At 43.7% G+C, this 72,089-nt stretch overlaps 2 protein-coding genes across 2 annotated transcripts in view; both read right to left on the reverse strand.

The window, feature by feature from the left end:
• Positions 1 to 814: 814 nt before the first annotated feature.
• SLC23A2 (solute carrier family 23 member 2) lies at positions 815 to 28,944 on the reverse strand. The gene is made up of 15 exons (XM_074164209.1): positions 28,813 to 28,944; positions 28,099 to 28,197; positions 22,523 to 22,639; positions 21,138 to 21,295; positions 16,568 to 16,656; positions 15,051 to 15,121; positions 13,699 to 13,880; positions 9,906 to 10,026; positions 9,038 to 9,194; positions 7,338 to 7,485; positions 6,659 to 6,764; positions 3,537 to 3,666; positions 3,256 to 3,393; positions 1,732 to 1,827; positions 815 to 1,177 (listed from the first exon to the last, which is right to left on the reverse strand). Exons 1-15 carry the CDS (start codon positions 28,942 to 28,944, stop codon positions 945 to 947), a joined length of 1,977 nt encoding a protein of 658 aa, XP_074020310.1. The 3' UTR covers positions 815 to 944.
• A 40,167-nt stretch (positions 28,945 to 69,111) lies between these two features.
• TMEM230 (transmembrane protein 230) overlaps positions 69,112 to 72,089 on the reverse strand; it is an 8,986-nt gene continuing 6,008 nt past the window's right edge. The window contains exon 5 of the mRNA XM_074164238.1: positions 69,112 to 70,404. Within this exon, the coding sequence (XP_074020339.1) occupies positions 70,264 to 70,404 (141 nt within the window). The 3' untranslated portion in view covers positions 69,112 to 70,263. The remainder of the gene's footprint in view (positions 70,405 to 72,089) is intronic.

The following is a 72,089-nucleotide window of genomic DNA, read 5'->3' on the forward strand; positions in this document are numbered from 1 at the left end:
TACCTTAATTGCTTTGAACTGTTCAACAAATTAGCGTTTTTGTTCAGGATAGAGGCATTGCACTGTAAAACCTGTTATCGGGTCCCGTCTGGAAGTGAAAAGTTTCCCCATCTCTGTAAAACTCAAGCTACACGTGTCCCTTGAAAGAAAACCTGCCCCTGGACACTCTGAGTTAGGTGGTTAAACGCCAGGCAGCAAAAACAAACGTTTACAAACGTGAACTGACATGGAATGAGCGGTTCCTTCTACAGCACTCAGCTATCAGAAGTCGGTCATAATTTTCGTCGGCAAAGTTATCGCAGAAACTTTCCGTCTTAACACTGGACGTCTGACCGACCTATCGGGAATTCAAAAAAATACTCTCATGATTTGCCAGTATCAACCGTGTCTGGTTTCCAGGGGGCTGAAAAAAGGAATGTGCAAATCAGTGAGTAGGAAACGATATATATGGGGTTTGACATGACTCGGAGTAATTTCCGCCCCCCCACCCCCCTCATCCTTCTTACAGGATTCAAATTTTCTGGCGTAACTAACATTGCCAGCAATGAATGCGCCAAAAATGCCAGCATCCACGACTTAAATAAAATCACCCTAAAAAGTAACATTTTTTTCAATAGCACCTACACACTTCCGGAACCTAAGCCCCATTTAAAATAACCAGACTTAGGTGCGCAGGCATCTATAGCTTTTGAAAAATCCAACAGAGGAGGACTTGCAAGTTTGACCCAGAGACACTAGATCTGCTGACCACCACCCACAACAGGAAAGCTTTTTTTTTTTTTTGTTGTGGTTTTTTTTTTTTTTTTTTTTTTTTAAATTCGTCTCAGCTCTGGTTCCAGAATTTAAATGCAGATATACAAAACATATATTTTAATGCTTCTTAATCAGCAAGAAACTGCAAATACATCTCTTACTACAACTAGATAATATAATTTCAACTAAGGCTATACTGTAGCTTCTGAGTCTTCATCTGAACTCCTGCAGTTACTGCTTTTCCTGAAGCCTTTCCACGTGTAGCCCATGAAGGTAGGGCTGATGGGCAGGAAGCTGAAACATCTGTATTTTTTAATAAAGTTCATGCCAAAAGGCAAATCGTATGTTTCCATGCCATCCAGTGATTTGCTTCCTTTACCAACCCCTTTCTTCCATTTCCGTATTCCCCTTTCTTCAGGGCTGCCTGGAAGTCAAAATAAAAGGAAAAGGAAAAAAAAAAATACATAAGTGAATATCTTTATGTGAACACACACATTTATAGTAGAGGTGAACAGAAGAAAGAAAACCCCAAGTCTCAGACGGCAAAGCGCTGGAAAGATCTTCCAGACCCCTCAAAGAGGCAGGAAGAGGGGAAAAAAAATGTTTATTGGAAATGGCTATTATCGGTTTTATTTTATAACTGGAAGTCAAGGCAAATTTTTGCTCTCAAATGGAAAACCTGGAAGCAGGTTTGGATCTTAAACTATTTTCTGTTTTCTGAAAAAGACTATTCTGGTTTGATTTTTGTCAGCTATTTTGTGTATTTAACAGGATGGGGACCTTAACCTGGAAAAGATTCAACGCTTTCTCAAGGAAAGGGAGGCACGCGGTATTAAGGAGCCTGCTGTAGGTGCTAAAGAAGTCAACAACAAAAGCAGGACTCTCCTCCTCGTCCCCTGCCTCCAGGAAATGTTGTGCTGCCTTCATTCAGAATGGCAAGTCATTATTTCAGATAAAATGACAAGTTCACGTGCTGACCTGGAATGGTATTATCCAAAATAAATGCAACGCAGCCACCGACAAACATGGCTGTAGTGAGAAGAACGTTTAATACTTGATCAATGCCCGCTATTCCTACAAGAGAAGGAAAACCAAATGTTTAGAATTTGAATTTTTATCATACGTATTCACATCCTACTGATTTACACCCAGGTCAACTGGGAAAACTTTCTACTCAGTTCACTGAGGAATTTGCTCAAAAAGGACTCGTAAAATCACATGGGAATAGACACAGAAGAACTTTCAACTGATGTGGTTCACTGTGGGGACCCCTTCTCTCCCAAAATGTAACTCCATGAACTTTCAGCTGCTTATAAAAATGTCATGAAACGCCATTTTAGTTTCTACTGCAGACACAACTGCTTAATTTCAACTAAGTAGAAAACCACAAAAAGGAAGAGGAAAAACATTCATGATGTAGAATCATGTGGACCAAAATGATTCCTTTCATAAACACTTACTTTTAAAAAGGGCAAGACTTCAGAGCACCAATTCAGGGAAGAACATTGTATTAATATATCACCACCTAACTCTGCTTGAATCATCTTCCTTTGATGACGTTAGCTGGCATGACCACTACTGAGAAGGTATTATTAAAACAGAAAACCTTCTCCATGAATTCACCCAAACTATAATTTGGCAAACAGTCTGAAAATGAGTTCATTAAAATTCATAGAATTGTCTGGGTTGGAAGGAACCTTTAAGATCATCTAGCCCAACCATCAACCGAACTCTGATAAAAGCCATCACTAAACCATGTCTCTAAGCACTATGTCAACCCGGATTTTAAATACCTCCAGGGATGGTGCCTCAACCACTGCCCCAGGCAGCCCATTCCAATGCGCAGTAACCCTTTCAACCCTTTCAGTGCAAAAATTTTTCCTAATATCCAATCTGAACCTCCCCTGGCGCAACCTGAGGCCGTTTCCTCTTGGCCTGTTCCTTGGGAGAAGAGACCGACCCCCCCTGGCTACACCCTCCTTTCAGGGAGTTGGAGAGAGCAAGAAGGTCTCCCCTCAGCCTCCTTTTCTCCAGGCTGAACACCCCCAGCTCCCTCAGCCGCTCCTCACAAGACTTATTCAGATTCAGAACACATCTGCAGTGACAAAAACATCTCAAAAACCCAAACAAATTCCTAGTTTCCATGCTCTTGATATACCTTCCTATTTCCCCTTGTTCTTTTAACATCATTTACTACTCAGATTCACCCCTTTTAGTCTTCTTTCCAGTCCAACTGGCAAGCACCTGCTTCCATCGCTCTACCATCGTACCCAGAGGAAGCACAACTTCACATGTATCCCACTGAAACATGCCATCCAGGTCTCAACATCTCAATTAATTCTCCTCTGAACACACCTGCTTTCTTATCTGTAGCTTTTGTCTCTGTAATATTGTCTCTGTTTATTCTCTTATTTAACCTTTACATCACTTTGTACTTGGATGTACTTTGCCTATGAGAACAAGTTAAAAGTAGGCTTCGTGCAAACGAGCAGAAGCACATACCTGTGACCAGTGGATTTTGTTTGAGATAGCTTGGAAGGACAAGTCCAAAGAAAATGGAAAATCCAAGTACAAACAGGTTCCGAGAAGAATTTAAATCTATGAACTGGAGGTTAGACAGACCCACGGCTGTAATCATCCCTAAATAAAAATAAAACAAGTCTCAGCTTTTATATAGTCTTTTTCTTTAAAAAAGAAGACAGCACCACACATATAAACACAGCACTGGAGTAAAAAGATATAACCACACGGTACACAAAGAAGAACAAAAGCCCATCCGTTACCAAAGAGGGTGCAGAAGAGGGCCCCGAGCACGGGGTCAGGCAGGGAGGCAAAGAGCGCACTGAACTTGCCAACCATCCCAAGCAGGAGCATGAAGGCGGCGCCGTACTGAATAACCCTGCGGCTTCCCACCTGCGGAGCAAAAGGAAAGGACACACTTAATCCAACTTCACACCTTGCACTTTATTTTATTGTTCTCTTTTGCATTTAAAACTTCTTTTCAGGCTTCCATTCAGGTTTTTTTTGGTGTCAAAACACAGGCTGTGGAGCCTTTACCAACGTCTTGGAGGGCTCAGCCATAGCATGGCTGCACTCCAATTTTAACATAACCTCATCTGATTTTGTTTTTGTTAACACAAAGTCATCTTTAAAACCATCTGTAACTGCTACAGCCACAAAAACCGTGAAATGCAGCGCAGTCCCATCTACAATAAAGAAAACAAACAGACCAGATCTTGGAGAGATGGCAAATGGATCAATTGTAATGCAAATGGAAAAAAAAATAATAATTAAAATCCATGTGTTGCTGCCCTTTTACACAAGAATACGTGTATTAGTTACCCACCACGCAGCTCACTCGAAGGAGGTGATAATCTCTGTCTAGAACACCTGCAAGTGGTTCTGTAACATCCCTCTGAGCTCAGAACTGAATTCACTCCATAAGCAAATCCCAGCTGTGCTAACGCTGGGAACCCAAGTGCCTGCACTTCCCTCCCTTTCTTATTTTAAACATCCCAACTTGGGGCTGTCATCTCCCTGGCACTACGTTGTAGTGGCAGTTGATAAACCCGAATGGTCGATATTTCAATCACGTTATACTTGCATAAGAGGTGCACCAGGGACACAACCCAACCCTGTTACGCTGCCACAGTGATTTTTAGCAAAGCCCTGCGCAGGTCTCTCATTACAGAGTACTAAGCTTCAAAGCGAAATAGATATTAATTTGTTAATCACGTGTGACTGAACTAAATGAGTGGCATGAGAAAATGATACTGTAGGCACGTCCAGGGTCAAAGTACTTCTTTCCCTCATAGTCTTCACTGCTTAGCTGTTAGGTGAGAGGTGCTCCCCTAAAGCAGCAGCTAGACCTAGGAAATTGGAGGGTTCACTGGAACAACAACAGAAGTCAGCTTGCACCTTTCTCTATTTTTTTATAAAGATATTCATTTCCTAGGACCATCAATATCTTGCTCAAAAATTATCTTCCTGCACAAAATAGGAAGATTCTTTAAAAAAATCTGGACAATAGCGACATTTATTTACACAAATGCTCAATCACTTCAAGGCAAACCAATTAAGCTCCTTTTGAAAGCTACTGAAAGCATCCTGGGCAGCAATTAGCTCAAAATACACATTTATTCCCAGACACTCGTATACCCACTTTTTGTGATTGTTTTGGAGTGTGCGATGTGGTACCCAGTACCTTACTGGAGTATGCATTTCATCATCATGGCCTAAGCTGCCTGTACTTTTGCCCTAACTAATCAGATTTAATTGATTCTCCTCTCAACAAATACAACTCGCTCTCAGACTTTGCAGTATTTACATCCTGTTGAAGCCTCAAACTGAAATTTTAAGAGTAAACATAAACTGATTTCAAGGGAGGGAAATGCCTTTTCAAATGCTGCACTGGTATAACAGCATCACCAGGACTACGTGGTCCTTACTTGGGAGCACTAAGGATTCCCTCTCCCAAATCAACAGGCAAAAATCTATTTTGATATAATTTGAAGTTGAAAAACTATTAGGTTTTTAGGAATGAGTATGCAGACAGGGAAACAAGAGAAAGCCCTGGAGCGCAGCCATCCAGCTGTGCCACTCCGGGTAAGGCACATTCATTCTCCCGTCCGCGCTCTGAACGGACCGAACTGTAGTTAATTCTGTTACAGCTGCCAGTTTAACATTCATTTTTCACTGTTCCAAAGCAAAACGTACACTCATTTCTGTGGACTGTTAATAAAAAAAAAAGTGCTGTTAATTCATATCAACTCCTACAAAGTAACAACAGAAACAAAGAGCAGAATAAACCTTTCTTTAAGGATTTTTCTAACCAACATTTCTTCTAGGAAATTTCCATCCGCAACTGAATGGAAGACTTACACAGACAGCAGATGGTGCTATTAGTATTTCTATTCCACCCTAAAGCCAAACAGAATCATCCTTTGTGCAGAAAAAAAAAAAATGGCTGAAGATAAATTCATCATCTACATTGGATGAAGTCAGAGGGATGAGTTATTGTAAGTGGAGAGCAAACATTTTCTACCTTGTACCCATGAAGCAGATTTATAGCTTCCAAGGCAACAAGATGTACGTATTTACAACATAAATTACTCTTTACCAATTTTGTTGATATTTCTTAACAAGGTTAAATTAACAACATCAAGCAAATCTATCTGCAGCCCAAGGTCTCCCAGTTGAGTGAGGCATTCAAGCACGCATCCAGTTCCGCATGGGAATAAAGGAATTCCCAAGTGTTTATTTGTTTTGTTGAGTAACACCCCAAAAAAATACGTCAACCCCTAAGTGTGCTCAGTGCTTTAAAAACCTACCATGAGGGAAACAACTATTTAAGGTACATTTAACTTTGAAGTTACCTTGACTGCGGCTCCCGTTCTAGCTGTGTCAGCATAACGTCCCTGTAGAGACGTAGATAAAACCCAAGGACCTCAAGTTGCATTTCATTGTGTGTTCAAGCGAGACATTAAAAACAGTCAGGTCTTTAGTAATGCTTTCCGAGCCAAGACATCCAAGGGTATCAACTTCTATGTAGTTTACAGCTTTTATGCCTCATCTCAAAACACCCTAGAGTCCTGGAACACCTCCTTGGTTTTCAAAGGGATAGCTTATTTAGCATCACCCGCTTCAAGCAGGTTTTCTAACTGCCCTTCCAAATAAAACTAGGATTTTTGAGATCTTATCTAGAATGCATCTCCATTAGACGACGGCTGGCACGGACAAGTTGTGTAAATTCAGAATGCTGGGTAAAGTTTGTCAGCACAAAGTAGTACTAAGTAGAATGGCTTCTTGGAAGAGGATCGTGCTGTGAAACATGAAAATGGGACAAGCCATCCCCCAGCAGAGACAAAACACCCCGGTCATGGAGGAGTCAAGGTAAAGCACGTACCTTCGTAATGCCCAAGACACCAATGTTAGGGCTGGAAGAAGTGGATCCATTCCCTGTCCCGAATACTCCATCCAGAACACAGGAGAGACCCTCGATAAAAATCCCTCTGTAAATCACAAACAGAAAAAGAGTCAAACTCCTATTAGTGTAGACTCGCTTCAGGCGAGGCTTTAAGACCACATCTCAAACTAGTGCCTCTTAAGGCATCTGTCCCACATGAATTGTTATAATTCACATTTCAAGCTCCAACACACCTGAAAACCAACTTGAGTTCTGTTTTCTATGTCTCACATACCTACATCCTTAAACTGAGGAACTGATAAAAAATTCAAGTCAAACTTAAGAGTTCTTCCTTATTGTTAAAATTTCATTTCAGGTGAATTTGAAAAGCTACCCCAATTCCAGAACCGATTTAGAGTTCTGTCCCTACTGGAACTGCACTATTAACTTCTACAGGCAGGAACAGGACTAGGTTTCCAATGCTACATTTGCAACAAAATAATTCAATGTGACAGTTGCATCTTATATTTCAGATCCTTGGCCCTTGTGTTTGACCAAATCGTAACATTTAATCTCAGAACACATTCCTGTCTTATCCCAAGGAAAAAAAAAATGCTAAAAAAACACAGTAGCTTAAAACACTGGAAAATATATTAATTCTATTTTTTTTTTGACATACCTGTTTATTGCATGAATAGGTGGAGGAGGAGCGCAGGACAACCTGGCGCAGGCGTAGTAATCTCCTATTGATTCAATAATGCTTGCGACAACAGCGCTGAGCATTCCTATCACTCCAGCGGCTGAAATTGTTGGCAGTCCCCACTGAACTGTGAAGAAAAGAAAACTGAAATCTCTCGTGCCACAGAAAACAATTCAGATATCAAAACATACAGCAATTTATTCATCTTTAATGGAATCAACAAACTCCCTTCACAGTAACACAGTCTGGCAAGTTCAAGTAGATGAAAGGAGCAAAGGGAAAACCGTCCAACCAACTGCTTTGATCATGCTTGGAAAAAACCCAAAAAACCCTAAGCCCCACCAAAACAATTCCTCCCGTTCAGAAGGAAGGGATTTGAACTACTGCTTGTGAAAAAACAATTCTGATCAGTGAGGCGAATGCCACTTAATTATTATTGTGCTGAAAACTCAGTCTTAGGTTACGAGTTTAGTCTACCGAAGAGAATGGCCAACAACCAGCCACGATCACTGCACAAACACCTCCCAACTCCAAATTTTTGTAGAAGAGAAAATAAGATTAATTTAAGCCTATAGAAAAGCTTGGCAGGTTTTCCACAGCAATTGCCTCGAAGCTTTTATCTCTTTGAAATAGATGAGCCTCTCGCAACAAAAGGAACTTGAAGTCACACAAACGCGGATAACAAGGCTTCACAGATGAGAAAGGTCTAATCAGGGTGGAAAAGTTTTCCTCCTCTTCTTTCCCAAAAGCTTCTATTTTACATCTTGCAAGTCCTGCTTTAGAAGTGGTTTGTTTTTTTTTTTTTTTAAGAACTAATCAGAACCAAAGCAGATGGAAAACCACAACGGAGCTGCCTCATTACAATGCTATTCCTAACGATTTTTATTATTTTATTCCAGCAGAATATTATTCTATTATTACCCCATTAATTTCTGAGCAGCACAAGGGTGAACCAGTTGTGCCACTATCTCATGACTTTAGAAACAGCCTTCAACAGCTTTAACCTTACAGGTGTTCAGCAACAGAATATAAACACCCAAGGTGTCGTGTAAAGTGTTTTGTGTTCTCTTGTAAATACTTTTTTGTCCTTTGATAAGCGTGGACTGGCATCCTCTGACTTGCCCATCGGCCCGATTCCAAAGCCGCGTCTGCAAGTCAGGACATTTTCCTGTAGTTGGTAACAGTTATGCGAATTCAAGAATGTGTGTGTTTTGAGGCAGGGAAGAGCATGAAGCTGGAAAAAACTCTGCATGCTGCTGATCCTTTGGAAAACGAGAATCAATGACTTCAGAAGCTCTACAGGAGTTGTAATAACCCATCCTTAGTATTTTATAACATTAACAGCACCTGACTACAGTATCGACACTGTTAGAGATACAGTCATGCCATGACTCTTATTAGAAGTCAAGAGGTACCTAGATAAACCCTACAAGTTCCCTCTACAAATTCAAGTTTCAGAGACTTGGTCTTTCTTGGGCGAAACCTTAAGGTATCAAATTAAAGAGAAAAACAAGAAAAAAAACCCCATCATCCCTATCTATGATGTCTTTAGGTCAGTGCATGTAAGTGTATTAGAATATAGTACTGAGAGAAAAAACAGCAACACTTCTGAAAACAACAGAAATGATACTCACAGGCATGTTATGATAAACCCAGCCCTTAAAAGCAGACATACTTACAAGGATAGGGAACCTTGAACCACGGAGCTACCAAGAGCACTCCTCGTCGGGCGTCTGTGCGAGCATAGAAGCCGTACTTCGAACTGTCAGGGGGAAAGACGTCTGTCACAGTGAAGATGAAGCAAAGCAACCATGACACCAAAATAGCTAAAATAATCTGTGAAGGAGGAGAAAAAGAGTTGTTTAAAATAAACTATCAGTAGCAATATTCATCAAGAGCAAACAGCTCCTGCACAGAATATCTATTACACACGTATCTGACTGTGATCTTCAGTGATATTTTAAGTCTGAACAAGCAGTAAAACCTGTAACAGATCAGTGAGGTGTTTCCCACCCCCCCCGGCCCCTAACGAAGATGCTGTTACAAAAGCTCTGGAATTAGAACAAGCCTCTTCTCTCCCCTAACAAACGGGAAAGACTCCAAATGGGCACTTAAACAAACTAGTGAATTAGTCTCAACTTCATCAGAGAAATAAAGGGAAGTCTTTCACATGGGGAATGGAATATTGCTTTCACGGAACTAGAAGATAACGATCTCTCCATCCCTTTTTGGAAGGCTCAGTTTAGGCTTTCACTGCATGCATAAACATCCCTTCTACCCCCTTCCCTCCCTTCCATGATCTTCATCACCCCAACAACTCCTCATCGGAGAGGGATATCAGAATGGGGTCTGGCAAGACTATAATATGAGACTATTTCCTCTGGCAGATGAGACAGTTAAGTTTCCCATAAGCCCATTTAAGCTTTTATCTCACCTTTGTGATCTGTTGTATTATTAACAAAAATCAAAACCAAGAAAAAAAAAAAACAACCCAAAACACGAATTAGGGTGTTTCTTGCCAACTGAAAAACAAGTTCAGGTACTCACAGGGAACATCTTGAAAAGCTGCAGCCTGTATGCTGTCCATCCTTTCTTAGATTTGTAAATGGGTAAGGGAAATTTGACATTTCTGGCATATTGAGAAAACAACAACACTAGGAAAATAGTCCTGCGGAAAAAAGGATGAGAAGGGAGGGACAAGAGAGACATGTCATTAGCACAAGGATATGAAAAATCCTTCCCAGCACAAACCTGTCCAGGCTCTTCAGACACAAAATATAAATGTACGTTTCACATTTAGCACAAGACAAGGCATCCTAAGGGAATATATTTTAAATAAGTTATTATTCCACAAAAGGCAAAACAACATTATTTGTATTCTGAAGTGCTGCGAAAATAGCCAGCAGCAAACAGGTAAAGGAAACCAGGAAAATGACTGGGACTAAAGAAAGCTCTTTGGAGCTAAGCAGCCATGAGCGAGAGCTATGCTGCGCTGTTTGCTTCTGTTCCACTTCAACTCAACTGTGTTGGGTCACACCAACCCCGTGCAGCGCTACAGGCTTGGGGCAGAGTGGCTGGAGCTGCCCGGCAGAAAAGGACCTGGGGGTGTTGGTCGACTATTGGCTGAACATGAGCCAGCAGTGTGCCCAGGTGGCCAAGAAGGCCACCAGCATCCTGGCTTGTATCAGGAACAGCATGGTGAGTAGGACTCAGGAGGTGACCGTCCCCCTGTACTGGGCACTGGTGAGGCCCCACCTCGAGGGCTGTGTCCGGTTTTGGGCCCCTTCCCACAAAAAAGACGCTGAGGAGCTGGAGCGTGTCCAGAGAAGGGCACCGGAGCTGGTGAGGGGTCTGGAGCACAAGTCTTGTGAGGAGCGGCTGAGGGAGCTGGGGGTGTTCAGTCTGGAGAAAAGGAGGCTGAGGGGAGACCTTCTCGCTCTCTCCAACTCCCTGAAAGGAGGGTGTAGCCAGGGGGGGTCGGTCTCTTCTCCCAAGGAACAGGCCAAGAGGAAATGACCTCAAGTTGCGCCAGAGGAGGTTCAGATTGGATATTAGGAAGAATTTTTACACTGAAAGTGTTATTAAGCCTTGGAACGGGCTGCCCAGGGCAGTGGTTGAGGCACCATCCCTGGGGGCATTTAAAAGACGGGTTGACATAGAGCTTAGAGACATGGGTTAGTGATGGTTTTTATCACATGGTTGATGGTTGGACTCGATGACCTTAAAGGTCCCTTCCAACTGAGACAATTCTATGATTCTACGGCAACTCCATGTGTCCAGCTTTGTGCTGTGTATGAAGCACAAAGGCTGCTGCTGGTAAATCCCAAGAGACAGGAAAACTGAAGGCCAGCACATAATAATTTTTACATTTCAAAATTTGCATCAAACTCAGAATTTCTATTGACAGAAATTTTCCAAGTGCTTCGTTCTTCAATCCTTAAGTATCCCAATTTTTTTGTGTATATGCATCTTTCACTAAACAGCTGTAAATCAAGCAGAATAGAGCCCAAAAAACCAAGATTCCATTCAACTGCAGTTCACCAGTAACCCAGTTTATTAGTTTTCAGATGCCTCAAGTATTATGCATTCTCCTCCCTCGTCAGAACTGCTAAGCTCCCCCATACAGTAAAAATTAATTCAGCTCTACAGTTAAAATAAGTATCCACTTGCAGTGAAAAATAAAAAGCCAGGGCAGGTTGCTCAATTCTGAAATAGCCCAAACCAGTTTTGTTATAAAAAGGCTACACAAAGAGCCAAGCTGTCTGAAGAAGGAAAGCTTTTCTGAAATTTGAGATTATGTTTTTATCAGCTGACTTAAAAAAAAAAAAAAAGGCAGATTTTAAGCTTCCCTCCCTTTTCTGTCCAAGATCAGTTTCAGCCTGTAAGAAACAAAACAGAGCTTTATTCTCCCTCAGCCTCCAGAACAAAGAGCTCCGCACAAGAAGGGTGTCATTTATAGCCTTTACCCTCCGCTGAGTCGCATGATAAAGGCACCTTTTCCTTGCCTTCAGGAAACATTCTGGCATCTCTCCTGAAGTCCATTACAGCAAGATGGGCCCCACCAGCAGCCACCCTGTCCCGTCAGCCCCAAGGACAGGTGGCCTTGTATTTTGATTTATTTAGCACAGAGTTGTAAATAATGTCATAATATTATATTATTGTAAATAATATTATACTGGCTACACGGCAGGGGGGCTTGTTGCCATTCTGTAAGATATTACCAAATCCTTAAACGCCCGAAGGAACAGTTTTGCTCACCAGATATATAGGTAAAGACCGAGTAATTTCCCTTTTTACAGATCACAACGAGATGTGTTTTATGGATCAAATTCTTTCAGCCCAGCACCCACAGAACAAGCGAGGTCAGAGAAGTGTTTGGGCAAGTGACAATCTTGTCAAACAGCATCTGGAGCTACCAGAGGGTAACAGCTCTTACAGGGGAATTATTCTGCCAGGTTGGATAGCAATACGGTATTTTCATCTCATCACAACAGTCAAGACAATTTCAAGTGCCACATCTTGTAGAGATCAAGTCATTTTTGAGTGGCTCTAGATGGCTACAGAGTTATTTTCAACAATCTAGTGCACATTTTTGCATGGCAGAAGCCAGAAATACTTATTGACTGGGTAATATTTAAATCCTCTTCCTAAATAGATTTTTTTTTTTTTTCCATCTGCAAAATGTCAACTTTAATTACATGTTTCCATGTCCAATTCACCAAAGGTCTGCTTGATTGATTTAACATTAGTCCCAACTTGCACAGAATTTGTTTTAAAGGAAAAGAAAATGTTCCTTTGGGTCAGATGTTTAACATAATAAACTTACAAAAATATTCATGATGCTAACATCCAAGATAAAAGAGAACTAAGCAGCCCTTTTAATCAAAAGCTGCACTTACAGAATACTTTACACGTTCAAAGTACTGTGCAAACAGATTAGTCAGATCAGAATCTGATCTCATCAAATCATTCCTTCCGCTTCCAGAGCCAGCACAAAGCTGGTCGCTATACGTTGAATATAGCAACAGCTTCAGCCAACTTCATTCTCCCTAAAACACGGTTTCCATCCATATTTGGCTGGTCATCCATAGCATTTCACAACAGGAAGCTTTTGTCTTCTCTTCATCTCATTTTTCTCAGTTACTCCCTTTCACACCACTAACCTCAATTCTTCAGTTTCCCTGGCATCTACACCTACAGAAGCACACACACTGTGCCCTGAAATTCACTCTAAAAGCCTTTTTATCTACTCAACAGAGATCTGTCTTCTTATGCCTCATGGACTGATGGCATTCGGGGAAATACACCTCCTCTCTGTTGTCATACAAACTTCTCTTGGCTATAGGGAAGCAAACCAGTAATAATGACAAACAGACCACTACTACCAACAATATTTGCAATATTGTTCTGCAATATGCTCTTGCAGAATAAGAACCATACACAAAAGCATGATAAAAACAGAAATACAAATTGTTCACTAATCTCTCTGGTGTTTTGCTATATCGTCTTTTCTATAGCACTGAATTAGATGTAGCCAATGGCTCCCAGACCAATTATTGTTTTATAAAACTCCCTGTTCTCCACACCTCGCTTTCAGCTCTTGTCCTTTCCTTCCTCCTCTTCTTCGAGTTGCTGCTGTCCTTAGTCTCACATTCCCAGCTGTCCCTATCCCGACCCACTCCCATTCCCGCGCACGGTATCTCTCCCTGCTGGGAGCACTGCAACGCTGCCCTTTGGCGGCCGAGCAGATTGGCTTTTCCCTGGCATTCCGGAATTCCTGAGTGATGACTTAACCAACTGGGGCCCCCGGCCCAAGCCAAGAACACCCAGGGGTACTTACAACATAGCGATACCCCAGTGTTTCCCTGCTCTTTCTCCAGCAGCTTGGAAACCGGAGAGGCCGATGAGAGCAACAGTTGGCGTGATGGTCAGAGGTCCGATGTATCGCAGCAGAGCGCCGGGGAGGCCGAGCAAACCGATCACCACTTCGATCAAGGAGGACATGATAATAGCACCTTGGATCTGAACAGACAAGAATGGCAAAGAGAACGGTTCAGTCAGATCTTACAAGCAAACCCAAAAGATTTCTTTTTCTGCTCTGGATTACAAACTGCAGTTAAAAGAATTCAGTGACACAGAAGAACTCAGCAAATTTTTTGTCATAAAACAGCTCATTATGTTTAAGTGACTTATTGCTTAAGCATAACACTTATGGTTTTCTCCACAAAACTATTACACAACAGACCAGTGGGCCAGTCTGGTAGTTGTGTGGATAGCACATCACACTGTCAGACAGGAGACCTGGGTTCCAGGCTAACCTTTAAGCTCTCAGATCGAACCGGCAAGGGTTGGTGGCGCCACGGAGGTGATGCTCCTAGCTCCTAGGGGCAGAGTGTGTGCTGCATTGTTCACAAGTGCTCCTTAGAAGCTGGTATAGAGCAGCGTTGTGGTCTCAGGAGACTGTCAGCCCTCTTGGCTGCAGGGCTCTTGGCAGGATGTAGCTATGGTTTGAACATGGGGAAGAGAGAGGGGTTGTTTTTAATTAAGAAAAAGTTTGCAGCCCAAAGCAACGGGATGGGAGATAAATTCCATGACACACGCTTTAATTTGGACTACGCTATCTACCACTCTGGTGTGATGCCTGGGCACAACCCTCATCCTGGGCGCTGCAGAGCATGAGGAAGTTCAGACTGCAGTGCTGCGTGTGGAGAAGGAGTTGCATCTATTTCAGCAAGTCTCTTGGGAGAATCAACGTCTCATCAGAATAGTCTCCAACTTAAGACGCCTGGGGATGACCCAGATTTGCTAACTGCGCATTACCTTCCAGGGGGCAGCCTACTGAACAGAGGGACAGCAGGCAAGTGGTCTGGGAGCAGCTGAACTGCTGCCGGGGAGTACAAATGGCAACGTGTCACAAGAAGAGGATTCCTCTCGCTTGTGCGTTTTACTGCGCGGCTTTTGGAATGTGGCAACTAACTCCTTGCATTTGCTGTCCAGCAATGAACAAGCTGAAAGGATGAAGACTTCCATGAAATGAGGAAAGGGATATATTCAAATGAAAAAAAAAAAAAAAAAAAAAAATCGCAGTGGAAGAAGGAATTGCCAACTTAAAGACAAGAACACACAGATGGTCAGACGAGAAACTTAACTGGAATCGGACAGATCAACAGCTAAAGGCTACTCCTACATTACCTCTCGTATTCTGGGATACCAGATGTGCTCGGTGTGAAGCAGTTCTGTTGTTCCGTTTGTAACTGTTATATCTTACAAAAAGAAGAAAAGAAAACACACATATATTTATTTCTCTTCCACTTTCCCATCACGTAATACACAATAAATCTCTTCTTAAGCTGTGTCTGACAAATGGCCCTTGATTTACACAGAATAAAAGTTCTGCAGTGCTACAAATCAAGTAATAACACGCTCACATTCCCCAAGAGCTAACCACTAATTTTATGCACTGTACCAAAGTGGAAAAAAATCATAACTTTCAGAAAGAAAGGTCACATAGGGATTCTTTTCCCGCTCCAATAAACGGATGAATGGAGAATTACTCAACTGCACACTAGGAATCAAGTACCCCAGCGTTTGTTGTCACCAATTTAGGTCACTCACTGAACGATGAACTGACCCATGGTAACAACCCCCCCCGACACCTTTTGAAGGTTAAAAGGTTCAAGAGCAAGATGCAGCAAAAGCTCTTTTTGAAAAGCTGAAGCAGCAGAAAAAATTGCTTGGTCACCAATGGGTATCAGACAGTGTTTTCGTTCACCAAGGTGTGTATTAGATACCGGCACATTTTGGCACACGGAAATATCCAACACAGCTGGGGCTACGCAATCACACTGGAGTTTGCCTTTTCCTCTTGGGCACTGAAACCCATGTGCTATTTCCCAGGAGCTACATCTGACTCCCTCAGTGAGAAAATGTGAATGCTCAAAGCTAAGTTTTCTACAGACAAAAACATCAGGAAAAATAAGTAGATGGTCGCAAGCGTATAAACATATAAATAACAAATATAAGTTATTAGAGAATCAAAAGGACCCCTTATTCAGGCAGGAAGGACAGCCTTATTTATTGCTGAATAACCACACCCCACTCAAAAGCAAACTGCCAGAGCTGTTTCCACTCCAGTTTTTCTAACCTAAGTTAAAGCAGAAGCCCCTGCCCAACCAGCTTTACCGCACATTTTCACTCTGAGTAAATTCAAAACCTTTCAGGATGATGACGTTGGCAAAGAAAAAGCTGAAACGAAGATTCAAATATTGTCAAAGCTTGCTGTCAGGTAGGAGTTAAACAGGTAAAAATACTGGTCCTGAGGTGATGCTGAACATTGCTCAAACTTCCTACTATTCAGCTTAAAATGATTCGATCGGACTCACTAGTTCCAAACACTGGAAAGGAACATTTGCAGAATCCTTCTGCCTTTCTCTACATTGTTAATAAAAGAGTTTTTTAATGCTACTGCTAGATTTCTTTTGTCTACATTTTTTATAGTAAAAAAATCAAAAAACCAGAAACAGACCTCCACAAGGGCATTTTTAGGAATCTTTTTCCAAGGCACAAAGTTTTAACATTTTAAAATGAGAGAATTTCTCGTATTTCCGGCTCATTACTTCCCGTTTCCGTAACAAAAGGTTTAGCAGTTGCACTAAATGTGATCTGGGTCATTTGTTACTTAAACCTGAACAAGCATGAATGACAATTACCTGTATTATTACATTTCCACTTCTCCAGGGAGAGTATTGCTCTAGCAGGCGCTAAGAAGGCAAAAGCACTCGCTTGAAACAAGGGTAACCTGGTGGAAAGGGAAAGAAGAGATGCTGACACGTCTCGGCGTCACCGTCCTGCGCCAGGATATCAATCGCAGTTAGGTGGTTACTCGTCCTCAACACCATCCTTTATTGGAGTTTTTAATAACGTGAAACAGGAGAATTTCTTATTAAAAAGAACAGCCATAGAAATACTAAGACTTCACAAACCAAAGATCTAACCCAAGACACTACATGCATGAAGTTATGAACACAAGGCCTATAACAGATAATTACCAGATAGCAGCAGGCAGGTACCAGACACTGGTTTAAGGTTTTGACTCAGCAGCACAAGGATACAGATGCACGTTCTGATGCAAGGAGCAGCCAGACTGCTGAACACGCAGCTTTCACCGTCCCGCCACATTAAAAAAAAAAGCTCTTTGAGAGCTGTATGCAGTCTGCATGCTCAGTACCTTCCCTCCGCATGACTCGCGGTACAGTCACTTATACATTCATCTTCGAGTGTATGTGTACATAACTATTAGGTTGATAAGAGCTGATTAGATGTTCCAGGTAGCTACCAACAATAAATACAAACACGGCAGGAATTTCAAGATGACATTCTTAGCATTGGTGTTTACACTTCCCAAAAGGTTTAACACCTAAAGAGCATCTACCACCAACAACTACGTATTTACTGAATCAACCGTAGCTTGTGTAACACCACAAATATCCAGATGTTACTTAACTACGGAGAAGATGCACTTTGAACTCATCTATAAATACCATCACTAATGGATTGTAATAAGTGTCTCTTTAATAGCAGATCTCAAACTGTAACATGTGGAACACTTCAATTGCTCATGCGGCTCTAGTTACCGCACCGTGTTTATGGCTGTTTTACGGCCACAATGAAGTGCTTCAATGCCAGTGCAAGCACCAGTAAAGGAAAAAGAACTAACTGCAGCAGATTCAGATAAAGATCAGAAAAGGCACAAAGAAGTGGAAAAAAAAAAAATCCTATACGCGCTTAACACAAAAAAGATGAAGCCAGAAGCATGTTAGAAACAGCGGTTGTAAAGTTGACAGGCTGGAAGTCAAAACAGCTGAACTTCCACTGGAAAGGAGTTTGGGCCATGAGCAATCTCTAAAATCCTGACCCACCTACTGTAAACACTGGAAACTGCACTAGAAAGTCAAACTTCACACAATACATGAGCCATCTGAGCCCAGCCGACCGGCAGGCATCTCCCTTCTAAGTTTCTTCAAGCAAAAAAAAAATCAACGCTTTATCTTTGGTGAAGAAAGGGTTGGTGGGTACGAGTGAATGATTCACCTTATTTGTCAAGGTTCATTAAGCAAAGTGAGCAAGCTGGTGCCCAGGGCAAAATATGCCATACCTGTAACAACCTGTTACTCCTCTATCCCACCTACACTCTGTCCATCCCCCCCGCCAGTGTTTTTGTAAATATGCATTGCAAAAACATTCTCCAGTGATGAAGTCAGTTGTACTGAGACTTGGGTCCAGATTGTGAGTTTTGTATCCCATCAAATACCCCGCACACGTATCCAATAATACGGTCTTAGCACGGCTCACTTAGCCATCCACTTAACCTTTAAACGAGACACTTAACCTGGAATATCTACCAAAAGGGCCAGCAGGCTCAAAATATTGCCTTTCTTTTTTTTCCTAAGCAGAAAGAAAAAGTCTTTTTTAAAAAAAAAAAACAACCTTATTACTCAAAATCAGCCAACTGTGAGCAGCCTCTTTCAGAAGAGAGGGCTGCAGTTTGGAACACGACTTACGAAACACCTTTCCCGTTGCTAAGCCAGGCATTCAGTACCAGCTGGAAAAAGTACCATCAGCTCATGACGGGGCTATCATTTTAATTTCAGGTCTAAATCGGGAAGTTGCTCAATTTTGGCAGCAGCCCCTGCGTAGACAGAGCTTTTTATGCAGTTAAAGTCATCTGGAAATGCCTTCATTATCTTAACGTTTCACCCAGATGTAAGAATGCTCAGCCAATGTAGCGATGGGCACAGCAACAGATCTAAAAACGTTTAGGTATATTAAAGCGGTATTTGATTGTCTCAGTCACACTAATTACTCTGAATCCTTGCCAAATCTTTTGGCTTATTACATAATCTAATAAATAGCTTGAATTCCTAAAATTAGCATGGGTATCAAATTGACCACAACTCCACCTCATAATTGAGCTACATCCATCTTTAAGGACCTTTAAACCATGGAATTTGACCTTTTGAAACCGTGGTGGCTTTATTTGCTGAAATACTTTGCAGTTGACAGACTTGCCAATAAATACTTTAAAATCTCATTTAGAGAACATCGCTGCTATATCCCACTCCCACCCTTATATAAAGCCAGAATCACATGTTAAATAGTTATAAAACATTCAACCGTGGAAATTTTCTCCTTAAATACAGGTTTGCTCATTTTAAGACCCCCCAAAATTGCCTCTTCAGTATAAAAACATGTGGCAAGTGGAAACCACTGAAAAGGAGGAAAAAACAAGCCACCACAGAGGGCAGAGGTGGGATTATAGAGAAGGAACCGAGCATTTCACATTGACGGGACCACACTGGTTTCTGTCAGAGCCCCAGATCACTCTTTAGTAAGTAATAAAGAGAGAGAGCCCAAGATTATTTAGGGAAAAAAACAAAACATGGTGAGAAACATTAGTTCTGTGAAGAGATACAAGACTCGGGAAGCACGAAACCAAAGGGTTTTCTGCTAAGTTTGAGGCAGCAGAAGAAAGCTGGTAGAAGCACAGGAAAACCAAGCTCCCCTTTGACTTCCTTTCCATCCACAACTCTGCACTTTTACAAAATTGGAAGATTTTTAAAAACTGCAGTAAATCCAGGGAGGAGACACTCAAAGTTGAACAATAAAAGACATTATCTTCCAGTTCCTGCCTAGGTCAACAATCCCTGGACTCCCTACATAAAGCACACAAATAGAAGATGGGGAAAAAAATACATCACTCCCATTAAAAGAGGGCACAACTCTGCTCCTCTGCCTCCTTTCACCGAGGTAGATGAAAATTTACGATTACAGCTAAGGCAAGCTCCCCTACGAGCACAGAGAGCCAATGAAGCAGAAAATATGATTATTAACTGCACGTAGCCTTGACTAAAAGAAAATACATTGGGGAAAGAAAATTTTCAACAATTTTCATTATGCTGTGTTGTCATCAGAACGAACTTTTCATACAAAACAGTGGAGTGATTTTATAAGTTTAATAAGGCATAATAAAAAAAATAAAGGGAAGGCTTTTTTTCAAAGGAAAAAAGACATGAAAGCTATTTTAATAGCAACTAAAGATTACATTGGAAAACCTGAAATATTTGGGCAATTTTTAGATGAAAAGCTGACCTACAACCGCAAGTGATCTACTACAGGCTTGCCTTCTGCACCCTATTGGGATAATTTTTCCACCCGAAGATTCTGTTTCTTACATAAATCTCTAAAAATGTAGGGGGGTGTTTGTCCACTTTCTGTTGGAATGCAAGATTTCAGCTCATATTGTTCTTAAATTGAACTAAATGACCCATGAATCATTCAAGTAACCATATGAGGACATATTCTTAAAATATGCACTTTTCTTCTGGTTTTACTTATCACCCTTGGTTTATTCAAGAGGATGCAGAAATAACTCTGCAGGTTTTAGCTATTCCTGGTTCTCACAGGCAGAGTCAACAAAAGTTTAAGTAAATATGTCAAACATCTCTCTGCAGTGTTTACTGTAGAACATGCATTTAGAAAAAAAAAAAAAAGATTTATCTTCACGTTATTAAAACTTACAACATCCTGTCCTTACCAACACCAGGTTTTTACAAGTATTTGCCAACACCTGAATTGGTCTCTTGCCTCCTCCTAAGGAAAGCAGACCAAAGGCTACACTAACGTGTGTGCTTCTTCCCAACTCAAGGAAGGATCGTTCTCTGCAGCTGAGAGCAACTAACAAATAAAACCAAATGATTTGTTTGTACTGGAAGACAACAGAGACATTTCAGAGAATAAAAAACTACCCTCATGGGTTTTCCCTACCTTTTTAATTTGACAAGCACTGTGTGCTTGTGCCCGGAAAATCTGCTGTAGGACTAATCACAACCACCTAAATCTTGGCAAGAATAATAGCATCATTCAATAAACTAATAAAAAAATGAAAAGTAATTCCTCTTGACCAAGGTGTGTGAGTTTTTCCTTTCCCCCAGATACACTTCCACCTTCTCTGTCCTCATGGATTTCCTCTCTCTTTTCCCTCTCCCTGCCCCTGCTGTGTTTTCTTACCCTCGGAATGCCCTCTCTGATTTCAGATCCACCTTTTTTCGGGAGCAGCGTTCCAAAAGCTTTCCCAAACTGGCCTGTATGTGACCTATTATCTTGTGTTTCATGTTTATCCTTTGAAAACAGACTAACTACCTTGGACTGCATCCTGGACATCCCAACAAATGTCTAGGCTTATCACCATCTCAACAACTAGAATTAAATCCCAAATCTCACCTGCACCCAAAAGTTGTTTGTAACAACGTAGTGATGCCCACGCAGAAGAAAATGGTCCCAATCAACTGGCTGGTAGCCCACTGGTCAAATCCAACACACATGGCATCAGCTAGCAAAAAGGGCACTGCTATAGTTCCACTGAAACACGTTAAGTAATGCTGTGAAGAGAAAAATGGTTTGTTAATACTGCAGCCAATATTAATAAGTAAATAAATTTATGTCCATCTTTTCTTTTTCATTGGATATTTTTTAGCATTTGAATTATCCACCAAAACTCCCACCTCCTGGTTCTAAGCATTTCTTTGAGTATTCTCCTTCCATGTTGAGCCACCACTAGCCTGTTGCTAATGCTGGCTATTTCTGTGGGATAAACTAGGTTATTTACATAGCTGCACAGCTGCTGTTCTCCATGAGGAGGTATCTAGGTAACTGTGCTGGAAACAGCTTCCAACTCAGAAAAGCAGATAAATAACTCCATTCACTTTCAACCATGTGAAAAACCATTAGCTCACAAATGAAGTTAGAGCACACACAAACTAGGCTCCAAATAAGCTCACAAGCACCAGAACTAGGTACTCACTAATTCTTTTTCAATTCAAATACATTAAGCAAACAAACAAGAGTCACCATATTCAACAATGCAAGTAAAAATATAATCCCTACAGAACTGCCTGTCCTTGAGGAAAGGCAGAAATAAAAAGGATGCTCTGGAATGTATTTGTTTGGAGATCTCAACATACTTTACAGATATTAACAAATTCTCAGCATTCCTGTGGGACAGATATTATTACCATTCGAGAAAGAAAGGAGATGTAACGAGCTGTTCTGCTTCACACAAGCGAGTGGCTGCGCTGGCAGCAGGGCCCAGCTCATCACTACAGTCCTGCCCACGGCAGCAACCACACGCTCTCACTCCAAGGAGAGCAGAATTTTCCCGCCCCTTACTGGTGAGCCCACAGGTCCAGGATGATGCTATCAAGCTTGCAGAATTGAAATGGCTACAGCAGCAGCTTTAATATTCAAGATTTCGATTTCAGGACTAAACCATTCTCTCTCTCTATCTTGAATTCCACAGGTGCCAAATGTCACTTTTTGAAGCTTACCACTTAGTGTTTGCTCACTTATTTATTAACAGCTGCTTAGGAGACTAAATATTGAAGTCACTCTCACAAATGCCTAAACCAGCAAACAATAATATATGTCATTGTCAACACAGTGATCTTTGCAATCAACTTCAGAAGAAACTATCTTAACACTTTCTTCAAACATGTGAGAGCGTGGGAAGAATAAAATTATCACATACACAAATGCAATGAACCACACAGGAAATGCTAAAACCCCTTAAAAGTTACAGAGAAAAATATTATCACTGTTTTGAAACATACCTGTAACCCCAAAAATATGCAGAGATACCAAGGAGGAACGTCTTCGATAGTGTAAATCATGTCAGTTCTCTGTGCATCCAAACTGCCGCTGCTGTCCAGTGTCTCTGCCAGAGAGCTCTGCATGGACAGGGAGGGCAGAGAGGTGGGGAGGGGGAAAAAGTGGAGGAGGACACAAAGGACAACAGTAGGTTACTGTTACACATGAATAAACTGAATTCCAGCTATCAGATGATTCCCAGATACTCCAAGGCTGGGATAATACTCCCAAGCAATGCTGATATGTTACATTTTTTAAGGCTTTTACCTCCAACAATGAGCTCATCTCAGGCTGTAGCCACTGAACTTGGACAAACACATTCACTTCTATAAACCATTCCCTGCTCGTTTATACTAACACAACAATTGTTTATGATACAACTGATCCAGCAGCCAAAAGGTGCCCAAAAAATGGGATTATCACAACAGAACTGTTTATAAAATAAAAAAAAAAAAAATAAGAAAGGAAGAATCGGAACTACACATAAGAGTCAAGAGCGGGTATATTCCCAGTAGAATGGCTGTCCTTGCATAAGAGACCAAAATCACAGACAAGCGAGTTCCTTATCATGCTAATTGCTTCCCCACTTAATTCTTACTCAATTTCAATCCTGGTTTACTTTTTTTAGCCACAAGATTTATTATTTTTCCTTTCACCCCACATGCAAGCAGTCAAGAAAAACACCAAACATTATAACTGAATACATCCCCGGCCAATTTCTATTAGTCAACCGGACTTCCTCCAAACCTGCCGGAATTTTAGCGAGACCACAATTCTGGCTGACCATGTATCCTAAGAGACAACTGACCGCGCACACACACACACACACATATCAAAATCCCTGCAGATTTTCCAGTAAAACAAGATTCAGCTCAATCATTTCTTCTTTACAACTAAGTGGGATCGTTTCATTCAAACGCTCTGGTTTTGAAATTCCAAAGAAACAAAACCACAACGCTCCAAAGCCCAAACGCCAACAACAAAGGCAGGAGGAAGTATCAGATTTTATCATTTCAGCTCAATTATCCAAAAAATACCTTATATAACTACTGTTCTGACCTAATCCACACTAGAACATAACAAACTCATGTGAAGTAGCCTTACACAAAGACCGGGAACTTTGCCAGACTCGTGACTGCCTCAAATGGTCTTTACTTCTTCCAAAAAATCACAACACATGCACAGATTCTGCTTAGATAATCTCCATTTGGTTTATCATCTACAAGGTCAGGGAAGCCAGACCGTCCCGTGGTACTTCCCCCTCTTACCTCTGATTGCTGTTGGGAAAACAAACGCCACTGGGTTAATTCAAATTCAGGGAGTGTAAATAACCACATCGCTACGGAAAGGTCGAGGGTGTTACAATGGAAAAGCAAAATATAGATATGCTAATTTCAGAAGGCTCTTTTAAATGATGTCAAGCACCGAGCAATCTGTTCATCAGGATTAGTTTAAATAAGGTATAGGTCCTAACCAGAGGAATAAGGGAAATTCTTCGCCGCACAACTCATCTTGCCGATTTGCAGCACTAATGTCATTTTTTCACTGACTGAAAAATGAAAGACCGCTCTCCTGACCCAATTCTCTCAAAAACAACAAATAAAAAAAATTAGGAACTTGAGTTTTAGAGCTTCACCTTGTGCTGGAAGGAGAGCACTGAGCAGCAGTAAATGTGTATATGTCCTGTCTCTAACTGGAACTTATAAAAACCACGTACATCCTCACGTCAATGACGTGTAGATCCAAGGCAGGGCTCAAAGCTGCTGAGCCAAAGACAGGCAGAAGGAGGAGGACTCAACAGCCAACGTAGTTACAGACAAACATCAGGACATTGATCATCACTAGAGGCTTCTTCCAAGAACTTGCTCAGGAAAACAAAGATTCACCCAGAGAAGTTCCTGTGGTATTTCCTGTTCTTATAAAGCAGTTTTGTTAACCTTTCCCCAGAGACTACACACACACATAAGTAATTCGTTAAAAAGTGTGTGTATGATTGCCTCCCCTCACCTCCCCTCCCCTCGATTTCACTACAACATAGGCTCCACCTGAGAACTTTGCTCACCAGTGATACTGCCTGTTTGTTCAACATTTTGCCAAAGAGGTCATCACACACTTAGAGAGGCAGGGGTCATGAAGGAAGAGTAAGAGTGGTTACAACATCTGCCCATGAGGTAGGAAGAGAAGCATCAGGAGAAATTAACTGTTTGCTTCATGAACCACATCAACGTTAGTTGAGTGTCCAACTTGTCCAACAAGTGTTAGGTTGTTGAGTCACCCAAAGAGCAGCACAGATTTAGGGGAACAAACTGGGGATAGTTCCTCACCCGACTGCAGTGTGAAGAGATAAACCATCCATCACCCTGCACTGAGCAACCCGCATTACTCCTCCCAAGGAGGGACAGAAATGGCATTTTCAAAGCTCATGATGTTCCCATGCAGGATACCAGGTTCTCTAAAAATCCAGTATAGGATTTGTGCAGATCGGTGGCTCTGTTTTGGCCCCTTCCTTTTGAAAACCCATCTTTCTGCCTCTTTTCTAGCTTTTCTGACTTTGCCAGAACAATATCCAGTAGCTACCTAAATGTTCCACTTAGTGCCAAACACTGATTTTTCTTCATAGCCCCAATGAGGCTGCATCAAGTACATTCCGTAACTTTTCCACCTGCCCATTTATTACATTACGCTATACCTATTCCCCGCCTTCTTTGGGCAGCAACAATCAGAAACGATGACCTGTTTCTACCAGGAAGACCATGGCACATGCAGCAAGTTTATTAGTTCTTTCAGAGCCTTTTATTACATTTATACCTACACTTGTCTGCAAAGAACAAAAAGATTGGCAGGCACCAGGCCTAGGAACAAGTCAACTCGTCCATGGCCTGTAGAAAGCTCTCCTTGGCCACAGATGGACAACTGCTAACCAAGTTAAGCTCCCCTTTTCAGAAGAATTTCAAACTTTAAGGCATAATTGTCATAGCAATGTCTGTCCTACACAGCAAAGTGGTTGGATAAAACAAAATATAAATCCAAGATACTCCTCATCTCTTCCAAAAGCCAGACTTTGTCTGCTTTGGAAGACAAAACTTCCACCTTCAAAGCTTTAGCAGATAATGGCTAAAGGGAACTGGCACACAAGAGACCAAGACTGAACAAAGAGGAATTTGAGGAGTAGGGCGAGGTCTGGCTACCCTGCCAGTAAGTCACTGGGTAGTCACTGGCCCTTTCGTACCTGGAGCGTGTGCCTGCTGGTTTAATACACTGACTGTGTGCTGGTGCATGCCAAGTGTGCCACGGTACGCTGCAGGGCACTGCCGGGAATGAACTCCACCTTCTCGAATGAGATACCCATCAGAGACTAATTCTTTTTAATTTTTTAATTGGCCAAAGGTGGGACAACACAAAAAAGAAAAAAAAAAAAGCACAGAAAAACTACATATAAAGGTGAAAAAAAAAAAAAAAAGAGAGACAGAGATAAAGGTGGTGCAAAAATATTGGGGGAAAAAAAACCCACCCCAAAATCCAAAGAAGCAACACCAATAACCATGCAAAATGAAGGTTGTTACCAAGTACTAGTGGGAAGGACCAAAAGAAAACTGATTAACTGCAGGGAATAAGGCCTTTAGAGAAATACCTTAAATAAAGAGCCGACAACATCTTCAAATTAATTCTATTAAGCAATAAGCAACATAGTATTGTTTATTTTATAGGGATGCAGCAATACAGTTATTTCTCATCTGGACTAATAGTTTATTGTTTCAGCTAACAAACCTTGTGAGGCAATGTAAGCATTGGGCATCCTCCAGCAATTAAGTGCATTGCAGTCCTCTTTGTTAAAGGCTTTTTATTCAAGGTTTTCTGTTTGCTTTTTTGGGGAACGATCTCTCAATAGGAATGGAAAGCCAACAACAAACATGCCTTAAGCACACACTTATTTTAAGTGAAAAGCAGGCGGTTTGCCTAGATTACCAGAAATACTATCTTAATACACGAGGCTGTTAATTGCTACGGCCCCTCCTTTCACTGCTCATTCTTTGTAAGCCACAGAAAAGCTTTAACTCAAGCAGATTTGGTTGATTAAAAGCTCATGGTCTCTTTAAGATGAATTGTCATCCATCATGTACAGTTTTGATCACGTGGACGAAGTAGAAGGGAGAAAAATATTTATTTGGTAAAAACAGGCCATGAAGACATGCTTTAATGTCTAGAGATCGCTAATCTTAGTTGCACAATTCCATCCCAACGCCTTTTGCTCAAGGCTTTTATCAGATTGTCTCTCTCCACGCTAGTCTGAGCACGCTCCAAAAACCAGCCATCACAGACATATGCATGTCAACAGTTGCCAAAATTTGTCCATTAAAATATCAGCATGATCAAGATGGTAGTAGAACTGTATTTGAGACACACAGGCAGGCTATCTCTCAGAGACAGAGGATACGTAGGCACATCGTGGCACTCAAAACATTCTTCTAAACTGTGACACTAGAGGAGCTCTGCCAGAATCACCTGTTCAGGGTGTATTTTAAAAATCTCAAATTCAGAAGTGAATTTTTACCTCCAAGTTAGAAAACCTTAACTACACCCTTTGATACCCCATCCTTGCCCCAACAGATGTTACAGCCTGGAAGAAATGAGCATCATGATGCTGTTGCTTGGAACCAAGAGAGCTCTGTTCTTGTTTCAATTAGGACGTTTCAAAAATTTGGTCAAATTGAGGCTTTTTGGAGATAAGGTTTAAGCACAAAGCCAATTAGACAAACATTTCAGAAAAAGATGCTGTTCAGATTTACTGTAATCCTCTTCCTTATTTCAAACAAAAGCTCAGATGCACACTGTCTCTGCTTGCAAGATGATGATGATGATGATTATTATTATTATTGAGCAGGCTTGGGGAATGATGGAATTGAGAAAAAAACTGGAAAAAACACAACCAAATTGGTCTCCTTTGCAGCTTCAACTGGGTCTTCCTGAACAGCTAACATAGAATCATCGTTATCCTAAGGAAAAATGTTCAAGGGTTTTTACGAATGACCTGAAATTCATACATAAAGCTGTCACTCAATAATAATAAGCAGCTCCCTACTCGGAAAAAGGACTAGAAAAATTAAAATTATGAGGTTGGAGCTTGGAAGAAATTGGGAAAGACCCCACTTTTGAAGGTGCTCAGTACCACCAGTTCACTGGACTAAATGCAGAAAAAGTTAAGCACCGAAAAACAGAACAAAATGACCTTATCAGGGGAACCATGCAAAAGGCCAATGGAAATGAAGAAATCAAAAAATTGCATATTATGAATTTCAGCGGCAGGTCAAAGTGCATAACTGCTTCTAACATTTGCTGAGTCATTCTCCAAGTTCTGCAATTGAAATGTGTGACCAGAAGAGTCATGAGGACAAAACTCCCCCAAGCCTGATCTGAACCTGCAAGTCAGCATGTTTGAGGAGAGAAAGAAAGTCTCTCAGCCACGTAACACTAGTGCGGACAAATAATAGAACTGAAAAAGCAAGAATGAGTTCCAAACTAGAAGGAAATCACTACATACCTTTTCTGCTATGCCATTTTCTGTAGTATAGATGGCCATCAACTCTGTGTCTTCTGTATCCTGATCACCACTGGATGTTGCTCCACCATTTATCACGACCTTAAAAATAAAACGAGACACACAAGGTCTTAAAATAAACATTTTCTCTGCAATAACGTCATTCCGTTTTCTCCCCTCACATCTGCCTTTGCCATTGTGTCAGAACACACCACAAGCACGGCAAGCAATCACCTCTGTAATGGCATGGCTGGGAATATGCAGAAACGCGAAAGCCATCCCATAGAGCTCCTCAAGGCCTGGGCAGTGTCTGCTGAGGGTGGGGGGACCAGCAGCAGAGCGACTGGAAGAGTTCTTCAAGAGGCAGACACGTGAAACAAAGATAAAACTGAAAATCAAATGTTTCCTTGCTGTCGCCTGCTACTCTTAGTCGAGTAACTCGGGACGTTGGGGGGTTGGTGCCTTCTGCACTAGGACAGTTAATTTTTCCAATCACAAACAGCCCAGGGAATTGCACGTCCTGCAAACAGCACTGCTTTGGAGGCAGAAGTGAAATAACTACAAACAACATAATTGACCATGTTTATACATAAACAAGCGGCAAAAGAGTTTTTACTACTTGTGGAAATAAAGGGTTTGTAGAGCATGATTGGAACAAAGCCTTATTTGCTGATTCACACTGAGCTGGAGGATGCAGCACCCCAACGTGTTACTTACAGGCAGGGTGAAAAAGGTGGGATGTTTAGATTCATCCTCGTATTTGCCTTCTGTTGAGCCTCCTGCCTCCACCGATTTCGAAGTGGTGTTCTTGCCAATCCCCATCGTTTCCAGAATGTCAAGGACTTGCATGCAGCACCCAAGCGGATGCTTCTGGGATGACAGGCCAAGGACTAAGGACAATTTCTTACTTCAACAACAGCAGCACCTCCAGGAATCACAAAAGTGCTCAGGAATCCAGCTGGGACATTAGGGTTGCTTTTTTAAGTATCGTTAGCATCAATGGCACCTAGAATTGAAGAGAAAAATTATTTTTTTCTTGATTACCTAAGACAGATGTACAAACACACATGGCCAGCAGCCTGGGTCCCCTTTACAGCCTCATGACTCACCCACTTTTATCACTCCTTTTTGATTTGATAATTAGCAAATTATCATTTACAGATAAAGCTGATGGCATTTTGAATTCTTTTCATGATGGGAATACTGTGACTATTCCCTCATTCTTCTCTTGTGGTCTTCAATTATTAGTAGTATATTGAAACCTTGGGTTTGTTTCTTTTTCACATAGAACTTTTTGGGAACAAAGCACCTGTTCTGCAGCCACACAGTGATGTAAAAAGAGCTTGTTATTGTAAATTTGTAGACTGTGAATATGTAGGCCTACTTACAAGTTCACCTCTGTAAAACTAAATCCCTCCTTTTAAAACAACTTGTCTTTAAATAAAAAGCATCCTAGATGGACAGCGGAACACACATGACTTCCAGAGAGCCTATTTCACACAGACAGAAACAGCCTTTTCTGGTGAACACCCTCACCCAAAATTATCCCAGTTCCACAAGGGACGTTCAGAGTAACCTGCCTGATGATGCTGAAGCAACTGCTTCAGGATAAAACTGCATTTTAATTAGTATCACTACTGCTTTGGCACAGGAACAGGAAAATTTGTACAGGTTACTGGTTCTCTCTTGTTTTCCCAGGGGGGTCACTACGGTATAGTTTTCCCATGTTTGTTCCTTAAATTAAACCTGCCAGTCCAGGGTCATCCACACTGTTGCCATTTCCAAGGGTAAGGAACATGAATTAACAGATTTGAACCTAAACTTGCAGTGGTAGAAAATTGCTTGCAGTAGTAACTGAATTCACTGAATTTCACTGAATTTTTAGAGTTGGAAGAGACCATAAAGATCATCTAGTCCAACTCCCCTGCTGAAGCAGGTAATTTCTACTAGCAGCAGTAGAAACTTGCAGTAGTAGAAAAAGGACAGAGTAGAAAATTCTTCAACAAACCAAGTTTTGCGACCTGTAGTTACTGAACCTCAAAAAAGAAAGCGCAGCTGCAGACAAAACAAGCTCAGCTACAGATGGAAGTACATCACAGAACCTGAAAAATGGCCTTTTCAAAATCATATCAAGTGAAATTTTCTGCAAAGTCAGGAACACAATCAAGCAGCAAAACCCACTACACACTGGCGTTACTTCAAAAGCAAGTTCACAACATTTTCAACTTAATTGCTAGAGGCGGAAACACAGCTAATGGACATGTTGTCCCAAAAACACAGTTACGTATATATTAGAAAGCAACAAAATAGAGTTTGGGTTTTTTCTTAAACCTCCCTTCCAAAACGCAGCCCAGGAAACGCCAGCAGCTTGAACGTCTCCTGTAATTGCAATAATAATGAAACTTGACAAAGACCCTTCTGCTAGGGGCAATTTAGCACTGTTTGAAAAATTACAAAGTACTAATATTTTAGAACCTCTTAATAGCTGTTAATTGCCCATTTGCTAGAAAATTCTGGTTACTTGAGGTGAAAGAGATATTAATCTTTCAAAGCGACGTAACTTTTCAAGAGAGAAAATAAACATATGTAAGAAACACTACTTGGGATACATTGAGATATACTGAGATAGCCTTGAAGCACTCCTAATTAAATCAAAATGTAATGGAAAATAGCACCTTCAAATAAGAGGTTAATTAAGACTTGTGTCTTAAAGTAGATATTAAGATAACATAATTATTTCTCACTCGAACTTAAGACTGAAGGAGAAGAGTAGTTAGAGTGCTCACTGTTATGCCTTTCTGGAAAAGACATTCCCATTTTTACAACAACCCCAGACTTTCCCTTCAAAATCGCAAATCTCCAGACATGAACAGCAACTTTAAATTAGTTTCTCTGCTCCTGAGTTCATGCTCAGAACTAAGTGGTGATGCCTCCTCCAATCTCTGCAGAACATGGACCTGTTGGATGGGTCCAGCGAAGGGCCACGAAGATGACCAGAGGGCTGGAGCCCCTCTCCTATAAAGACAGACTGAGAGAGCTGCGGTTCTTCAGCCTGGAGAAGGCTCCGGGGAGACCATACAGCAGCCTTCCAGTACCCGAAGGGAGCCTACAGGAAAGCTGGAGAGGGACTCTTTGTCAGGGTGTGTAGCAATAGGATGAGGGGTAATGGTTTTAAATTGAAAGAGGGGAGACTGAGATGAGATCTGGGGAAGAAATTCTTTGCTGTGAGGGTGGTGAGAGCCTGGCCCAGGTTGCCCAGAGAAGCTGTGGAAGCCCCATCCCCCTGGAAGTGTTCAAGACCAGGTTGGAGGGGGCTTGGAGCAACCTGTTCTGGTGGGAGGTGTCCCTGCCCAGGGCAGGGGAGTTAGAACTGGATGATCTTTAAGGTCCCTTCCAACCCTAACCATTCCATGATTCTATGAACATCCGTCTCAAAGCTGTCTACGCAGGTCTGACAGGTGACACCAGCAGGTTAGAGAGGACTAAGAGACAGACACCGGTTAAAGTTTTGGTGGCAGTGGGGGGGGGGGTGTCTCTGGGGTGGGGAGGTTGGTTGAGGGGTTCTGTTTGCTTTTATTGTAGAGGCATGAGGGATTTTTTTCAAGCACACAAGAAAAAAAAAAAAGAAAATAAAAGAATTCGTCTTTTTCTGTCAATGCAGACATATTTTATTCTCCAAGAAAATCAGCGATGGAGACAGGCGTAGTTTAGTCTGGCAGCTTTATCATCCCACATTGGAAAGGAAGAGGGAAAGGGCAGAATTACACCCCCCTGACAAATACAGCCACGCCAATAAAATACCAGTGTAAGAGTTACACCAGCAGGAAACCTGCCATTCAGGAGATCTGGTTTACAGTATTCTGGCACCATAAGCCTCTTAAGTCAGCATTAACCAGCATCTCCACCGATGCAAAAGAAAAGACCATATAATCCTATTTTACTTCCCATTGCAAAACGTCAGCCTGCTGTCTTCTAGCGAAGATGTGATCATTGCTCGGGAATTGTTCTTGAGAATTACATCAGGAGAGCACACAAATAAGCTGTGCCTTGTAAGAATTCTTGAGAGCCAAAACACAATAGCTGGAACGATAGTGGCTGGATGAGGGTTCCCAGATAATGACCAACAAGTGACTCCAAATTAACAGGCAAAACCAGCCTCATTGCTAATTTTCCAAGAGAGAGCGAGCGAGAGAGAGAGAGTGTGTGTGTGTTTACATGCATTTACATGCACACAAACACTACATACATGTATTCAAGGGGGGGCAGAAAACGTGGAGAACTAATCTAACTCTTCTTGCTTCTACTTGGCAATTAAACTTGCACTTTATGGCATGGACGATAATCTGAGATTTTCAGAATACTTTTATTCTACAATCACAAGTGTCAAATTGAAACAGAAATCTTTAGGCAGCAGGAGATCAGGTTATCTGCAAGGTATCAGTCTGTTTTATCAGACCTCTTATCCCACCAACTGAGCATAGCTAAACAAGGTGACTCAGACTTTTATAGCCCTCTGTAACACATTTAACTGATCAGAAGCTGAAAAGCCATGTACAAAGAGGTAAAAGTCATTCAACAGCAGCTCGGTACACACAGTACACTGAATTACCTGCTGCCTTGGATCAAATGGAAAGGCTAGAAGAGAAATTTCCACCAGGATACTGATTAACATTCATCTCTTTCTATACCAAATTATCTCCGGTGCTCATACATGATTAACCCAGGAAGGCCAAAAGCTGTCACGGGCTTACAATGCTTTAGATAAGATCAGTATCTGGACAAATAGTTACTGCAGGGGATAGTCCAGATGCAAGTTCACAGGAGGAAAACCCTCCCAGCCGGGGAAAGGCCACTCTGGATCTTCTACACACTTGCCTTTTCTCACTTCCACACTTGATACCATCGGGACGGGACACAAAGCTACGGGAGTGTCTGGTTTGACATCTGTAGTTCGTGACCGCTAATACACATTTTCTATTTTACCAAGGGAGCTCCCCTTTTGTTTTAACAAGTTACAGTGCATTTCAAAGTTCACTGAAAAAAAAAACCAACATCAGAGATGGAGATGTACAATTCCAAGACTGTAGTTAAACCCACTTTTCTTTTCCTCCTTTCAGGTTCTGCCTGCAAGTCATTTCTCTGGAACCTCTGCCATAAACAAAAACCTTCACTGAAGTATACAACAAAGGTTTTCCTGCAGAGAAATCTGCCCATATACCAAGACAGGCTGCATGAAAAGCTTCTACTTCATAAGGTACCAAACTGCACGCAAGTCTGCCTAAAAATAATTGGAAAACTCATCTCTTACTAGATTCAAGACTTAACTTGGGCAGAATATACAGATATACATAAAGAGCTTATTAACATGGAAAGGAAAAATGGCCCATGAAGCCCATTAAAGGAGTAGGCAAATGTAATATATAGATCTTCTCTGCACGCACTGTTTTCTTTAAAAGCAGCATCATTCGATCTAGCTCTTGGCTGAACCCCACTATAAATGTTCCCCGCTTTTGCTTATCATTCTGAGAATACCCAGTTAACAATTACAAAAGACAAATAAAAATATTCAGATTTGCTCTGATGGCATTCATCTCTACAGTGCTGTGTTTGAGGACCTTTAACATTTGAATCGCGAGCTTGGCAAAGCACAGATTGGGGTAAACAAAACCAACCAGACCTCCAGTTGGGGCAAGTTGGGGCAATAGGTTCTTGGCGTTTGTCTGCTTGTTTGGGTTTTTTTTTTTTGTTGTTGTAAACATCCATTAGAAGAGTCAACAATTTGTCAGGTGCTGTCAGACTGGCAGCACCACACCTGGGATTATACTGTCCATACAACAAAACCCATTGCCTGGCAGTTGCAACAAGCAGAACTAGAGATTAACCCTTTGGAAGAAGCTTAGTCTGGAGCTCAGGTTCCCTCATGATTGTCACAATGACTTTCAACTCTGAAAATTACTATTTTTTCCAAAGTGTAAGAATGATGTTGGTGTTTTTTTCCCCCCAGGAGGTCTAAGAGGGAAGCAGCTCTGTGTATTTCCTTATTTTCCGAATTCTAAACAAAAACTTCCTAAAACCATAAGGGTCTTTCCAAATTCCAAGCAGATCACAAATTTTTATCGACTGAGCCAGGCCCAGCACACAGATGTTAGCCAAAATACTTTAGACTTTCCCTATTGATTTGTGCAGCTGCGCTGAGAGGACAGGAGAGAGCTGACCCAGCACAAAGCTGAGCAGATAAACACAAGCAACGGGCACAAAGTTGGAACACAACTTAAGTTGCCTGATTTAGTGCTTTGTGTGATGGGGCAGTAGCATTTCAGAAGTGGTACCAGGCCTCCTAAAACCACGGCAGCAGCCAGAAGCTGCTGGACAACCTCAAATGTTTTACTCCTCTATAAAGTGGCAGAGCTGTTTGCAAAGACAAATGGAAATTGGCTGCCTGATAGTTGCGGTTCGCTGTAGTGCCTTCCCTCCAACTCTAAGTTCTGCTGGAAGAGATGTGGGACACACATAAACCAGCTGGTGAAACAGGTAAAAGGAGAATCGTAGCTGGTCTGAAAGGTAAGTTTATTCCCTCCTCTTTCTTAGCACAGTAGAAGTGTCAAACAGAATTAATTAGTTAATCAGTACCTGTGGTCCTGTCCTCTCCTCCTTGACTCGGGAACTGACCTACTTTCAGTGGCCCTACACCGCAAATATTCCAAAGGAAGCACAACAGGCGTGGTTAGAGAACAAGCTGGCGATGAAACAGCACATTCTTTAGCACGTACTGATGGAAAAGCTCCCGGGAGCACTAATGGAGGTATGCAGGTACGGCACCTGGAAAGCACATGTCGCACCGCCCCGAGGAAGGAACGATGTCAGATCCAGCCCAGGACCTTCCTGGCTTTTACGGATGGTTGAAGAGCCAAGAGAGCTCAGTCTGTTGCATACACTAAGGAGATTAGAATCAAATTAAGGTGACAGCTTAATTACAATCTTCAATTTATTATTTGTAATTAGCTGTCAGACTCATGTGAATAACAGCAACTTTCTTCTGCAAGCAGAGATGACGCTCAGCCAGAAGCTGTCCAACCTTCCATCAGCCAAGGTTAGCTTCACCTAAATTTCAAATAAATTCAAAACACTTGAGGCAAATAACCTGAATTGCAGCCATACATCTGGAGTTCCACCACCTCTAACGCCAGTTTCAAGTGTTTGGCACCTCTGAAACTCAAGCACCCGATGTGTCTAAATACAAATCAAGGCATCCCCTATGTCTGACATTATATTTTTGGCAATAGACACACAACAGAGATGTGGAAAGGGACTTGGACCGCCTGCGGGGCAGGATGATTTATTGTTAAAATGTACCAAGTCTGAGCAGAAGATAAAAATCAGTTAGTTTTCAAATCTGCTTCACCCGCTCATACCCAGCGCTGCGAGCCCTGCAGAGCTGTTGCTGGAAAGGGCACGCTGCAGACGGCGACTAAAGATAAATTCTCAGTTCCTGTAGCGTCGGGCAGCTATGAAGAATTTAAGCCAGTAACAAACGCACCACATTTAGTTTGTTTAGTTTAAGAAAGTGCATTTAGGCCAAGCGGCTAATGCTACTCTACAGCACTGGGGACATACTAACGAAACCGCGTGCTGAGGGAGAGAGCTGCTTACAGTTTGGTTGCCAGCTGACGTTCACCAGGAGCCACGGAGAAGGGGGACAGGCTTGGATTGGCACAAGACTCTCCAGGGGATGCAGATGGCTGCAGGAGGCGGCAGGATGGATGCCAAGAGATCAGGGAAGTTTCGGAAGAAACTCCTTCATGGAAACACTGTACCAAAGTGATCAGGGAAACAGGAGTGCTCCTGTGCTTAAGACCGGCAATGCGGACAATTACGGAATTTTGTGGAGGCTCCAATTAGACAAGTTGACTTACAGGGTACAGCTACCCCTGGCCAGACAATTCCCAGTTAATTATGGAACAGAAGCTTTCTCCAGATTGCTATTGGCTCTAGTTTAACATGTTGCACAGAATTTACTGATTTTGTGCCATTAAGGTATGAAAAAGAAATAAAAATCAAGGATTCCTCTTCCTGTTATTAGACACACCCTGTCTTCTGTGCATCAGATGGGAGGTACAGGCAACTGTGGTTTGTATTTCTACATGTCCTCACGTTTGTAACTCCTGAGTTATGCTATTTTTAATACTAGAAGAACCGCAGAACAAGATTCCCCCCTTTCCCTCTCCAGCCTGCCTGCCACAGCTCTTCACACGTGCTATGTATCAGCATAAATACAGTAACCCTGAAAAACTGTTTCTGAGAAATTGTTAAAAATTAAACAATCCATTATCAAGGGGGTTTAAAAACATTCATGACCAAATTACAAGCAATCAAGAGCGTGGCAACTTTGCTACTCAAAGTTGTCCAAAAAGTTGCTTGATGTTTTCCTACAAAGCAAATAGGTTCTCCCCATTTCAAAGGAGTCATCAGCAAGTATCTCATCAGCGAGGCTAATAACGCCCAGCGAGTACTTCACATGATGCAATCAAAGCGTTGTCTGCAGACCCACAACCACAAGTTCAATTGCCTCGGTGCCAGCCACCAGCGTTCCATCTCCAGACTGGCACTCGGATACGGCGCCCATCCACACACACCGTTCCAGATACGTAGGTGTGCCCCCCAAGGGCATTTTTTCAACCTTCCAGGGGATTTTGACCATCTTAAAGACGTGAAAAAAGCCACATAGCACCCGCGCTTAATTCTTCTGTTGCTACATGTAAAAACCATCTTCCCGCTTTCGTCTTAAGTAGAGCTTTTCCTCAGGCTATTTTTGAAACTGAACCTCTTTGGTCTGAAAAAACACTCGTGATTTGTCTTTACCAGGCGCCTCTTGCACCCGGAGTTCCTTCCCATGAAATTAAACTGCACCGAAATGCTACCACGTCCTTAAATGCTACAGAGAAGATTCTCCCCCCCCGCCAATCAAGAGCAAACTACCTCCACACTTAAAAAAAGAAAAAAGTGTGCTTCAAATTCCTAAGGTGACACTTCACAAAAAGACATCATTTCCCTTTACCTGCAGTGGAAGCAGACAAAGCAGTTCTATTTTAAATATGCCCAAACTTCTTAACCTTTAGGGTTCAAAAAAATGAAGAGTTGCCAGGCACTTTAAGAAGTTTCGGTCCAGAGTTAGTTTCTCACTTCACTTCAAAGTAGGTCTTCAAAGCACAAACATATTCTTTCTTTGTAGGCACTAATGAATTTTTAAGTAGCTGGTATTTTGACTGCCGTCCAGAATAGTATGTCTTAACAACTGACCAACGTTATTAGGGCATGTCTACACAAAGATGCACAGGAAAGTTACGGCGAGCTCAAACCTTCCGTTGATTTAAAGCACATTAGCTAAATCTCATTAACTTCCTGTGTGAATGAGCTCGTTGAGAAGAGGACTTAAATCCAACTGAATGAGACATTAACAAAGGCTCGCACAGCTTTCAAAAACTCCATGTTTGGTTACTCAAATTATTAAAAAAGAGCTTATTCAGGCTGTAATTCTAAACAAAAATAGCTGAAATATGAGTGTTTCCAGTAAGTATAGGTCAACCTGAAGGTGAATTTGGTCAAAAACATTATTGGTCAAGCCATTCCTCACTCATCTTTCACCCCATTACTCTCATTTTATTGTTCCAATAAGTAACAATTTTACCAAATTTCTGTGCAACGTGTGATAAGAGATGCCACCAACACGTATGCAATGCTCTGCATTAACAGAGTCCTAACGAAGACCAAGAAAGAACTACACAGAAGCCCTAAGATTACATTTCAGAGAAGCGTAAGCAAAATCTAGGAGATAATAATTTTACAGCTTGACATCAAGTGACTGACACTAAATGACACCTGCAGCGTTCTCTAGATACCAATGACGCTCACCGTAAATAAAAGTAAAATAGCATATCACCGTTCTTTATAAAACACATCACTACTTTATAGCCTTACTTTCGGCACAGTACACCTCCCTGGCTGTTTATGGTACACATTAACTTGTTTTATAATAATATACAGTCCTTACAGTCTCCCTGTGGAGCATGAATAATCTAAGAATTCAGATACCTCCACGTTATTATGGATGTTAACACACAGTTCGTTAAGCTCCCTCGCAGCTCTCCAAAGGCAACCTGAGCACACACTGGTTCTTTTCTCAGCTTTCTTTGTACTTCTACTTGGCACTTTGATGAAAGCTACTTTTTTTTTTTTTTTCCCCAAGACCTTAATCACGTTAAAACAAAGGTGAAGTTAGGAAAAATTCCATTTATTAAGCAAATCAGGGTAATGTGCCAACTTTTTCAACTCTGAATACGAAGCTCCTTTCCAAAGGCTTAGACATTCCTACGTCTGCTTTTGAAACAGATACTCACTCCCTGCTCAAAGAGAATGATTTTAGTCCAGTAAGCAATATAAAACCACCCTTGAAAAAGTTTACAGAGTTGGATCTATTAGGCTTGTCTTGAAATAAACATTTCACTTCCATTTAATATAATTTAAGAAAAGATTTGGAATTCAAGAAACTTTCAAAAACTAAGCAAGATGCTGCACTTTTGTGGTCAAATATTCTTAATATTCTTTCGAGCTCTATAAAACTTGTATGAATTTCTCCCATTTTAAAAATTAAAAGGAAGCCAAAGTTTACTGGTAAACAGGAAAGAAGGTAAGTACTTTTGAGACTCTCTGTACAGTGATAACAATTTTTAAATGAAAAATTAAGTCCTTGAATCTTTAAGATATTGAAACTTAAGTTATTAAAAACCTGAGTGTGTCAGCTTGAAGTTTTCTTACTGAATAATGCCCACACTGAAGCAGCTGAAGTTTGGTAGTCATCCCCACTTAACACCTGAATTCAAAGAAGCTCTTACCTCCAGAAACCTGTACCAACTTCTAGAGACCGTCTCAGCCAGTTCCTCCAGCACCTCTCTGCCAGCCCAGCCCAGTGCCACCGCCCGAGCTGGCAGCCGCAGTCCGAAGGGATGCAGACATACCGGAGCGGGATTTTTATAATCTGGTTGGGCTCACTCCATTGTATAACTGTCCCGTGTCCAATCACAGTCCCGGCGCGTTACACAACGGCCGAAATGCAGGAAGACACCACACGGTCACAAACTGTTACTACACGCCTCTGCCATAGTTACGAAAAGTCAGCGAATGCTCTGAGTAACACAGAGTACGAACACACCAACCCGGGCAAGGAGGTTCAAGGGTTTTGCATAACCTGCAACGCTACAGGGAGAAAAGCCAGCCAGGGCCCCCAAAATTCAAGTTGCATAAATATTTACATGCTTGACTCTAACAGCTGTAATCAGGGTTGGGATTTTCTCCACCAAGTTAGCATTTCCATAAGCCTCCGTTGTGCAACTTGCACGGAAATATTTTTATAAGCAATTAGCCAGTTTTCAAGATGTCCCAGATCTCAAAGTTCTGTTCCATAAGACAAAGTTTAGCAATCCATAACCTCACCAAGAAAGGAAAATACACAATATAACTCGTGCTGGGCTCCTTCACTTTCCTAACGGAAAACGCTGCATAAAAGTGATGTTCAGGGCTGCCGAGTAAAGCGAGATGGAAAAGGAGGCAGGAATAGAAGTGAGACACTTGAAACAATAACAAAACCACCCCATTAATTAACGTGCAGTCCTTCTGCATGAATCTGTTCTTCTCCCCTTGACCTACCCCTCTTTCTGCAGGAGGACAGCACAGTCTGCAGGCTGCCCTTACACTTCTAAACATAATTTATCACATCACAGCCCCTGCCTCAAATTATCACTTGCCATCAAGTTTGTACCCCATCCCTTCACCCCACGAGGGAAGCGGTTACCTCTCCAAGTACATCACGTGCTTTGGCATTAATGAGACACCATCACTTCTACAATCAATACCATAGCGATAATTAAAGCCACCAGAAATTAACACCCACCAACCAGGTGCTGCCCACATTTATAGGCAGCATCTCTGCCACTTGCGCCCAACTGAGAGCCGGCCAAGAGCACGGCGCTCCGGGGCAGAAAATGAGCTCACTTTACCTGAAACGCACCTTTTGAACCCAAATCTGTGGAGGCAAAAGCCAGGCCGATGGCGCCATCTAGCTCCCTCTGTTTAGGGAGCAGAGTCAGCATTACGCAAGTTTAAGAAGTTTGTCGCAGGCGGCCGAAGCTTGTTTAATTGTCAAGACCTGAAAGCTGTGGATCATCAGCAGATCAGAAATCGGCATGTGCTTGTTCTTGCATCAAAGAACCAACTACTGAATAGGGCACACTTAATTGAAAGCTGACGCTTATTATGCGCAATACTCTTTATTCATCATTTACTAAGAACGCATGGAAGAAAGCCAATTAACTCCACTGATTATTTTATGCTATGTGTGCGTATATAAAACCACATTATGTTCCAGCATTTAATCTCCGCTGCAAAAAGATGTTGAAAAGTTTCCTCCTCCGCTTGCTTCTTTTCCAATTATTAGAGTCCTTCTTTGCTCTTTACTTCTGAATTCCAAATGTTTTCACAAACAGAAACATCTTCTAATTCCAATGAGGAAAAAGCTTACAGCCCTTGATTCAAGCATCTTCTTATCTTAAGACCATAAAATATGAGCTGCTGTGCCACAGGTCCACAAGCTGCCTGCAAGATTGATTACTCATCCACAATACTTGAGGAATATGCTGGAAATTATTTTATTCAAGGCATTTGATGTGCTCACCGGGAGCAACAGGACTAAGTGATCAATGGCAAGAAAAAAAACATAAGGTTTTGAGAGAAATAAGCCATTATTTTTTTACTCCAAGCTTTTTTACTCCAACTTTTTTTTTTTTAAAGCCAAGCTTTTTTACTCCACCATCCAGAATTCTGTATTTTTTTTAAATAGTTGTATTAAACAATGCCAGGGACTCAAACGCTGCTTGCCCAGAGTTCAAAGTATAATCGAGTTCAATGCAAGCAACAATACTTAAGTGTCCAATTAAACAAGACTTGTCTATTTACCTTACAATTAAAACCAATCACTCCAAAGTTCATCATTGGCGAGTGGATAATTTCACCATTCAAAAGATTTATTTCTGATTACTTAGTATTTACACTCGATAATTCAGTTCAAATAAACCATCTACTAATCTGGATGCCTCCACTTAAAACCCAGCTTCCCTGATGGATGGTCTGGACAGATCTAATCGCAGGTTGTTTGGTTAAAACTCCTCACAGTGAATAGGAACTTAATCGCTGCCACGCTTGAGATGAAGGTTAATTCAAGATATAACTCTTGCAACTGCTATTTCAAGACAGTGGAATATTTCACCCTGCATCTTCAAGCTCCGTAACACTGTGAAAGACAGGCAGGAATAAAGAGACGAGACGCTCTGTGTGTCGTTGCACTTCACTGATGGAAGCGAAATCACAGCAGCCAATTTATCTTGCTCTGCTCCAGCGCAGGAAGCACTGTCATGATAATCCTACGTAGCCAGTCATCATTTTTATTACCTGCTTAATATCTGAAACGTAAGCTGATGGGAGCATTTCCCTTGCTTGAGGCTGTTACTCATAGGAGGAGTTTGCATCTGATTATTCTGAGAAAATCCAATTTTTTGCCTCCTTCTGAGACGTACAGTGTTCAGTTTAAGGATGAAACAAATACTTCAGAGCGCCCTAGTCAAATGACAAATGTTTGCTGTTAGACACACACTGGTAAACTAAATGACAACTTTGAGTTTGAATATTTATTCTGAGGCAGTTTTGCAGCACTCAGGAATCAATACAAAATTCTTCTTTGAAGTCACCTATTTCCACTGTACTGAAAACAGTGTCTCATATACAGGGATGGGACATAATAAGTTCTCATATCATCAAAACTGATAATATCACCCAGTGACCACAAACACCTGGTGACTAAATCCCTGCTTTGAACCTTCATATATTGCCAGGTAGTAACAAGAAAAACACACAACATAAATAGGCAAGTCTGACGCAGACACTGAAAAAAATCTGTTAAGAAGAGGTTCTCTGTTCCACAAGTTATCTACAAAAAAAAAAAAAAAAAAAAAAAAAAAAAAAGGCCTGTTCCAGCATAGCAGATGCCTCACAAACACTCAGCTGCTGCGATTCACCCTTCTCAGAGCAGCGCTGTCAGAAAAAGGCACATCTTCCTTGCAAGAACATCCTGTTTCATCAGGATGCCTCATTTACGACAGCCAAATGAGTCTCCTGACTACATTTTTGTAACAATCTCCTAATTTAAGTATTCATCCTACCAAAGTCATAACAAATATGTAATCTTTTACATCAGTGAAAAGATTCAATTTATACCCCCATGAACACCTTCCAGAAGATACTTAATATAATACAGCAAACACCAAAAACCAGCATCACATACTAGTAGAATAAATAGATCCACTTCCACCCACAGCTTGGAACAGCAGAAAGACTAAGACATTAAGTTTGATCTTATAGAGACATTTATAAATCCATTGAACTATAAATTCCTTGAAAAAGCACTTACCAGAAGCTATGCTTTAATATGAGAACATCTACTGTTCTCTTCCCTGATGCTGTATCAAATATACATAAAGAATTACTGAAATTGCTTTGAAAGCTTATTGTTTAATTCAATGAGCAATGCATGGTCCTGGGCACACCTTACACATACCCCTTGGACGTCACTCAACCCATTAAAATGTACATCTCCAAAGGGATACCTGCAGGCACTCCACGCTAAGCGAATTCCACATTTCCAGTTAGGGAATGCAAGGCTTTGTGCCCAACTTCTGTTCTTCTTAAATCCTGAACTGAGTTACAGCTTGTATTACAGAGTTTCTTAGAACTTCTCCTGCAACTGTGTCATTTTAAATACTTGTAAGAAAAATCTAGGGTCTGAGATGTACATCAAAGCAGATTGCTGGTTCTTCTACGTAAAGAAGTAATTACAAGATGGAAGTACCTTTAAATTCCCTACGGCTGATTTCTGAGCAAGAAATAAGAAATCATTTTCAGGGCCAAACAACAACAAAAGACTAGTGAAGCCAAAGCCATATTCTCCACAGGCCCAGATCAAAGCACTTCAAAAATTAATGGAGAAGGAATGTGCTTTTTGCGACCTGCTATTGTATTCACCGCGTCCGTGAACTAAGTCAGACGCCTACGTCTTTCCTGACCTCCAGGTATGTTTGTAATTAAAGGCAAAAGCTCAAATAATTTTTCTTCTAAGACAAAAGTAAAACCTGTTTATTGGTCAACATGGCACCATGCGAGGTTGCTGACTCCGACCCTTAAAGCATCATTACCTTCAAGTATTCCCAGATGTCCAGGGAAACACTGTCAACTTCAGCATACGCTTAGAAGAAGAGAGTTGGGCCCAAACTCACGTATGCGATAGATAACTCAGCCGAGGGAACAGCACACAACTGAGCTAATGAGCCTGAGCATCTAATAAGCCTACTCCTAATTAGTTACAAACGGGGACTTCTGTAGTTAAGACTTCACATCTACAGTCTCTCATTCCTCCAAAGCCCCTGCGCAGGAGCACGCCCTGGGTGCACGCTGGGGTTCCAGCCACCAGCCAGAAGCCAGGAGGAGCCCGACAGCTCCGACCTCTTCAACGCACAAACCGGAGTGGATATGCAAATTTAAACACGAAGTCTAGACTTGAAATATCTGCTGGTTTTATCTGCTAAAGCTGCCATTTGGTAATTTTTTGGTATTACTTTGACATTATTTTGCTGTTACCAGTTAGCTAGCACACTCATATTTTACCTTTATCTCTATATATTTATAACCTTTTTTTTTTTACTGCAAATAGTTTCAAAAGTGCAGACTAAAACTCAGTACAGAAAAAAAACCTGACTGATCTTGCTACGGGCTGCGCGAAGAACATGGAAAGTTCCATTCTTTAGTTGAAGTTGTCGTTATTTCCATTTTCTAAAGGCAAAACATGTTTATACAAAAAATGTTCATACAGTTTGAACAATTTGCTCAGACGCCTAAGAATCTACCTGCACGAAATAGTGAGCAGCCAGGTTGAAAACATCCTGCTGCAAGACTCAAAGAAGGGGAAAAAAGAGCAGACAGTTGTACTTGTGTTCAGTGATCCCGGGGTCTGGTGCACGGTTCAGTAAGCAAACTGGCAAATGCAGCTTCCAGTGGCCGCAACTCCTCCTCCCACCAACCCCAGCCTCCTTCAGCTGAAATGAAAAAAGCCCTTTTAATCTTCAAAGCATGGCCACAAGTCAATCTCAAACTTAGCACACTTTTTAATTTTCTTTTTAATTATCCAGTTGGGAGAGTTATGCCCTCCTTGCTCAGTGACCTTTCATTCCTTCAAGATTATTTCAAGAAATCTTTCCTGGGAATAATCAGCCAACTTATACCACTTGCAGAGGAAATGTTTCAAGGCTTCCAGGCGCTGAGGGGGAGAGACAGCAGGATTCTCCGTGTGCTTTTGTGCAGGCAGCCTTTGCCGCGTTACACGGGACCCTCGGCTCTGCAGGCCAAGATCTCCTGGCTTCAGACTGCCGGAAGCGAAACCCCAACATCTGCACGAATACCTTTCCAGAAGTACCTTGTCACCATGCTGGGCTTCAGAGACCCCAAGTCCTCACGTGAAGCCACAACCTCCAAAACAGCAAGAGAATTTAGTTCTGCTGGAATTGGCAAAAGGCAGAGCACAAGCAGATCACCTACTGGTGCCATAAAGCAATAAAGGATGCTATTATTAATTACATTTGCAATAACAGATGCTATTATTACTACCAATAACTGTCGACCAACTGTTTGTCCCATGAGTTTTGGTCACTAAGCACAGCTTGGTTTCTTATAGCCATAGGCACGGGGAAAATTTAAGTCATTATTGCCATTAATGATTTTTTAAGTTAAACCAGCACTACTTACTCTCTGCCCACACACCAAACAACCGTATGCAACCCTGTATTTGATTCCCACATATTAAGCCAACCAATTACTAATGTATTAATTTCACAACAAGCCTGGAAGTGTTTATAGAGACAGGCTTGTGTTTAACCAGACTTGCTGGTTAACTTCCCGTGCTCGTGTTCCGGGCAGGCTGAGGTGAAAGTGTTCACACGCACAGCGATCACGATCCACTTCCTTATAAACGTGCATTTGTCCATCTCGCCCGTGGCTCCAGAAGTCAACGTGACGCCACCGGTTCGGCCCTCGGACTCCGCAGGGACAATGAGTAGAGCCAGGAGGTAAGTAGGACCTGTTGAAACCCAGCCGACATCTAACCTGTACGTCACATAACACGTTACCCTGGAGAGATGTAAGACATAATTACATCCAACAGCTTTGAAGATTTTTCTCCATACGTAAGCGGTTAATTAAGAATGCATTAAATATATACTAATGAATTAAACATCCCTGCAAGCAACAAAACTGTTAAAGAAGGCTAAGGGAGTTCTTCTCCAACTGACATGACAGAAATGGAACAGTCCACTTAATACCAAGCTCAGGAAAAGCATTAAAATTATAATATTTTGACAGAGTTCACATTACTTACAATAATATTTATGCCAACTATAGTTCATTGAAGGAAAGCTTTTTCTTTTCAGCAGGACAAGCCTTTTCCAAAAAAGTATTTTGGCAACATTTAGTGAATACTTTTTTGTGATTTTTGCCAGTAGAACAACCCTTTTCAGCCAATATACTGTGGTTTCAATAGTGAACCTTACTGATTTCTTCACCTTCAGGGCTCTACTGCAAATGTCTGTATAGCACTACTTAAAAAAAAAATAAATAAAATCACAATTATTCTTACTTCATTGGCATCACTTAAAATGTGAGAATTCTTTGCTGCTACTATTTGGAGTAGTATCGTTTAGGCAGACATTTTGCCCTCAAACAAAATTTTCCATTTGAATAATTAAGAGGAGAAAAGCCCAATACAGATAGCGACTCCTTTGAAGGTACCCACATGCTGTGCTTTCTCCATAATAAATCTATTACCTGCCATTCAACAAAACATTATCTGTCACAACAGCCCCCAGAACAAAAACAGTAATTAGACTCGGCTCTTAATACTCTCGGCGCACTGTGCTGTGGTCTACGATGCAGTGGGTTTACAAAGCAAGGAGCAGCGCACCGAAGCCAGATTAAAAATTGGGCTAATACTGATCATAAAGCCTTTACCAAAACCGAACAGCCAAGGAGGAGAGCTCAGATAATACTTCGGGTTTAGGCTCATTTATACTAAGAAACTTAAAGGAAGGCTTAATTGACAGCTTTGCTTGATTCGATTGTGCCTTATTAGGCATCTTCATGAGAAGCATTAAATGCATTTGATCCCTTCCAAAGAAGACTCATTAGCAATGGATGTTTACAAGTACCCGGGGCTCATGGTTACAGTTCTTCCCCTTCTGCAGAAGGGGCTTTTTGGATCTATTTTTTTAGGAGAAGGATTATATATCATCTCCGAACGAGCTCAGGCTTCCATCCTTTGCTTTTTCTGATATTTGCAAACAAGACAGATGGACAATGAAAATGTCAGCTCCTTTGAAAGCCTGACTCCTAAGAGCCGACCTCAGAATGCGACCAGCAAGCCAGGAAAATTCAAGCCATATCAACACCGGCCGTTATTATTTATAACAAACCAGATTTTCTGTTTTCTGAAATGAATACAGCACAAGTTGAGCTGTTCCCATTCAAGTTTCAGTTTCTGGCTAGAGCAAATAAACAGATACACTATCTCACTACAACAAAACCATAACACTTGGGTGTTTAAAAGAACAAAAAAGCCACCCCCTCGACCATGTGATTTTTTTTGTTTGAGTTTTAAAAGCATCAACTAGCAACAGGTAACCAACAAGTGTCAAACAGCCTGAATAAACCAGAACAGAGCCCTGCAAAATTATATTGATAATAACCGTTACGGTCAGCATAATCTCCCAAAATTCCACACGCACAATTAAATGGTAGGCACGGAAATACATACTTCTAATATCAGCAAATGACTGATAACTGTTACTGTTCCCATATATGAAAGGACACAGAACAGGATGAGAATACTGCAATTATGTCTTGCAGTCTGATCCTATGGAATAAGGACCTGGAGCTCCAAGCTCTTTCTTGTCACTCTGAATCCCAATTATTCCTCAGGCTTGGCCTTTGTACAATGAAATGCTCATCGGAAAACCACATTCTTTCAGCTTTTATCAAAAACTCAAAATACGACCAAGCAAACGCTTGCATCAGGAACGCCTAGTCAACTTTCAGAAGCAATTCACTTTGTATTAAAATGAAATTAAAATTCGTATTTTGTATTAAAAAAATGAAAAAACCAAAACAACTGCTATAACTTGTGAAGCAGCTGGTGCTTTAGAGTATACAGTCTGCAAAAACAACGCTGGGTTTTCTTTGCTCAGGTATGGTAAAGGTCTGAATACAGAATTCTCCACACACAAAGGGTAAGTAATAAACAGAGCAAAAACTGGAGAATTTATGAATTTTTTTCCTGTCATAGGGATTCAAAGACGCCATGGAAATTCAAACCTTAGCACAGCACAGTCCATTAAGCGCTTTTAGCTCTGGGACACTTTCATTTTACTCAGCCCACAAAATAAGAAAAAGGTTGCTAACTTTGCAGTGCAGCATTTCATTTCCATTCCCAGCTTCTAAATAAAAAGTGAAAGTGGAGACATGGAGTCACATGCCTGTTTTTATGAGATACTCACATGACCTTGAATATTGATAAGAACATATAGACACATTTTCTTTTTCTTTAGAAGTACAATAAACCAGCAACACTGAGCTACATGCTTAAATACAAGACAATACAGGTAAGCGATAAAAGGAACAAGGCCAGAAAAACAAAAGATACCCTTTAGATCCCTGCTCCTGTGCTAGAAAAGAAAGAGCGCTCAGTGAAGATGTGCTTAACGGCAGACTCTAGTGGTCCAAGATCTCCAGCATTTTCTTTCCATCGCTAACACCAGGTCAACAACGGGGAGTTGGACTAGATGATCTTTATGGTCCCTTCCAACTCTAAAAATTCAGTGAAATTCAGTGAACAACACCACCCAGAGCCCTGGGAGACTGGAATAAATTCACTAACGGCACATGAACCGCCTCATCATATAAACACAGTTGAGAGCTCACTTAGTAGATCGAGTGTTAAGGAACCTTCCTATTAAAGCTTCCGAACTGCAATTTATTCTTTTAACTTTTACAATCTTGCAAGCGTACTAACAGCCAGCATAGCACTAAAATAGGCCTTATTGCCCCAGGCTGCCATTTCACAGCCATGCAAAATAAGAGTAAATCCAATTAAAATGTGTTGCCACATTTAGAGCCCAAACTACTCAAAGCATCCACACACGAGGTTAATGCCCAGGAATGTAAGTGCATAAAACCCCCCCTGAAGTCGCTTTTTTACTCACTTTCCTGCCAGCGCTGCTGTCCACACCGTGCATTCCCAAAATGCTCCAGCTGACTGTTCCAATGACACAAGCACTGCAATAGTTTGATTTAAAAATAAATTCTGACAACAAATTTCGGGGGGCATGGATCTGAAATCTGTTCGGTGAGTCACTACATTTCAAAACAGTCAAAACCAAAATAATGGTGAGTCAATCTCTCCTCCACCTTTTATACCAATTTGAGCCCGTACTTCAAGCAATTTTAGTCTAAAGCAAGTGTACAGGCAACGGGTGCTGAATTAAAACAGTCCCTTCTATCACCCAGGAGATAACAAGCAAACGCTGATTAAATTCAAACACGCATAAACAAGTTCAGTTATTGCCTTCATAGCACATAGCCTAAAAGTTCAAAAATACTTACAGGTACCGTGGCTGCTACTTACAGCTCCTCAAACACAATTACAACAGCACTAATCTGCTCCCATCTGCTCCTAAAAATACAACTATCAGACAGAGCTTGTTTTCTCTGGCATTTTGCTGACGCAAGTACAGATCAAAACATCACTCATTCAGAGGAGAAAGATTTATCGGTCTCCATAATACACAAGGTGAAATCCAGCTACAGCATCGTTCCAAGGCGCATGTGACACACTCCTGCCAATACAAGACAGTTTTATTACCTCCTCAGTAACGTAGGTTTCAGGGAAGAATAAAATATCCTGGCTGCCTGAATGCGGGGAGAAGAAATTCTGAAAATTGTCCTTTCACCAGAAAAGGACAAAGTTTATTCTCTTCTGAAGCAGGTTTGGGTTTTTTTTAATAAAAAAATAAAAGTAAGACCAGACACTTATATGGTAAGTGCATTCCCCCACCCATCCTCTGTAACCAGCACTTTCATCTCCTGGCCTGAGAACTGAGACACAGGGAGATTTAGATCATTGAATTTCTAATTATAAACCCGCTAAAGGCTAGTTTTACAATTACCTCAAGCCCAGCCATTCCTCTGCAAATAATAAAATGGAGTTGTCGGACAGGAAAAAAAGATTATTTTTTTTTTTTGCATACGTTCCCGCTGCGCAGGATGGAGACAACCAAAACGTGTGGTTTGGGGCCGCCTCGCTACAGCCTGGCTGGGACTGTGGCAGTCACTTCATCCTTCCCAAAACCAACCCAGGATTTTCAAACCCCAATCGGCCCAACTCGACCCTGGGGCCACGGCAGAGCCAAGAGTCAAGTCACAGCTCTCTGCAGACCCAAGGCGAGCGATGATTCACTATTTACTAGACTGATGACAACATTCAGTACCAAGAAATCCATTCACCAAACCTCTGAGAGCGCCCTGGATTCGAAAACCATGGGAGGCGCAGAGGCACACTGCATTTCTGATGCCATACAGTTTTGCATTGCTGTGTTTGGCACCAAAACCGGCCAAGATTAATGTTGAGTGCAAGGAACAAAACCAGAGCCGGAGACTTCTTAAGTAGAAGACTAGGTGCCCCTCCTGCTTCCTTTCCCCACCAAGCGCCAGCAATGTTTCAACACTCCAATTCCCTTTCCCAAGGAGGTAGTTCTACTCCTCCCATGGCCAAATTACCATGGCAAGAAATCCACATTTTGATTCATCTCTAATAGAAAAGCATTCAAATAGCAGACATTTCCTTCCCATAACCTGAAAATAGCCAAATATCATCAGATTTCTTTCCTGCCTTCAAATAAACACTGTCATAAGACAGCTCATAACAACTAAAAACATTTAGCCATAAAGAAAATATGCTCCCCAGTACAGATAGAAGTTTTATGTGCAGTACCACGAAGTTAGCGCAACGTCTTAATGCACTTGATCCCTGGGAACAGCTAGAGAACATGGCAAATAGCTTTCATTTTAAATGATTTATTTTATTCCTGCCTCACACTACATCATGATGCATCTCGTCTTTACTCATCCTGACTGTCAATATTTTCTTCCTGCAGGTTTTAAGTAAAATAAAACACACCGTAATTCCCGTCAGACTGTTTCATGACCACTAAAGCTTCATAAATAAGAACACTTGATACAAATAAAGTTTTCCAGCAATACATGAAGCATCACCTTCAATTGAAAAAAAAACTATTTGGCGCAGCCGCCTGCATTTTCTCTCGTAAGGATAAATGCATAAAGAAGTGTTCAAAAGCGAAATAAATTTATTGAAGAAATGGCCCCACAGAATCTTTTCGGGCTTGAGTTTTCTCACTGTTTTTCTTACATGGTTGATAAAAAAGACACCGACAGCAACAGCAGAACTAGGATCTTCCAAAAATCACCTTGTGTGGTACACTGTTTTGGAATCTGCTGTGAACTGGAATAGCTGGGGGCACATCAGTTGACATCCCCCTGTACACACAAGGATCAGAAGACGTTAAACCCTGCAGTTCAGAGCAGGTCATTAGAGCAGCTTAACAGCCACTTCTGGAGGAATCCCTACTGAAGATGGGTAGTTTCACCCATTTAAGTTTTCAACCACCTCCAATCATCCTAAACAGCACAGCGATGCCCCTTCATAGGACCATAAGAAAGTCCATTATATTGAGGAAGTCGACAGATTTGGCTATGCCAGGAAGAAAAAAAAAAAAAAAAAAAGACACATACTGACAGAATCAAAGAAAGAAAAGTCAACTTGGTTTAATTTAAAAGCCTTTGAAATAGTAACTGCAAACGAATGCAGCATCTTCTACAGAGTCTTCTGAACAACTGTGGGGAAAATCCACGGCCATAAAGTTTTGTGTTAGGAAAAAAAAAAAAAAAATCCTCAAACACTGTCATTATCTTAAGCTCCCCCTGAAGAACAGTCTCCAACCAAATAATACCAACAAAGACACGACTTTTATTTCTCCACTGGAATTCAACTCCCTATTAGCTTCAACTACAGAAGACAGAATTTCTTGTATTAGCAGTCTTCAAAAAAAACCCTCATGAACACACATCACTCAGTATGGCTTTGAGAATGTACAGACAGGTCTACCCGTGCCTCAGGGAGGGTAAGGAGCAGGTAAAAATTCTCCAAATGGATCTAGCTTTAATATAAAAGCAAGACTTTTGTGGGCTAACCCACAAAAGCTCCCTGCCTGAGCAGCCATCCATAGAGGGGTACCTGCACCCCAAGGGCTCGCAAGGCTGGGAGCGCGCAGCTGGTGATGGATGAGGGCTGCTGAAATTGGTGCTGTCACCAGAGAAACACTCACCAACCTGCAGCCCAAATTATCCGACTATTTCAAAAGCTGGCTTTCCTTCAGATTTGTTTCCATACTAAAGATGCAGAATGAGAAAAAGGCCTGTACTCGGAGAACCTTATTTCCATCCAATTACTTACATCTACTCAACGCAAGAGCCAGGTGCCCCGAGAAAGCAGTTCACCAAACCTAAGCCTGGCTAAGAGCAGGGCTTACAGACAAGCGACAGATTGGGATGGATTTTAAACCATGTGAATGCAGCCTGTTAAGGAACAGCAGGAGCACAACCCACCCTTGAGAAGTGCAGTCCTTACCTCCTTCCCTTATCCCCGGGGCTCTGACAAGACATTTTCAACTCCTATTTGCATATTTAGTAAAGCCAAAGGCTTGTTTAAATCCATGACAAAAATCCCAGGGCTTGTTTAACCTCGTTGCTAGCCCAAGGTTGAATTTCTTCTAGTGCATCTCCATGTTAATACTGCTCTAATTTCAAGCTATCTGGATCACGACTCGTAGCTAGGAGTAGGGTTGTAAGAGCTCATCAACTACTAATCCAATTGTTCTACATATCTCAAGGATTATTTTCCAGTTTACTAACCTGAGCTACTTGTTGCAATAATCCTTTACCTAGAGTGGAATCACTGGGCTGATCAAGGTGTGCAGCATTAAGCCCAGCTCTGGCAGTGTGCAGCGCATCAGTAGCTAATGGCTCTACTGTTTGTTCTGCTTCTCTGCTAGGTTTTACAGCCTGCATCAAACCCCAGCTGCCAGTAAAACCACTACCCAAACCAGCTTTTTATTTAAAGCTTAAACTGGGTAATTTAAAGATTGCTCAAGTATGGCAACACTGCACTGCAGTGGGGATACACAGATGTATTAAGCTCCCTGTGAAAACGGAGCATTTGGTAATTTGATTTCAGCTGGTCAAGTTCAACAGCAACAGGGAGCCCAGCATTTACCTGGCACTGAACTCTTACAAGAGTATCAGCTGCGCAGGGCAAATGATAAGACGGAAAAAATTATTAGGCGAGGTCTTTACCTTGTCTTAAATACATCTGGGGATTTCCCTTTCCTGCCAGAATCTTCCACCGGCTCTGCCTGCAGCTTCTTCGGGGGTCAGCCCCTGCCTGCACGTACCTGGGGAGGTGAAGGGACTCGCTGCGCGGAACCCCAAGGGTCAGTTAAACATTTGCCTTCCCACTCTACAAAATGACAGTGACGGCTCCAAAATGAAAGAACAGGAATGAAACCGTACAAGCCTCTGCCTCCGTTCCCATCTTTTAGAAAAAAAGGCAAAAGCCACTAGCAACGAAGATGCACAATATAGGTATAGTTAGTCGTTACCAGTTAGGTAAAGAAGCCTAATGGAAGGCTTTTAACAAGCTTTGTTCGGGCATTTTCCTGCGCTACCTACATCACTTATTCCTACCCAAAAGGTACCTTAAAACAAAAGAAAATCACACATGACACCGAGCGGGGACCGCAATCAAAAGCAGAAAACAGAAATATTTACTGCCTCGATCTGCACTGAAAAAAAAAAAAAAAAAAAAGCCAACCAAAAAAGCAAATAAATAGAAAGGGGAAAAAAAAACCCCAAACCCTCAAAGCGTATCACGAGAACGGGATCAGACAAGAAAGCGAGGCCACCCCTTCAGGACCAGGGGAGAATTAACCTGCATTTCTCCATCCCATTTGCAAGCTTACGACTCTGCCACCCATTTTGTTTCAGATTAAAGGGGGAAAAAAAAAAATAATTAAAAAACCAGATGATCTCGATGAAACAGAGGAAATACTCCCCTCACCCCCGGGGATGCCTCCCGGGGTGTCTCTGACTCGCAGGGCAGGTGATCCCGCCGCAGGTGCCCACCTCAGGCATCCCCCTCTCCCGCCCAGGCCGTGCCCCTTCCCCTCCGCCCAGCACGGGCTGGAGGCGATGCCCAGCCAGAAAACGCCGGCACGGAAAACACGGAAGGGTTTAAGATAGAAATATGAAATAAAAGGGAGAGGAGGAGAGGTACGGACGGCGCAGGAGCCCCGCGGCCAAGGTGAACCGCGGCCGGGCAACATGGTGGAGGCTGCGGGGGAGCCCCGACCCACCTCCCCGGCAAGAGGAAGGGGCGAGCCCCGGGTGTCTGGGGATGGAGGGCGGCTCTGAGGCGGCGGCGGGGGGCCGGGATGGAGGTGACAGCAGGCGGGAGGCGAGAGCAATGACCGCGGCAGACTGAGGGAAGAGCGCGGCGGGGGAGGCGCCGGCGAGGCTTCTCCCTCAGGGCGGGCGGGCGGGCGAACGGCGGCGCCTTGCCCGGCGGGAGAAGGAGGACGGGCTCACCTGCCATAGCGGGCTGAGGGCGGCAATGGCGCTCGGGTCTGCAGCTCCGCTCCTCTCCGTCGGTAGCGGGGAGTGCGGCGGGGCCGGGGCCGCCCCGGCAGGCAGAGCACGGGGCGGGCCGGGCCCCGCTCCGCCCCCGACAAGATGGCGCCCGTTGTGCTCCTGCCCGCCCTTATCGCCTCAGGGCCCGGACGCCATGGCGGCCCCGGGGCGGCGGGAGGCTCCGCAGCGGGACCGCCCGGGGGACGAGGAGGGCGCCCGGCCCCGCGGCGGGGCTCGGTCCCCGTCAGCGGAGCTTGGCCCCCACGGGGCGCTTCGTCTGGGAGGGTCCCTCCACAGCCCCCAGGAAAATGGCGTTTGTCTGGTGTCACCACAGGCTGCCCTCAGCCCTTGCCCTTTCTGGGGTTTAGTTTTGGGGTTTTTTTTTAGGAAAAAAGCAGCTTTTAGAATAGAAGAGTGAGCTTAAGGGGGAAGAGAAGAGGAAGGCTAAGAACATTGAGCCTCCCCCCACCCCACCCCCCCAAAAAAAAAAAAAAAAAGACACCTCCACACCACACACAATTCCTCTTCCTAAAATCTCACATTTCTGAGATTTTCACAGTTTTCTGGCCGGGAGGACGGAGCAAACCTGACATGATCCCCCACTAGCACCTGGAGGTGGGTGGTTTCAGACACAGCGCAGACACCTGCCGCTTCGATACCCCGTACCAAAGATGGACAACACCGCTCTCCCGTTGTCCATCTCAGCAGAACCCGAAATTCCTCAAGGGTTTTGACAACGTTAACTCACTTTAATTTGGCTTCTGCCCTTTCCAGTACACAGAGTTCTCGGCCCTGCAGACAGACAGCCACCTCATGAAGAGTTTTGACGCTCGATGCTTTTCTGGGAAGCCAGGACCGAGCCCCCACAGCCGCCTCCGGTAATTTCTACCTTTTCTCCCCCAACGGAACCATGCCACAAACATCAGCCTGCTCATTTACAGTAGGTGTCCTTGAGATAGCTCAGCATCGGTCAATATTTTCTCCCCCACCAGCCCCCTTCATTATTTGATTAAGGTGCCTCGTAGCTGTCAGTCGATAGGAAAGCCTGTGCTCCCCAGACCAGTGACACTAATTGTAATCCATTGCATCATTTTACCCAGACCTGCAATTCTTTGTTGATCTTTCAGGTCTTTGCCTTAATAGTTGCTGTTTGCACAGAGTTCGGCTACTAGGAATGTTTACTGAGTATTTGTTGGCCAGCTGTCCAGCCCCTTCCATCCTGCCCCTCTAAAGAGGGTTTCATCAGATCCCATTAAAACCCAGGAGCTTATTTTAAGACTGTAGACCCTGCAAGGCCTCTGGAGCATTTGTGCTTCTTATCCTCGTGCATCATTTTTTCCACATTCACTGCAATACTCCTTGTTAAGCTTCTAAAAGGCTTTCAGATGAACCATATGGAGAACTATATAGGACATGGGTAAGTCACAATGCACCTCTTCTGCTGCTCTACATTATGAGTATCGATCCCTTCGCATCATTCAATACCTGGCCTGATCCCAAACATATACACAGAGTTAGTGCAGCTTTTAAATGTTAATAGCCTTTGTTTGTTAGGGTAGAGGAGCACAGAGCTGTGATGTAAGGGACATTTTAGTAATGCAGGATTGATTGAGACTGCAGCAGTTTTGCTGTTGACGGGAGTTTGTACAGGAAGATGGATCATACGTGTTCAGAGATGCAGTCTCCCGACGCGGACTTCCTGTGTTCAGAAATCATTGGCAGAGACACAGCTCTCTCTCTATTTTTTTTTGTTAAAGTCTTATAATTTTCTAACCTGCCCTCCCCCAGTGGAAAATGGCAGAGTGAAATACAGGTAACACCGCAAGAGGTCTGCAAGCGGGAAGCTCAGATGCGTGCATCAGTCAGATTGAAATTTAAACAGATTATTTATCTGTTAAATAAACCCGAGGACAAGTAGAGGAAAGATGATAGAAGTGGATTTAGTTCTCCAAGAATTGAATTTGACATAGCTAAACCCCCTGGAGCCGCGGGCTCAAACCCAGCAAAGCACTTTTCAGGCCTTTGTTCCTCTCAAACAGATGAGTTACCTTCCAGGTGGTGGTGGCTGCCTGTGCTCTGAAGTTTCAGAAAATACCCCATCATTTCACTTGTTCAGGGAGCCACAGCCCATTTTACGCTGTCACACTGTCCTGCTGCAGAAGTAAAAATATTTTTACTGGGATTATTGGCATATTCATTTCTGTTATTAAAATGTAGTGAAGAACCATGAGGTATTTATAAAAACATTCAATCACTTTCTGCCTGAATAATTCACAGGACCATAAAAAAAGTTGGAAGAATCAGAGGCACAGGATGTGCATGTGCTGTCCTTCATAACAATGCTATCAAGAGAAATTAGCAGCCATTAATCATTTAGTGTGCAGACCTTTCAGATCCTAAAGGCGACACCTTCCCTTTGTTGTTTTCTTTGCTAGATCTAATCTAGAAGATTATCTGAGCTCCTCAAAGCTCACTCAGGGATTTACCTGAAAAGGTAAGGTGCTGCCGCATCTAGACAATTAGTCACAATAGAAGGTTTATACCATTCTTCCCAATTCATCCAGTGTAAAATACCTGTCCATCGAAAATATATAGCCTGAATTCCTCCTGTAATTGCCCTAGCTGGCCTAAATTCTTGTAATGTTGACTTTCTTCAGTTAAGATTACAGTCCTGGAGTCCCGATTTCTCCCTCTGTTCCTTGTACTAATCACTCATTATGCTTGCTTTCATAATGCAGGATAAATATTATAGTATTAATGTAATCAGAGTAGTAACGATTCAGGAGTGCATGAGCAAATAGTGCTTTGTGATATTTGCCGGCCTGAATCGCTGCAGTATCTCCATGACAGTGTGCAAGTAGGGACATGATTTTGTGCTGAGGTTCTGTCCGTGTGGAGCTGAAAGTCTCCACGAGGAGATGCTGCTGTGGGACAGTCAAGCCTTTAGCCTGGGCTGCGTGTCCTTCTCTGCAGCCAGAGAATGTGCTATTATTGCGATATTCTGAGGTAACCGTTAATGAGCGTGTTCCCCAAGCACGCCAGCTTCCTTTTGTTTGTTTCTTCGTGGCTCTGCGCAAATAAAATGGTAAGGACAGGACTACAGAAGGTCAGGGTTTTCTTGAGATGCAGCATGTACATTACTGGCATAAATTTAAAAGCTGAAATGTTTTTGGCTGCTATCTCTTCTGTTTACTCAAACTTCCATTTTGAACCAAAGCATTGCCTCAATGGGGATGTGAATCATTGATCCGAGTACAAGATCTCCAAAAGACCAACCCAAAACTGCACATCCAGTTGTATACAGGGATGATTGTTTTGGGATCCACAGCTCATTTCCAATTCCCTATCTTGTTTTTTTGGCGTGTTTCTGGTTTGGGTTTGTTTGGGTTTTTTTTCATTTACAACATAAAACAAGGAAATACAAAAATAGTTTGCCTCGCATCAGATTAACAATATTTTATGTGAATCCCATAGATGGAGTCCAGGAGTTAAGAACAACCCAGCACACGTGTATATGGATGACAGGAATATCTTTTATATGGATAACTGGAATAGCTTTTACTGGATTACACAAAATAGAAACGAAACCCCTGGTATTTCAACAAGTGCCGAGGAGGCGAAAGAAAGCTCCCCAAGAAAAGGCAAAAAATTTAGCAACTCACCAGCAGTGACGTTTTTGTGGCCTCCTCTACTACTCCATTTTCCTCTGGAATAAGGAGTGGTAACTGTAAGGGGAAGAGAATACTGAACTGGGCAGACCCTGGGTTTCTATTCTATAAGGTAAAGAAACCCAGAGCGAATAACCTTTCTTAAAAAATGCTGTCTACCACCACCTAGTGGAAAACACCACTTCAGGTTCCTTGACCTACATAAATTTATAGTTTATCTTGGGCACAGTCATGACCTGATTGCTGTTTCTCCTCTCCCAAGCGTTATAAGGAAATAGAGTTAGCAAAAGAATTTATTTCTTTCTAAGAACTGTTTCCAAAGCTGAACAACACACTTCTTGCTCTGTATCTGAGCTAAATCCTCAGTTTTGTCATCTGCAAAATGGAGGTTGTAAGACCCAGGAAGAATTTTATGAAGTTTAATTAGTGCAAAGTGCTCTTAATAGCAAATAGGGCTTTTAGTCCAAGGATCTCAGACTACTTTGGTCCAAGTACTCAAATTACCGAGGCTTCAGTCAGCGATCCAAGAGGCAGATGTACTGCTGTGCTTGCTGTATAGAAAGATAAATAGCAGGGGTTGCAAAGTTACAGTTGCCTGAATTCCCATCATAAATCAATAGCTGAGCAGGAGAAAAAAATCTGCATAGTTGCAGAATTGTTGGATCCCTGCTGTTCGTATCAAGACGGTTTTACCTCTGGTAGCTTTTGGAGAGAGGAGACCTTCCTTCACCTTTGTATATGCAAACTATCTTGTAAATGGAGACCGGATTCTGGCAGCCAGCGCAGCACAAACAACCCAGAACAGGTTCCTGGGCTTCTCGCTGTGGGCTTGCTCAGACCTCACTGGCCTCATGGTATCCATCCAAACATTACCAGTGAATACAGGGAGGGAAGAGTGATAAAGAACACTTACAGTAACACTAACTCAACCAGACAGCTCATGCTTTGGACGAGAAGCTAATTTTCTTGATGCTGTTATGTCTGGTACCTCCGGGGCTGTACCAAATTGATGAGATTTAACTTGCTGAGTCAGGAGCGAGGCCTGTATTTGGCAGAGGAAGGAGGAGATGGGCTTAGTCGCCTCTCGGAGTTCGTGCCCAGTCCTCTTTTCAAAAGCACAGCCCCTGAAATTCGCCCTTACGTCTTGGGAAGAGTGGGAGCAGGAGGGGGCCAGGAAAACAGCATGTATTTATCCTCCCTCTTCTCTTTTTCTGCCAGGTTCTAGTTGCCAATACCATTGAGCCGCTGGAGCCACATCTCCTGACTCTGGGATGTTGTGGCAGCCGAAGAGGCACCACGGGAGCCCGTGGCTGACAGCTCCTGACGTTTTTGCTTTGCCGGTGCACATTCACGCTGGTGTTTTACTTGCAGCTGCCCATCAGAAGAAGCCTATGTCATTTGGAAAGATGGTCTCCAAGCAGGAGACAAGCTGAGGTTTGCCACCTTGCATCAAGTTCATGCGTGGCTCTTGTTCAAAGCTGTGGCAATAAATGGCAGCTTCTGTTGACAGATGCGTATAGGCAGGACCAGAGCAACTTATTCCCACTTAATCTACTTCCAAAAAGGTGTGAACATTGTGCAGAAAATCATTTTTAAGTCCATTAGAGGACTTTTACAGCACAGAATAAACCAGGTTTTCTTAAGCCACCTCCCCCGGCAGTTCAAATGAAGGTCCTTTGCTTTGCAAAGAACAGGCAGCAGCACCCTCGTGGTTGCTTACTCATATCTCAGCAGGTAAGTGACAGCAGAGAGAACCCCTGTTTTAACCTTTTAACCTTGAACCCACTTGCAAACAATTCTGAAAGAACATCCACAATGTGCTCAGAGGGGAAGGATGGTCTTGGATGTGGTCATTACTTTCATCCGCTATCTCCCCGTGACTCATTTGATTCCTCATGTGAGCGTGTAGCAACAAAAGCACACAGTGATGTCAGGAATGAGAGAAAAATGACAGCTGCAGAGTCAACCTCCTCTGGCAAGTGGCAAAAGACAAAATACCTGAGCGTGGTGCTGAGGCGGGAGTTAAAGATGGGAAAAGGCAGCACCACAAGACCTCTCAAAGCTGCTTCTGAAACGGAACTGTCCGAATCGCGCTGGGCAGACGCCGGGAATCGTCATTCACACATGGCTAGAAAAAGAAGAACTCCCTGAGGCGAGAGGGAGAACTGGGCCTAAACTGAAGCTCGGGGGGCAAATCGGGAGCTGGAAACTGTCTGTGGCAATATTTTTCAGTTCCTTCTTTCCCTGACAGCTGAACTAACGTTCGTCACAGGAGTGCAAACCAGGCAATTATAGCAAGCGTGGATGCCACAGGGCTGGACAGGCTCACTATTTATAGCTGGGCCTTCCTGCTGTGCCCCTGCACACAGGTTAAGGTACAGTCCATGCCTTGAAGGACTCGCAGTCTAAATAAAAATAGAAAGAAGAAGGACCGGCAGCCCCTTTTGTGATGAGAGCCAAGACTCCGAGATGAAAGGATAAAAAGGAAACCCACAGCAGAGCCTGGAACATCGAACTCCAACTTCTCCCCCACAAATTGCCCTTTATTTTATTAACTCTTTCGCTGCCTGAAGTGCCACCTCTCCACTAATCATTAGTACCAAAGTCTAATCCAGTGTCACTGAAGTGTTCCTGCAAGCTCTGGCCTGACTTGCCACTGTTAGATTCTTTTCCCTCCCTACAGCAGAGGTGGGAGAAGGGATACGTGCCTGCCCTTAGCTCCCTCCCTGACAGGGTGGGAGGCACTGGACCAGGACAGCATCCTGGTGCGCTGACCCTGCCGGAGGGACGATAGACTCCCAGGAGCGGAGCAGGCTGCCAGCTTCCAGCATTTCAGCTGACTACGGATGCCAGTCAAAGATAGTCTCCTTTGTTTCACACGGAGGATTAAAACACGAGCTGTTTGTAAGCTGAACTTTGAAGTGTCTTCTTAGCAATTTGAAATGCGGTCCCCCAACAAAGGGAAACCTTTACAAATACGTTTTTTGTATTTGAAGTTGGAGACCATCCACTGGCCTATTTTTAGCCGTACATTTGAACTGGCCGTGTTACAATCCTGCCTCTGTTCTAATGCAGTAAAACAGAGAGGATTCACTTGACCTGCAGTATCAAATACAGAGAAAATAAGACATCTGTCTGGAAAAGAACCACCCAAAATAGCAGCGAAGTAGTCATGCTGTGACATGAACTGTTAGTCTTGAGAGACAAGAAAGAAGAATATTACAAACGCTGGTAGACTTTTTCTAATAATATATCGATAAAAAAAACTGCTAGAAAATTATATGGTGATGCTAATTAGTATTTGTAGATTTAAGGACCTGAGATCTTTCCCTTTTACACTAAATACACTGCACATGCAAGAGTAAGAACTAATCCTTGCTGAGGTGAGTTCTCAGTTTTCTTCAGGGATTCTTTCTAAATCCACCTGACTTTTCCTTTGCTAAACACGGCTTTTAGCTCCAAACCTGATGCTCTTACATGAGGGAACCCTCCCCTGGCAGCTGGGTTTTGGTTGATTGGTTTCACCACTTGGCGTTAAACACGATGCAATAGGGTATGGCGAATGCAAGGGAACATCAGGATGGGGCGCAATGGAAACGCTGCGTTTTATCTGACAGGTCAGCGGGAGGGAGAGGAATTATTTGCCCTGGTAACAGCACATGGAAGAGCACAGAGGCAGGGGGTAGGATGCATTTTCAAGCATCTCATGTTTCCTAAACTTTTTACAGCCCCTCATTAGGCTTTGTAATATCCTAAAGTAGACAATTATTACCATATTAATTTTCTGTCTTTCCCCTCCTTCAAGAAGCTGGGGAAAGAACCCAGCAGACCTGACTGCGGATGTATTAATTCCCACCATCACATCAGCAAGACCGTATGTATCACACATTTCCCACTGACAAGGAAAGAAAGGTTAAAACCTTGCATGACAGGTTAACAGCATGATTTGCAGCAACAGCTTAAATAAATGGTTGCAGGCACGAAAGACTAGCAGGCAGCTAATCCTTTAAAGACTTAAGAGCAGCTACTACTTCAGTCCAAGTAAATATTTCAAAATAAAGTTAATTAGTGGTGACTAGTGGATTTTTTTTTCCTTCGTTTTAACAGCCCAGGCTGAAATGGTGGATCCTCTACAGAACTTAAGCTTTCAATGCCAAAACTGCTTCACAGGAGGAGAAAGAGCCCTCTCAAAGAAGATTCATTGCAATTTTGTTCCTTACTGTAATTGCCGCTGGACTGGAAAAGCTCCATCTGACTCTCACAGCCCCGTGCTACTGTCAGGGAGACGGGCTCCAAGAGCAGCCTTCGTGCTGCTCCAGAGATCCAGGACAGCATCATCGCTCAGTGTCCGACAGAAACACAGCACAGAGGAGGGAAACATTCGCTTCCTGAGTTGTCATAAGTGAGCTCTGTCCACACAGGCCACGAAAAAGACCTAACGATTGCCTTATTTCCAATTAAAAGAAGTTTTTTAACGCCTTCCTAGACAAGGTGAAAGCACAGAAGGAAAGGCCTCAAGGTAACAAGTACCCAACCAGCACAAATCAAAGCCTGTCTGAGCCCAGAGAAGCAAAACAGTCAATGAAACAACAGGGCCACCAAAATGCTCAGGGGGTTGGAGCCCCTCTGCTGTGAGGACAGGCTGAGGGAGCTGGGGTTGTCCAGCCTGGAGAAGAGGAGGCTCCGGGGAGACCTCATAGCAGCCTTCCAGTCCCTGAGGGGGGGCTACAGGAAGGCTGGGGAGGGTCTGTTTCCAAAGGCCTGCAGTGACAGGACGAGGGGCAATGGTTTTAAGTTGGAGAAGGGGAGATTTAGATTGGATATTAGGAAAAAGTTCTTTACCATGAGGGTGGTGGAACACTGGAACGGGTTGCCCGGGGAGGTGGTTGAGGCCCCTTCCCTTGAGATATTCAAGGTGAAGCTCCACGAGGCCCTGGGCAACCTGGTCTAGTTGGGGGTGTCCCTGCTGACTGCGGGGGGGTGGGACTGGATGACCTTTGGAGGTCCCTTCCGGCCTGGACCAATCTATGAATCTATGAAATCATTTGGAAACAATCATTTCTAATCCACAATTAAGCTTTTTTTCCCAAGATTTTTTTTTTTCCCCTTGACCCTTGGCTCCATCTAAGAACAAAGTCAATTCTCTTGGGAGGGAGGAATCTGTCGCGACCCACTGAACTGTCCGGACTATTTTTAGGTATATCCAGCATTCCTAAAAACCTCAAGCTGCTTGTGTCTTAGGGAAGGGAAACCCTGTGAACGTGCACATCCACGTTTCACCCGGGGAGCGCAGAACAGAGAATGCCCGCGGCCTTGCAGCATGAAAGTACGGCTGGGCTGGACGCAGAGCCTTAGGGAAAAGGCAAAGAATATTTCACCAGGTAGAGGAGGCAGAAAACGAGGAGAGGATTGCCGACTTCCCTGAGCTGGAGGAGGCAAAGCGAAGGTCTCTGCTAGTGGTTGGGAGGCCAGAGAGATCCGAAGGTCGGGCAATTGGCACTTACCCGCTGAACTGATGAGCTCCAGAGTGCAGCAATGAGGAAAGCACCAAGTGGAAAGGCAGGGTCAGGCAAGGAGCCCCGGAGGTGCTTTGCAGGTAGAGATCTTGCTGGGCAGAGCAGGACAAACACCCCAGGAGAAAGCTGGTTTAGGGAGAGGCAGAAGATGTGAGGAGAGATTGTATGAATGAGCTGATGCTTGGGACTTTTAAGGACCTGGCATGAGGGGGAGGAGTGTGGGGAGAGCACAGAGAAACTTGTTTAGACCACGGCGTAAGCGGAGCGTGGCGCAAATCTGATTAGAAGGGACAGAACTGTTGTGCCGAGTCATTTCTTCCTGCCCTGCAGGGCTTTTACGTCGTCTTTTATGCTGAGCAAAATCCCTATTGCTGTAAGAGCAGCAGTAGAGCACTCAGCCTCTCCGTGGCAAATGTTGCTGAATTTGGCTAATTGCAGTTGACAGAAAGAAAGCAAACCCCGATGGCAGGGGCTGGTCTAAGTGTTCCTGCACGATGGGTACCAGAAAAGCACCAGAGATGCTGTTGCAGATTGTGCTGTTTGTTCAAACAAAGCATTTGTTTTATGGGTGTATTTATAGCTTGGGGGTCGTATCCAGCCTCCTCCAAGTGAGTCATCACATTCTCTCTCCCTCATCTCCACAGACGTTTCACACAACTTAGAATCATAGAATCATAGAATCATCCAGGTTGGAAGAGACCCTTGGGATCATCGAGTCCAACCATCTACCCTGCTCTACAAAGTTCTCCCCTACACCATATCCCCCAACACCACATCTAAACGGCTCTTAAGCACATCCAGGGATGGTGACTCAACCCCCTCCCTGGGCAGCCTGTTCCAATGCCCGACCACTCTTTCTGTGACAAATTCTTTCCTAATGTTCAGTCTAAACCTACCCTGTTGGAGCTTGAAGCCATTCCCTCTCGTTCTGTCATTAATTACCTGTGCGAAGAGGCCGGCACCAACCTCTCTACAGTGTCCTTTCAAGTAGTTGTAGAGAGTGATGAGGTCTCCCCTCAGCCTCCTCTTCCTCAGACTAAACAGTCCCAGCTCCTTCAACCGCTCTTCATGTGATTTGTTTTCCAGGCCCTTCACCAGCTTCGTTGCCCTCCTCTGCACCCGCTCCAGCACCTCGATATCTCTCTTGGATTGAGGTGCCCAAAACTGGACACAATACTCCAGGTGTGGCCTCACCAGTGCCGAGTACAGGGGCACAATCACCTCCCTACTTCTGCTGGTCACGCTGTTTCTAATACAAGCCAGGATGCCGTTGGCTTTCGTGGCCACCTGGGCACACTGCCGGCTCACATTCAGCCGCTTGTCCATTAGAACCCCCACGTCTCTTTCTTCCAGGCAGCTTTCCAGCCACACTTCCCCAAGCCTGTAGCGCTGCTTGGGGTTGTTGTGGCCCAAGTGCAGAACCTGGCACTTGTCCTTGTTGAAACTCATGCCATTATACTTCTACTGAAATATTTTCAGGACTAAGATCAATAACCTGCTGCCCAGCCCAGCCTCCTCACAACCACCCCGCTCTGCGGCCAGTCGAACAGCACAACATCCAGCCAGGCCTCGAGGATGCGGTTACTCAAAAGAGTAAGAGGAAATACAAACACACCGCTGAGAAAATGCAAACAAGGAGTTCAAAATGCAAGTCTCCTCTTGCTACATCAGCACAGGACTAGCGATGGGCTTTGCTCTTCTCCCCATCCCATGAAGCTCCATCATGGAGCGCATGGAGAATCTCAGAGAGAAGGATCAACAGTGGTGCCAAAAAACATATATAAGCACATGTCAAGTTGCTGCTGGAGTAATTACACCCCCTTTGCCAGGATGGGGCTGCAGGGCTGGCAGCTGCTTCCCTGTGGAGGGAATAACGTCTCTTTACATGGCTCTTTGTATGGACAGATGCAAAATCACGAGGCTGTAAGGAACACAACATCGCTGGCTCCACAAGCCTTAAGAATAAAGAGCTGAGAGCCCAGGATGAGGTGATAAACCCTTCAGGGCTGTGACTTGGGGCTCAGAGTCTCCAGGCTGGTGAAATTCCTCACCACTCCGTCACATCAGGCGACCTACAGAAGCACAATTTCTGCCTCTTTGAGGGTTTATTAGAGCCTTTGCCCAACACTTTGGATAATTCTGGCTTTTCCTATTGCTCCTTTCCATTGCTGAGTTAATCTCCACCCCTATTTATTTATGCCATGGGATTATTTATGCCATGGGATACAGGGAACCCCTTTCAGGCAGGCGTCCTTCTGTGGGACTCCAAACAGGGGCATTGCCCATCACCTTGGAGATGCAGCGCTGGATATGATGCTCGCTATAAACCCTCGCTGTCCTCAGCCTTATCCAGCGCCTGAGCTGGCAGAGACCATCGCATTACTTTTAGCAGCATCTCTGGCTGCGAAGCCTCTCCTGGAAGCCCACTGAGGTCCCTCAGCGAGCATGTGGGCAGCAGGGTGACTCCTTGAATGTCACCACTTGGTACAAGCCTGCTGCTTGACTTCCCTTCTCAAGGGAAACTGGCTGTAGGAAGTGTTAGAAAATTAGTTACACATGGTATCTTTGGGCCAGGAGCCACTGGTGGCCATCTCTCTCAGCTGGTGGCATTTGCACCACCAACAGTGGTAAGGAACCTCCTGGAGAGGAGAGGAACAGGCCACGTTCTGCCCTGGGGAGCACAATATGCTATTAATGAGGAGCCATTGCAAATGAGGAGCAGAGAAAGAGTCGTTTTGGATCCAGCACCAGTTTCCAGGGCGCGTAGTTCATGTCTGCAGCTACCTGAGGCTGGCTCCTCTGCTGCCTTGTTTGTTCCCCCCAGTTTACTCACCTAGATGTTCCAGACACCCCATCTGTGTAAGGCAAGTTTCTTCTGACACGATGATAGTTGGGAACTTTCATTAGCTTTGTTCACTCCAGAGAGGCAGAAAAAAGTAAAATCAAGAGACTTACATAAAATAAATCTCTGCTTTTAGAAATAATATACTGGGAGAACTTCTCTGAGGCTGCTGGTAGCTCAGGCCAGAGGACTCCAGAATCACGTTTCCAAATGTCTGTCCAGCAACTTTAGGGCATTAAGTACACCATCGTATAAATACACCATACAACAGCACCAGAAGAACATCGCTGAGGATACATGAATCCAAGCACTCATAAACTAGAGAAAAGCCTAAAATCTGGGTGCTTGTTCTTTCTCCAGAGATTCTGTGCATAATAACACCCCGTCAAGCTATATAAATGCCGACTATTTTTTCCTCGGAGACAGCTGCCTTGCCGAGTGCCCGGAATGGATGATGCTCAATAAAGGAAATAGCTATTCAGTATTATCCTCATTCATCAGCGCTCGGCCAGTGCCTCATTAGTCATTCAAGCCCTGCTCTAGAACCAGAAACTTCTTCCCAGGCGTTTTCCTGCTGCCCTCGGTGCTGCAGTGAGTCAGGCTGTTCTCCCCAAACCCACAACCCCATGATTTCACAGAAGGGGAAGCGAGGAGCAGAGCCATTATCGGTGGGGTTTGGCAGCAGCGTCTGATGCCGGGGTGAAGGGGAGGATACAGCTCTGCAGCCGGGGAGCTCCGGGATGGCAGCGGAGGAACCGAGCTGGCCGTGCACATCACAGGTCCACAGTGCGGACCCACAGGAGCAGGAAGAAAATTAAAAAGCTCCTGTGGTAACGAATCAGCACAGAGGCACTGAAGCAGCCCCACTTGGGAGGAAAGCTTCATCCTTACGTAGTGTTTTAACAAATAAAAGAGCTGACACCACCCATTACACTCAAACCTACACCGGCGCAGCACCACAGCTATGGAATGGACCAGGCTCAGAGAAACAAAATATTTGCAGTAAAATTTTCCAAGCTCTTGAAATACATGTAAACTCACGCTATTTTGCAAGGGAAAACGGAACCTGGCTATTCGCTACACTACAGCTAGACAACTGAGAGACACCTGAGCATCTACAGACTTATATCCTCCAGAGGAAAACCATGCTTAGAATGCAATATTGTCAGCTCAAAGAATGCACTTGTTTGGATCTTCATTTTTCCAGTGGTCAACATACCTTTTTTCTTTCCCAGAAGTGTCTCCTTTTATTCCAAATTAAATATAAAGCAATGCCTGTAGAGAAGAAAATTTCCCTGTGGCCGTCCCTCACACAGACAGCCCTGCAAGCATTCGGGCAGGGACTGTTCTTATTTATGCACTGCGCTGCCTGAGGACTTTGCTTCTGTCAAATAACAAATAAATTAATTGCCTTTCCTCCGGAAAGGTCAGCATGTTTTTCTCCCGTCCCCTACATTTACTTATCCCTCTGGTCGACCCGGGCTTCACAACTTCCTGCATCCGATCAGCCCCACTTGAAAGCATCTCCTCCCTCCTCCTCTTCTTTTTGCATCCAAACTTCTGCTTCCTCTCCCCTTTCCCCAAACCCAAACAAACCCACATTCTTCGCCCCTAATAATGGCTGATTCATGGCTTTGCGTCAGCAGCCGCTCTCCTGGCCAGACCCGACTTTAATGGACACGTCTCAGCCGCTGCCAAGCGGGTCGTGACAACATCCGGGGAGCAGGGCCACCAGCGGGGCCGGCGGGTCAGGAACGCGAAGGGGCCGAGGGCTGGCGCGACGCAGCAGAGCAGGAGAGAACGTGCGTGGCCGGTGCCTTGGGAGATGGAGAGGGAGATCCCGAATTCAATCAGTTCTTCCCCAGAGTGCAGCACCGGGGCACACACAAGCCAATTAAGTCAAGCGAGGGAAGAGACGTAGGTTAAAAAAAGACCTTGGCTCAGGTTTTTGGGTTTAATCTAGAACATTGGAGGAGGAAAAAAGGCAATTTTGAGAGTACTTTCAGAGCAAGGTGTTCATCCAGCACCGTTCGCATCTCAACACCTCCACGGACTCGCTCTGCGCTCACAGCGGTACCTGCCCCTCTTCCCCGCAAAGAGCTTCAGTCCGCAGGAGCCATGGCTGGCAATTCCGGAGCATCCGTGCCCACCTGCGAGTGGGGCTCGAACACAGCCTGCCCTGTCACACAGGGAACTGCATATTTGGACCCTGGAACAAAGCAGTTAAAAGCCCCAGGGTCTTTGCATATTTATAAGGGCTGCACGTGAGGTTCAAAAAGCCAATCACGGAATCATAGAATGGTTTTGGGTTGGAAGGGACCCTGAACACCATCTCGGTCCCACGCCTGCCCTGGGCAGGGACACCTCCCACCACACCAGGTTGCTCCAAGCCCCCTCCAACCTGGCCTTGAACCCCTCCAGGGATGGGGCAGCCACAGCTTCTCTGGGCAACCTGGGCCAGGCTCTCACCACCCTCACAGCAAAGAACTTCTTCCCTACATCTCAGCTCCATCTCCCCTCTTTCAGTGGCAAACCCTTCCCCCTCCTCCTAGGGCTCCCCTCCCTCATCCAGAGTCCCTCCCCAGCTTTCCTGGAGCCCCTTTAGGGACTGGAAGGCTGCTACAATCCTGACCTTCTGGGGCAGTGTATTTTCCTGCTGTACCCAGGGCACTCTGGAGGGTGACCCCCAGCTCTGCCCCAGGGCCAGCCAAGGGGCCTGCAGAACAGATGGGGACCTCCAAAGCTTCAGATGGAGACCCTCCTAAGCTTCAGATGGAGACCCTCCTAAGCTTCAGATGGAGACCCTCCTAAGCTTCAGATGCAGACCCTCCTAAGCTTCAGATGCAGACCCTCCTAAGCTTCAGATGCAGACCCTCCTAAGCTGCTGGCTCAGCAGAGCCTGGTGCTGATTGCAGGGGCTCCGTTAGTAATTGGAAGCCACAGTCAACAGCAGATTCAGCCAAAGCCTCTATGGGGTTGCTCAGAACAGTTCTTAGTGCACGCTGAGGTCTGTGAACGTGAGAGAGACAAGCTTGTGATTTGTACACAGAATATAGTGAAGTTTATTCATATTAAATACACATCGACTTGCATCACTACTTGCCCCATACTTGTTCTCCAGGACGCTGAGTTCATTCCCACTTCAGGAGACAGACAGTTTTTGCTTTACATAAATTAGAGCTACCGATCTGTGTGCCCTGAATAACCCATCACCGAAGCTTGCGAAACAATACGAACGGGATTTAGTCAGTACAAACTATACAGAGATTTCCTTTTTACTGGTCTGGGGAGTTATGCACAGCATATTATCTAGACAAGGACAAAACCTTTCCAAATATACAGACATATGGAATTTCAAGCGTCTCCAATATCCACTCTAGTCAAAACCAAGAGTTTTGGTATTTAGACACCTGAGTCCTGGTCCGGATTCCAACTCTTCTCCCCGTGGCCACTGAGTTTGTTTAAAATAATAAGCAAAAATCCAACAATAGCCCTTTTAAAGGATAGAGCGGGTTTTGCCAAAAGTAACAGTGGCGTGGGAAAGGGCTTGCTTCGGAAGACTGTGTTTGCTGAGTAAATAAGCTGGGTCAGGCCGACAAGAGGAGCCGTGCAGCAAACGCCCTACGTGTGAGTTGTTTCACGCGAGCGCAGTTTCCCCCCCCATCTTGTACCCGTCTGACTTCTGATACCCCCGGCAAGCACAGGACAAGCAGATTGGAAGCATTTCTGATGGGCAGAAAGCAAAAGGGAAATTTAACTGCGGCGTTTTCCTGCAAAGGTAAACCCAATGATAACCACAATCTTACCCAAAACTAAAATAAACTCCAGAAAACAGTTAGAAAAAACAAATATCTTTGCTGCTGAAACCGGCTCATCTATTTTTGGATAACTTCTAGAATTGCCTTACCCAAGAAGAAACTTCTTAAAAGCAAGCAGCATTATGTAACCAGAAGAGGGAAATACAATAAATCACATGTTCTTCCCACCTAATGTTGCAAACCTTTGGGTCAATTCCATGTTCCAGCCCCCACCCCCTCCCCAACTGACAACCTGCAACACCCCAAAACCGGGAACTGGCATCTTGTGACTGATAATACTTCATCTACAGCCTTCAGCCCCCTCTGATAACCAGGGTAACTCACAGCTCTTACCGCCAACCTAATTATAATGCAATTAAATACGCTGTTCAATCATCGAAATCCGGGATGTCGTCGTAGGAGTAGCCGCGGTAGCCCTTGGAAGCGTAGTAGGCGATGCGCAGGTGGTAGAAGCCCGGGAGAAAGACAAGGATCCCAATGATGAGCACGGGGATGGCACGGTCCGTCCCCTGCGGAGGAGAAGACACACAAGTGCAGTGAGGAGAGATCTGCACGGGGGTCCCTTCCCTTTCTCTTAACTCCAGCCTCAACTATTCCTCCCTAAGGCCTGTCCAGCTGACAAAAAAAGAAATAAAAATTCATCTGAAATCAGAAATATCTCCATTTTCTTCAGGCTGAGCTCTAAGTCCTCTCCCTGGCATCTCCTCCTCGCTACAGGAAACCCTCAACCCAACTTCTCCTTCGGGCAGGAGGGGGGGCTCCCGCTCACGCTGACACCTTACAGAAGTGCCAGGCGCTGCAGGACGGGCTGAGCCCGGGCTCTCATCGTGCCTGGACGGCCCCCGATACAGCCAAAGCCCTGCTGCCTCCACAGAGATAAGCAGCAGCTGCCAACTGTAAAGCAATTCCATCCGCACGAGGTAAAAGGAGGAGCGTGCCATGGACGGGCAGCGAGTCAGCTACCAACAGATCCCCTTCCCATGGATCATAAACACAGAGAGATGAGAAAAGTGGTGCCACGTCACATAGCGTGGTGAGTAGGACTCGGGAGGTGACCGTCCCCCTGGACTGGGCACTGGTGAGGCCCCACCTCGAGGGCTGTGTCCAGTTTTGGGCCCCTCACCACAAAAAAGACCTGGAGGGGCTGGAGCGTGTCCAGAGAAGGGCAACGGAGCTGGTGAGGGGTCTGGAGCACAAGGAGAAGAGTCTGGAGAACTTCTGAGGGAGCTGGGGGTGTTCAGCCTGGAGAAAAGGAGGCTGAGGGGAGACCTTCTTGCTCTCTCCAACTCCCTGAAAGGAGGGTGTAGCCAGGGGGGGTCGGTCTCTTCTCCCAAGGAACAGGCCATGGGACAAGAGGGAACGGCCTCAAGTTGTGCCAGGGGAGGTTTAGGATGGATATCGGGGGAAATATTTACACTGAAAGGGTTCTTAAGCCTTGGAACGGGCTGCCCGGGGCAGTGGTTGAGGCACCATCCCTGGAGGGATTTAAAAGATGGGTTGACATAGAGCTTAGAGACATGGGTTAGTGATGGTTTTTATCAGAGTTCGGTTGATGGTTGGGCTAGATGATCTGAAAGGTCCCTTCCAACCCAGACAATTTTGATTCTATGATAGAGCAGGCTGAGAGAGTTCGGGGGGTTCAGCCTGGAGAAGAGAAGGCTCCAGGGAGACCTTCGAGCCCCTTCCAAAGGGGCTCCAGGAAAGCTGGGGAGGGACTCTTGATGAGGGAGGGGAGCTATAGGAGGAGGGGGAAGGGTTTGACACTGGAAGAGGGGAACTGAGGAAGAAATTCTTTGCTGTGAGGACGGGCTGACTAATGCCCCATCCCTGGAGGGGTTCAAGGCCAGGTTGGAGGGGACTTGGAGCAACCTGGTCTGGTGGGAGGTGTTGATGATGATCCGATGATGATGAGGGTGGCACTTGGTGAGCTTTAGGGCCCCTTCCAACCCAAACTATTCCATGATTCTATGATCTCCCACAGAAGGCACCAGGAGATCGTCACTAGAGGAGTGATGACTCCAGCGCTAGGTTTTTCCAGGACAGCAAGCTGACCCCTGCGGAGACGTAGCGGTGAAGTGAAACCGAACCCCGGGCAGGACAGAGGAACCCAGCCCTCCCTGGCACATCTCCAGCCTCGCGCTGACCCGGCTGCAGACGGGCTGAGTAATGACACCAGCGGGCTCCGTCCCCAAAG

Source organism: Numenius arquata, chromosome 26, assembly GCF_964106895.1.
Source record: "Numenius arquata chromosome 26, bNumArq3.hap1.1, whole genome shotgun sequence".
Taxonomy (NCBI): Eukaryota; Metazoa; Chordata; class Aves; order Charadriiformes; family Scolopacidae; genus Numenius; species Numenius arquata.

Bases quoted from the DNA above. Each gene is read 5' to 3' on its own strand.
- SLC23A2 (XM_074164209.1), bottom strand. From the start codon at position 28,944: ATGCAAGTCCTTGACATTCTGGAAACGATGGGGATTGGCAAGAACACC. The intron at 7,486-9,037 runs GTAAGTATGTCT...TTTTCTTCACAG, and splicing joins GTTCAAGGTTCCCTATCCTT to TTCAGTGGGGACTGCCAACA. The intron at 1,178-1,731 runs GTCAGCACGTGA...TTTGACTTCCAG, and splicing joins TTTGGATAATACCATTCCAG to GCAGCCCTGAAGAAAGGGGA.